The sequence below is a fragment of the Suricata suricatta genome, chromosome X (genome assembly GCF_006229205.1).
Source record: "Suricata suricatta isolate VVHF042 chromosome X, meerkat_22Aug2017_6uvM2_HiC, whole genome shotgun sequence".
Taxonomy (NCBI): domain Eukaryota; kingdom Metazoa; phylum Chordata; class Mammalia; order Carnivora; family Herpestidae; genus Suricata; species Suricata suricatta.
Genome location: NC_043717.1, coordinates 19,925,465 through 19,997,553, shown reverse-complemented (window position 1 = coordinate 19,997,553; position 72,089 = coordinate 19,925,465).

The following is a 72,089-nucleotide window of genomic DNA, read 5'->3' as shown; positions in this document are numbered from 1 at the left end:
CTTCTGTTACAGCTTCTGTAGTGGCAGCTCTTTCATTCCAGAATTCTGGCTGAACATTTTATTGCAGTAATAAACTAATAAGAACCTAATCTCTTTTGAAAGGGTTTACAGAAAGGATGAGTACAAAATTGGCACAGGATAGAGTTTTTGACCTTTCTCCAGTGAAGTAGAGACAAAGTAGGTCACAATCTGCTTTCTTCCCTAATTTGTCTTTATTCCAACATGTCCTGCATTTCATGCAGAGATTTACAATACTCATGACTATTTCAGCGTAAGACTAGTTCATACAATGTCTGAGTCAATTCCTCAAGGTTGCTACATAAATACTGCATTTTTGGGGGCGCCTGGGTGGCTCAGTCGGTTAAGCATCCGACTTCGGCTCAGGTCATGATCTCATGGTTAGTGGGTTCGAGCCCCGCCTCAGGCTCTGTGCTGACAGCTAGCTCAGAGCCTGGAGCCTGTTTCAGAGTCTGTATCTCCCACTCTCTCTGACCCTCCCCTGCTTACACTCTCAAGCTCTCAAAAATAAATAAAAAATATTTTTAAAAAATATATAAATACTGCATTTTTCAGAATGAACTTCCTGCCTTTCCAGGATTCCTCAGCTGGATCCTCACAAGCCTGGAGCTTCAGGTACTGAATAGCTCGTGCAAATTCTTTTTGATCAAAGGTAACACAGTAAATGTATAAAGAGAGATATTTAGAGATCCCCAGAGATCAGAGCCTTTGAATGAAGGACAGGAAACAGATATGAGAAGTCAAATCCAGTGGTCCTCCTGGCTCCTCAACATCCCATGCGGATCAGGTGTCCACCAACCACTTGGCCAAATACCTAACCTCCAGCTTACATGAGTGTAGAGCCCTCATCTCCATTCTTCTCTATTTTAACCAACTGAATGCTACAACAGTGATGATTTTGAAATCTAAGATATTTTCCTCTTTAGTAGAAGCCATGATCAGAATTGGAGGTTGAGTGTTATAGCAGTTACGAGCTAATGCCAGAACCAGATTCCAATCCTGTGTCTGTGTCATTGAGTGGCTGTATCCTCTTAGAAAAGGTCACCGTAACTCTCCCAGCTGTTTCCTTACCTATATATTGACAAGCATCTTAAATAGGGTGGTTTTGAATAAACCCACACAACATGCTTCATTTAGGGATTGTCATCTGGTAAATGCTCAAAAAATATTTGATGGTGATGACTAACAACAATTCAAGATAGTAATAAAGGTACTTCAAAATAAAAACAATGAGAAGTAAAATCCATTCTAATGAGAGTAAGTCAACAATGTGGAAAAGAGACCTAAGGAAGTAACAAAAAGTCTCAGAGATAAAGGCAGAAGAGCTGAAGGAAGAGAGGCAAGGGAAATCCAATGATCATGATCATCATCATCATAATGATGGCAATGATAAAAGTACCAGAAAGAGCACCAAATAAACAAATAGAAAAACATTCTCAAATAAAGTTTCAATTCTACAAATCAGTATAACACAAGGTATTCTAGAAAAAGATTATAAAGTAATCAACATGAAGACACAGCTTTGTCAATTTCTTGAACTTCAAGGGTAAGGACAGAACCCTAGAGGCATTCAGGAGTGAGAGCAAATCAGCTACAAATGGGAGAAATAAGAGTTCCATGAGACAGTAGAATAGCGTTTCCAGAGTTTTGAGGTGAGGGGAAATGCAATCCACTAATATTATACCACTTAAAAATTAACAGAAAATTATTCAACGAATTTGGATTCTGGAAATATTAGCTTCAAAGCTTCAATTCCAGTCATCAAGAAAGCAATGAAACAAGCCATGGCACTGAGCACTGAATTCACTTAACTACACATCATTAAACTGATTCCTCATCTATAAAATAATGATCACAGAAACAATCTTTAATGTTTCTTCTGGTTCTAAATCTTGGTAATTTCATTAATTAGAGGCTTACAATTCTTGTATTCCAGCTTTTAAAACACAGTGTCATTATTCATTTATTCTTTTAGTGCTGAATCACATTTTAACAAATGTATTTTCAACATTACGCACTGTGCTTGCCATTCAGGATGAAAGAAAACAAAATGGTGATTAAGAAACTCATCAGGCTTCCAATATTCACACTAATTTTGGAGACAGACATAATCCTTTGTATTTATACAAATGCAATAAAAATCACTTCTCGACCCTTTGGCTAAAATCAAGTGTATACAATTATAATAAACACCACAAATACCGGGAGCAATTACTATAGGCCAGCTTTTCCGGGTATAGTGGGAGAGAACTTTTAAGTTGGACTTTGAAACAGAAATAGGTGTTTTCCAAATAAATGAAATAGTATATAAATGAGCATAAAGGTTTTAAAAAATAATAAAAAGCACTGTATAGTTATAAACTTTTTATGAAAGTATGGCTAGAATGTAACATGTACAATTAGTTATGACATCAAATTGGCAAAATAGGATGGGGTCACCTTGCAAAGGTTAAATGGAGGATCCACTGGAAATCATTTCTAGAGAAATGCCTACACCATCAATGGGCTGAACACCAAGTAATAGATAAAAGTTGAGAAGCATCCCTGCTAACTGTAGCACTACTCACATGGGGAAATACAATCTTTTTTTCTCAAAATTTATTACATAAATTTATTTCCTGGAAAGTACTATGGGAAAAAGAAAATAAAAAGGGCTGCCAAGGAAGAAATGTAAACAGATGTAATGAACAGATGTAGAGACTTGAAAGGGCAGTGCACATGTGTCTTTCTCCTTCAATTTTTAGATCCTATCTCCACCATGAGAATGTGCCTATACTAGATTGCTAGAGGAATTCAAGAAAAGCATGGAAGATAGCCTAATTTATCTTAGCCCAGGCCATCATAACTAGCCATCCCCAAAACCACGCCCAGAGTCTAGAAGGGTAGACATTCAACCAGAGGGTATGGATACAGCAAAGTGTGGAATGTTAGGGCCCATTATCAATCTACCCAAGTCTTCAAATTTAAAAAAACTGAATTTTAATATTTTACAGTAGGACTCATGGATTTAACATAAATACGTAACCACATCACTTTAACGAATGAACCATTCAATCCCAACTCCAACTTTTAGAAGGGGAACATAACCAACGTGCACCTCTCTATTTGGCTAGGATGATACTGTTTTTTTCTAGTGCCCTATCATTCATATGTCCAAGGGTTTGTTTTTAAGATTCTTAGCTTCTCTCTTACCCCCAGCTCTAGATCATCTTTTCTATCAGCACAGTTATGTCTATACATCTGTCACCTACTACCAAATTCATTACATGCCAACTCGATGTAATATGTACAACCACTCATTTTATGCTTACAACAGCCTCAGGATGTGGGTTCCATTTTGTAGATGAAAAATATGCATCTCAGCAAGACCAAATAACCTGCCCAAATAGTTGACACAACCCCCAACAAACCGGCAGAGCTCAACCACGAAATTAGGTCTAAGCCCTAAACTAAACCGTGTCCATGTGACAGATGCTAATGGTCTGTTTCCACACCCACTCCACAAAATGGCATATCCGGCATATCCAGTGCTCTACAAACCTGTCAGGCATTTCTTCTTTCTCAAATGCTTCCCAAGCTTTGGAAGTCCAACCCTTCTGATTCTTACTGAGTAACACACCAGCATGTTTATAATCAAGAACATTTAAGAACAAGGATGAATGCAAACAAACTTGCTATCTGCAAATATCCTAAGTTAAAAATATTTCTGAAATACAACTGCCTATAAAAAATCACAACATGATAAATACTCAAGAAGACTTGCCCAATTGGCTCTACAGAAAAACAGAAGTTCCATAACTGAGAATTAGACAAATGAGTCAAGTCACAATCTTCACAATTTTATAGAGACAATATGTAATCCCATCAAAATACAAAACTCCACGTGTGTATTTTCCTTTACAGCAAATATGTGAATTAGAGATTTTTTTAATGCTGCTTGTAAATAAGTAAATTTGACTGTGTTAGTGGTTTGCCACATTTGACATGGCTTGGTCATGTACCCTTCATGTCCAAAGAGAACCCTGAACTGCTCTACTATCTTTGCCCACTTTCAGAATAGAGAGATGCCCTTATTTTTGTGAGTCGGCAGCAACCTTAACCTGAAGGTCTCAGTGTCCTTCAATCAAAACATCATATGAACTATTTTTCTGAGTCATCTTTGATTAGGAATTGATTTGAATTTTCTGTGACCTCTATCAAAAGGATGGTCCTCTCTTTCAACAACATTATTGTTCTCAAAATGCTCTAGAATTAAAGATACAGTAGTTTAGTTTATGATCCTAGACCTTGGGACTGAAATATGCAAAACTTATTCTTAGGAACTGTGTGAGACCTGCATCAAGGCAAATGCCAACAGCGGGCGAACTCAGAAAAAGTGGCATAAAGAGTTAATAATAAAAGAAAAATACTGAGCTTCATCTTCCCTTCTCCTGCTCATCATTAATTTAGCATTGTGGTGGTCTCCCAGGTCCTACAATGGTTGGGTGTTTGTGGCAAGGTTTCTGTCAGACTCTGCAGTTTCATTTAGATGGATTAGGTATTAAGCAACATAAAGTTCTTTGAAAAACAGGCCATGATCTTTGTACTCTTTGGAGAACATAGGCAAAACCTTATAATCGCTTGCTAATTACTGCGAATAAAGTGATTTGTTTTATCTGTCTGCCATTTGGTTTCCTGCAAAGTGCAGGGAAAAAAAACTATTATGGGATTTTGTTCAAACTAATTACTACTATTTTATCATGAAGACTGTTCAAGCGTAATCCTCTTTCCTTGGCTTACTTTCTCCTTGAATTTAAAGTCTTACGGTAAGCCAAGAAGTAGTTTAAACATCCCAGACTGTAATAGATACTCCTGATTTTTAGCCTCCCACTATAATAACGTGCAATGATACTTCAGTACTCTACGTCAACAGCTGCTAACAAGTGTAGTATATGGCCTCTCTTGGTACAAAGTTATGAAAGGAGTAGTTCACTATCAAAAAGAATCATGCTAGAATCTATGATGACAGAATTTAGAAATATCACAGCTACACAGTACCTTACAATTAACAATAAGCCCCCATAAGCACAATTTCATAGAGTCTTCCCAATCATCATGTGAGGTAGTTTGGTAGATTATTGTTCGGAAAATATTTACATCCTGTCCCATCTCACATCCCAGAAAGAACACTTCCACACACTGATAATGAGCCTGTGACTAGCTTTAGTCAATGGGGTATTAGCAGACATGAGAAAACCCAAGACTTGAACCATGCTCCAAAAGTAAGCTTTTGCCATTGCTAAGAGAAGAACCTATCCCAGAAAGCTCATCTTCAAAGAATGACAAATAAGTTGGGCAGACCTGGACCCAACATGGAGCTGGAGCCAAGCCTGACTGAGCCTAGCCTAGATCAGCTTCATAGCACCTGACCTGCAGACACCCAATCCAAAATAAATGTGTTTTATTGTAAGCCTCAGCGAGACTGTGGTTTAACACAACAAAAGCTGACAGGTACACCTGATGTCATTACTCCCCCTTTCCCCAACCCCTGCTTTACAAAGGAGGAGAAACCAAGACTCAGAAGTCAAGTTACATGCTCAGAGTTTCCCACAAATTACCTAACAGAGCTGTAATCGCCCATCTGGAAAGAACAACAGAAGATCAGCAACATTTATAAGGCTGTATTTGCTATGTGTTTGATGCCAATAAAAGGGAAATCTCTATCTTGCTAGATGAAAAGCAACATATATAAAGCCTATTTTCCATTTGGCTTTATCTATTCAGAATCGGTTGTAAACACTGAGGGCTAGGAGAATGGATACTGACAGTCTCAGTCACAATATTAATGAGATATATTGGCTAATAGAAACCCTCAAGTTTTATTTTCTTTACCGAGTCCATTAAGATGAAATCCAGCTCTGGCAGTACTCTCCCGTTTGAATGGCTGGTGTGGTTTTCTTGATTGAAATGACTGCTCTGTTGAGTTGGATGAATGGCACTGCTAAAAAGTACACTGTCAAATATTGATAGCTAATTAGATGAATTTTATCATAATAGTCAACTGCATTCACACAAAAAAGGAAGAGCTATTAAAGATCTTGACAAGAAAATAAACTCAGCCTTAGAACCTCAGTGTTTATTCAAAGCTCATTTCTAAGTTTAGCACTCCAAGTAGGAAGATTTGTTTTTACAAAACCAGTGAATGATAAACCCAAGGGATTATGTACGTATTTCAAGAAAAATCAGTACTAGGGTTAAGTCTACTATAGAATCGCTATGACTCTTGACCAGCCAGCTTTCTAGAAGCTCTGGATTCCCCTAATTGGTCAGACTGTTAAGATTTAAAGGCAAGGGAAATGAAAGCAAAAATGAACTACTGGGACCTCATCAAGATAAAAAGCTTCTGCACTGCAAAGGAAACAATCAAGAAAACAGACAACCGACAGAATGGGAGAAGATAGTTGCAAATGACATATCAGTAAAGGGCTAGTACCCAAAATCTACAAGGAACTCACCAAACTCCACACCCGAAAAACAAATAACCCAGTGAAGAAATGGGCAGAAGACATGAACAGACACTTCTCCAAAGAGGACATCCAGATGGCCTACAGGCACATGAAACAATGCTCAACATCATTCAACATCAGGGAAACACAAATCAAAACCACACTGAGATACCACCTCACGCCAGTCAGAGTGGCTAAAATGAACAAAGCAAGAAACTATAGATGCTGGCGAGGGTGTGGAGAGACGGGCACCCTCCTGCACTGTTGGTGGGCATGTAAACTGGAGCAGGTGCTCTGGAAAACAGTGTGGAGGCTCCTCAAAAAACTATCCATAGAACTCCCCTATGACCCAACAATAGCACTGCTAGGGATTTACCCAAGGGAGACAGAAGTGCTGATGCACAGGGGCACATGTACCCCAATGTTCATAGCAACACTGTCAACAATAGCCAAATCATGTAAAGAGCCTAAATGTCCATCACCTGATGAATGGATCAAGAAGATGTGGTTTATGAATACAATGGAGTATTACATGGCAATGAGAAAGAACGAAATCTGGTCATTTGTAGGAACGTGGATGGACCTCGAGGGTGTCATGCTAAGTGAAATAAGTCAGGAAGAGAAGGACAGATACCATATGTTTGCAGAACATGAGAAACCTAATGGAGGACCGGGGAAGGGGAAGAGGGAAAGAGTTGGGAAGTGAGAGGGACGCAAAACCTGAGAGACTATTGAATACTGAAAACGAACTGAGGGTTGAAGGGTGAGGGGGGAAAAGAGGTGGTGGTGATGGAGGAGGGCACTTGTGGGGAAGAGCACTGGGTGTTGTATGGAAACCAATTTGACAATAAACTATTAAAAAAAAAAGATTTACAGGAACAACCTAAGTACTTTTTTCTAATAAAAAAGTCCAAGGACAAATAAAAAATATTGCTGACATTTAAGACTAAATAGAAAGTTGTGGATCATCTTTAAACTTTGGTGAACAAAGATGTCCATGCTGGGTCAAGATTGAGGAACCAATGCAAAGTTCAAGAGCAAAACTGAGCACAAATTGGGAAGAAAGTGAATTTGAGCAGGAAACGGAGAAAAAGAACAACTGAAGAACTTCACTGACTTCAACTAAAAATTACCATGATGCATCAAGTGGAAGACCAGCCCAGAACTAAAGTTTACAAGTACCAAGGATAGTCATGAGGTTGGGCCACGAGCAGGGATACCAGCATTATGGGGTGGGAAAAGGGAGTTAGTCAATATTGGGACCCATTAAGAATGTCTGTTCCTGTAAGCTTTGATTCAAGTTGGCATCAATACCAGCAGAGCAGCTATTACACACCCACTACACTAGACAGAGAGAAATTCAATGCAGCAATGCCAAAAAATAATACATTCATACTCCATATGAAGATACGGAGATGGCTCCGGTTGACACTACAGAAATTTACTTATTCACCTTGTTTCTCTTTACCCTGTAGACATTACTGCACACCTAACACCTTCTCCACAGGATAAAAAGCAGTGATTCATTTTAACAAAAAGTTGACTGCTTAGACCCTTTCATGGTAACAACAGTAATAACATTAACGATCCTTTGTTGACTATTAGCATGTTCCATGAAAACGGCTTGACAAGCAAAAAGAGCATCATCTAGTCCCTGCCTTTAAAAAGCTTACAGAGTAACTTTAAATGTTCACTTATCAAGCAGTTACTGTATGTCCACTCTAAGTGCTTTACGTCTGTTTATTAACTCATGGCAACCTCATAAAAGCCCCACAAGATGGGGCTGTTATTATCTCCATTTGATAGCTGAGGAAAGGGAAAACCAAAGGGGCTTAAGTAACCTGCACAAGTTCAGAGACCCAGTAAGTCATACACTCTGGCTTCACAAACCATGCTCTCAATCTCTATGCTGCAGTGCTCCCCATAATGGTTTAAATAACTAAATATAATTGAACAAAATAGAATGCCAAGAATGGAGACGTCCTTTCTGAGAAATTGCAGAAGACAGCACAGAGTCACTAGTATGTGAGATGAAGAAAGAAATTTATTTCCATCCAGTCAGTCATTATTGACTAATGTCAAAAAGACAAGTGACTAAAATGGTAATTGGACATTTTTAAAAAGTCAACAATCATTCCAATCTGTACCAACACTCAATAATGTATCAGAAGAAAGTTCTTTGATTACTAAAGACTACAGTGGCTAAGCTTTCTCAGGCCTTTTAATCAAATATTAAGACTTTTATAACACCCAGTGCTCTTCCCCATAAACTATTTAAAAAAAAAATGAAAACAACCAAATAAAACATTTTAAAAATTTTTTTAAATTAAATAAAATAAAAAAAGATTTTTTCTTTCAGAGCACATTAACCATGTTATTCGTCTGCCTCTAACATATTGATCCCACTAATGATTAAATTTATAAAGTACTCTGCCTAACTTATTGGACCAGAAGTCAGCAATTACAGCTCCTATGTCGCACCCATGACCTATTTTTATAAATAAAGCTTTATTGTAATACAGCCATCCTCATTCATTTATGTATCATCTATGGCTATTTTTGTACAACAAAGATGGAGTAGTTGCTGGTAGAAACTCTATGGCATGCAAAGCTAAAATATTTACTGTGTTTCCATTTTCAGAAAAAAACTTTTCTGATTGCTAGATTTTAAGAGTTTAGAATGTTCTCCCAATTACATGAAAATTTTGTCCTACCCGTCTCAAAAACTTTCCCCTTGACTCTATTCAAAGGCTTCTATAACATTCAAAACCACACCTAGAACATTATCTTTTCCCAAATCAAGTAAAATCCAACCAAGATTCAAGTCCTCTTGTTCTTTCTTAAATTTCCTCTGCCTTTTCAAAAGTGTTCTAAGTTACTAATGCCAAAGAGGTTATTCATCATCTTCAAGTACTAAGTACACACTAGGAGAAAGTACTCTCCCAGGAGCAGTAAAGTTCACTTTAAACAAGCCATATTGGACTATTCTTCGAATCTTTCCACTCTGGCAGGGACAATACAGGTCCCAAAAGGTGGCATGATAGGATGAACACTAAGTATTCACAAAAGGCAGAACCTAAGTTTATCATTGGGTTATTTTCCCCCTACAATGGTATCTTCATAGTCCCTTCCACAGACATGTGTTCCAGATGAGATGGTGTTGTATGCATATTCACAGTAATGTACATAAAGCTTAAAAATCAGGCTCCTTCTTTTACCTTTCCAAAGTAAGAATTCAACAGTTACCTTCGATTTTCATTTTTTCCCATAATCTCCTTCAAATTTTCTCTTACAGCCCCATGTCCTCATTCTTGCCAATCTCACCAGTCTTCTTCCAGGCTTTCTCCTCTGCATACCAACTGCTTTGAAATGAATGACTGCACCCCCATGAAATTCATGTATTAGAGCTCTCCCCACCAAAAGGACCCTATTTGGAGAAAGGGCCTATAAGGAAGTAATTAGAGTTAAATGAGGTCCTACGGGTGGGGCCCTCATCAGGTAAGACCAGGGTCCCTTGTAAGAAGGGGAAGACAGAGCAGCATATCCTCCACTACACATGTGCACACAAAACTGTCAAAAGAAAACACAATACCAAGGCCACCTGCAGGCCAGGAAAATCACTTTCACCATGAATCACAGCAGCCAACACCTTGATCGTGGCCTTCCAGGATCCTGAATAGTGAGAGAAACAAATTTCTGTTGTGTAACCCACTTGGTATGTGATATTTTATTATGGTAGCCTAAACAGACTAATACAGCAAACCTAAACATTACCTAGGGATTACCTCTCAAAAGTAACTCTTGAGACATGGCTCAGTAACATACACTTGGCTGATAGGCTTAGCCTTTCTTATGTCAATACAAGGCTGAGTGAATTAGAGCCCTTGGCTGGTGTCCAAGGTCTTCCACAATCTTAGCATTCAGAAAGAAAGTTAGAAGACTAACAAGAGTTAGGTGGTTTGTTCATGATGCCTGAATATACGTTGCTCATCTTCACAATTATTGTCCAGCAATGTCTTCATCTGTTTGGGCTGTCTTAAAAATCCTTCTCCTTCCTTCAGTCTATACCAACTTCTTCATATGAATCCAACCTACTGCTTATTGCACCAATTTTCAGTCATCATATACATATTGAAATAAACCAAGTAGGTCTTGAAATTTTTTTTCAATCCATCAATAATTAAAATCCAAAATTAAAAAAAAAATAAAGTTGACTTCTGCTATAGTAACAAAAAAAAAAACCCCTAATTTAACTAGCAGTATCCTCAGCCAAAATATATACGATCTACTGAATGGTAAAAGAAAAATTGAGAGACTATTTTTACAGAAAAAAGATGAATATATTTCCTATTCATGCCAGAGGTTTCTACATTAACTTATAGTATCAAAATATCAGAATCCCAGCATAATCGCTTCAATCTTGACAAAAAGTAGCCCAAAATTTAGCAAACAGAGAAAAAGGTTAAAATAGCCGACAAAACTTAAAAGAAAAAGGTTATATAAGAGAAATACCTATATTAAATATTATTGTACAAAACTAGAATAGAGTATGTATTGGCACAAGAACAATCATGTAAGCACAGAATAAAGAAACACAGGTCAACGGAAAAGATGGACCAAACTGAATTTAAAAAACAAAGACTACTGGGAAATAACCAATATACTCATAAAATTATATTACATACAAATGATACCATTAACTCTAAAAATGGAAACCTTAAAAAGCAGATGCAGGTATATAAACACATGCACTCTATGTGAACATTTATCAGCCTGAAAACAGTCTAATGGATTTCACTACACAAAACAGCAAAGCCTCTATATTTAAAATATTAGAACTAAAATTTAAAGGCAAAAAGATGAAAAGCAAATCAGTGAAAAGTATTGGAAGCAACCCTGGCAAAGGGCTACCATTCTTAGTCCCTAAGCAGCTCTAACACTGGGCAGAATGGTGGCAGGAAAACAAACCCCAAGGTAACAGGGCTTCACCCCTGCATGCGCTTCTTTAGCTCCCCTAACTTAAGGCATATTTCAAATTTTCAGCAGTAAACAAAATGACTTATGTCATTATAAAGAAATGTTATTTGGAGAAAGGAGAAGCAAAGGATAAATGACAGCAATGAATTGCCAAGAAGAATCTGATGAGCAGAGAAACATGGTTTTTGGTTAAAGAATTTTAAAAAATACTTAAAAAAACAGAAGGCAACTGATATAAGAATTAGCCTTAAAATAAGGCAAAGGGCTCTCTCCTGGAAGGTGGGTTATTCAGTGTCTCATTCCAGAGGGGCTATGGTCAAAAGGACAAAGCCAAAGGAAAAGAACTTTGGAATATACTAAAAGCAAAAGCAATTTTGCAACGTGTAATATACGCTCAATACACACTTAGTCCAAATAAAATGCTATAATCCAATTGAAAGCTCTCTACTTCCATTTTATGTTTTATGAATACTCACAAAAGTTATAGGTGAATTACTATATCGATATTCACTTTTGGAGAATAGATTAATACTGTTAATATACATAAAGTTAGAAGAAATGAAGAGGGAGAAAGATCAGATATGTAATAGAGAACATATACCACGGGGCAATCCCAAATTGAAATCAAGAACTAATTATTTGTCTCCTGCTTAAAGTCATCTGTGTTAAAATGTAGAGGGCTATTTGAGGTTTCGAATAGCATTTATTTTAATCACTAACAATTATTTCTAGAGCATCATGTGCCTTGGTCCTATGGAGGAGTCCATACTGAGGAGCTCTCTACCTAAGGAGAGTCACAGGGAATAAAGAGGCAGTGATGATGCGTCGTGCCAAGTATTGGAATGGAGACAGGCAGAGAGCTCTGACAGGATGAAAGGAGCATTTATTTCCAAAGTGAGGTGTCAGAACCAACTTTCTGGGGAAAAAAAAAATGTCTTTTAAAGCAGACACGTAAGAGTGAAAGTAAGCCACATTAATACAGAGAAGAGTTCAAGGCCAAGAAGAAAGGCACGTGGCCCCAGAGGCTCAGGAGAAAAGTGCATCTTGTTGCTGGAGCATACAATGTTAAGGGAGAAGGAAGGGGTGGGGAGCTGAAAAGAGTTTGATCAGATTAAGGATTCTGACTTCTGAGGGCAATGGAAAACCATTTAAACAGGAACAGGAGGTATGATATAATCAGGTCTCCATATTTTAAACATCATCTTGGCTGTTATACAGAGAAAAAGAGGGAGAGTGCAGGCATAGTCAGGGAGCTATAAGTTTCATACAATGAGATAAGACAGTGGCCTAAGCCAGAAAAGAAAGAGGGAAGATGCAAAGATATTAAGTTTTAGAAATACTTATAGGTCAGAATCTTTGAGATTTAATGATTGCATTTGGGTACAATAAAGCCTTTGAATATCTGTAAAATGTAAGTCATCACATAAATGAAGTTTTTCATAAAATTCCCTTATTGTATTGTTGTCTATAGAATCTGTAGTGGTGTGTGTCACCTATTAATGACACGGACAGTGACTATTTTCTCTTTACCTGATGAGTCTAACTAGAGGTTTTTCAAGTTTATTGACCTTCTCCAAAAAAATTACCTTCTGGCTTCATTAATTTTGTTTTTACCTTTTGTTTTCTGTTGAAAACATTGATGTCCACTCTGATCCTTGTTTCTTCTACTTATTTTGTTTCATTTGCTCTTCTTTTTCAAGTTTTTTTTTGAAAGAGTAAAAGAGCTCACACATGCAAGTGGGTAAGGGCCAGAGAGAGAGCGAGACAGAGTGCTAAAGCAAGCTTGGCCCTGCCAATGCAGAGCCTGACATGGGCTCCAACTCAGGAACCATCAGGTCATGACCTGAGTTCAAGTCAAGACTCAGACCCTCAAATGACTGAGCCACCCACCCAGGTGCCCCAGCTCCTCCTTTTTCTATTGCTTTGTTTTCTATATCAGACTTGCTATTAAGCTTTATTTTCTGAGATCAGACCATCACTTAATGTAGAGCTAGTTTTACTCCACTTTTGAGTACTCTACCCAGTGGCCTGTGAAAGAGGACTTTTTCACTAGGGGTGGTGGGAAGAGCAGTTATTGTTGGCGCTGTATGAGCCCTGAGAATTGCTCCCTCAAATGTTGTCAAGGGACTCTTGCCACAGCTTCTGGTAGTTCCATCCCAAGTAGGCAGTGGTCAGTGGTGAACTAAGGACTCAAAGGACACTCTGCAGAGTCTCTGGGGTCCCCCACCTGTGCAGCTCTGCCCTCTCCCTACCTCTATTCTGCATTCTCTGGCCTCCTGGAAGTGGCAATGGGAACAGATCGTTTTAAGACCGGAGTGACCAACTCAGTAAGCTCCCCTCTCTTTAGAGGATGTGGGTATGCATCACTCCATGGCTCTGAATTCTCACCCAAATTCCCCCAGAAAAAAATTTCCATTTCTTCCTGAGTCAACTGCCTCCTGGGGACAGCAGGGTCGATCACTGGTATGGTAGTATGAGAGGAAGAAAACTAAGCACCTGGCTCTTAGCACCACTACTTACGAAGCTTGAATATATTTAGGGACTTAAAAGACATAGGATCCCAAGTTCCTTCCAATTTACGATTTCATACACTAACCTAAAGGAGTCCTTTTAACACAGTAGGAGGAAAAAAGCCTGTGTAACATGCCAAAAAAAATGTTATTTCATCAGGTTAAAATGAACAGCTAAATGACAGAAATGAGTGAAGGAGGATGGCTATTGCTTCACTGCCAGTGTAAGGCGAGTAAAAGGCATTGTATCACTGATGTACTGGAATGTTTTCACATTTAATGAGCTTCTCAAAGCCAGCAACCCAGGCTCAGGGTCATTCTCCGTATCCCTAGTGGGCCATAGCACATGCAACATTAATTATAGTCATTAAGGGAAAAGTCTCTAAAATGCCTTCAAATTTGGGTCTCTCCCAGCGAAGCTAAAGAAAAAGATCTTCTGACAGACATTTACATTCCTCTGCTCTTGATTCAGCTTTTATCTTAATAAGAGGGAAAAAATTTCAGGGCTGCAACATGTCACCTTTTGAAGAATGAGGGGACAGTATCAATACCTACTCCTACCTACCTAAGCCTACCTTTCTTCTAGGTGATTGATTCATAATTCCCATGTATGAAACATGGTAAAGGCTATTAATCTGGAGTTTCTCCAAATGTCAGAAAATACAGGCCCATCTTTGCAGTTTCAAGTTTCCGAATATCAGCTAGTTTCATTACTGGGAAGGAATGAAGTGGTCCACTTAGGTAGGCAATTTCCATGTTATCTTTGGAATATATTTCATATATAATCAAGAAAAACAAGTTCATTTTCCCCACAGCCTTTGTGTTTTCCTAGATTGATTAATCCCAGCTGAGGTGCTTCCAAGCATAACACGGCCATCAGTACTGCCCTTAGATGAATCAACCCCAACCCCCGCTCTGGATCCTCACTTCGGAGGGACCAGCTCTGTGGCCTTCCTCTAGGCACCACCCTCTGGGTAGCAAGAGAAAGATGAAGGTCCAAGGGTACCTCTCTACTTGGCAACCATCCCCTCCTCTGACATGGGTTACCAAAGACCTGGAATTCCCCAAGTCTGTAGTAATAGATCACTTCCCTGAATCTGGCCTCCCAAGGCTGCCAGCAAAGGTACAACCCCCCTCTCCGCAAACCTAGGGCAGCTGTTTCATAGGTCATCCAGAGACGCTGGGTGGGATGTTCCCATGCCTGTGTGTGTGGCCCTTCTTCCGAATAGACACAACAAGGAATAAGAAGTAAAGGCAAGCTCTCGTGGCCAAAGACCTTGAGGTTTACTCTCTCCTTGTGTGAGGCGTGCCCACACAGAAACACTGCATGAGAAGCACACCAACCACCTTAAGAAATGATTCATACTGGTTAAGTCCACAAGTTAAATCACATCTACATAGAATCAAGGGACAACTGGGAAGACCATCAGATTTCACCCTTTCGTGCTACCCTCCTCTTTCCTCTCCCAGATAGAAGGCTGCTAAATCTTGTGCCTTGAACCTCCTGAGACTATAAAGAGGAACAGAAACACCAGGGGATCCAAGTCTCAAACGTGAAAAGAAAATACAATGAATTACAAAATCTAAATTCATCATGTTCTTTTCTATCACTTGCTTCTATCTCCGCTTTTGAGGCTAAAACACAATCACGCTCATCGAACACTTTTGTGCTTAAACATAATGGCTGCAGACTGAGGATACAGGAGGCTGCTGGGTTCCAATTAACTTTGCCACTTAACTTTGATTGCTGTGTTACTCTGGATGAACTTGCTGTTTATTAGTAAACAGGGGTGAGGATCTCAGAGATTAATGATGGCACTGACTGTAGCTACACAATAGGACCCAGATGTTCCCATACTTAGTGCTTCCTTTCCTTGACCCTCTTTCCTGCACTTCCTATCAAGAAAACACAAATATGGCACTTAGGAAACCTGACACAGTCCCAAACTACTAAAATGGTTAGGGCCTAAACTTTGAACACAACTTCATCTCCTACTCAGATAAGTTATAGAATACTGATACTAAAAAGGGGGGCGGGAATCATACTGCATACTCAAAAGTGGGGATAGAGAAAAAGCTGAAGATATATCAAACATGTATAACTGTTTCATACAGTAGCCAAATCTTGATAAAAAAGGCATACTCTATATCAAGTTCATATATTTGCAAAATCAATCATAGAAAATATTCCATACTGAGGGCTCTGCAAAGAAATTACATATGCTTATCAGTCGGTTTTAGGCTGATCTTACCAGTCAGTCACCTCAAGTTCAAAAATGTCTTATCAGTACCAGTGCTCTTAATTGTCTACCTACCACAGAATTTGGAACAGTAAATCTTAGAAGTAATCCAGTCTATCTAAAATTGCAACCAGATTTTATTGCATCTGATCAAATTTCTTCCAAAACTAACAGATCAAAGATCAATTACAAAGTAAACCTCCCAGTAAGCTGCAGGCATAAAGACCAGAGACTACGAGGATTCACCAAATCTAGGTCCTTTCTTCTTCCTGTGTACCAGGACCATTCACAATTAGGCAGCACTATGTGATTAATTCTGGCAAATGGAGGGGCAGGGAGTGGAAATGATGTGTTTCACTTTCACACCAAGACAGTGGCAGTTACATCACCCTCTTCTCTAGTGCTGTCCCCAACAAATACAAAACCACGTGTCATGAAGGTAGGATCACAAGATGGTACCTGCTCAGATTCCCCAGTCACTCACTGCCTAGAAGGAAGGTTCGCTGGAGAAGCTCTAGAACTGCAACAGACTTCATTAAAAAATAAAAACTATGCCAGTGACGGGCACCTTGGTGGCTCAGTCGAGCATTGGACTCATGATTTCGGCTGACAGTTAGGAGATAGATCACTACATTGGGCTCTGCACTGATAGAGTGGAGCCTACTTGGGATTCTCCCTCTCACTCTATCTCCAAATAAACAAACAAACTTAAAAAAAAAAAAGAAGCCTCTGAGATGAAGAGGGGTTTTGGGGTTTTTTGTTTTAAGTGTAGAATTACCTACCCTATCAGAATAGGGATACATATGTTCTCAATGTAAAGATGTTTAATAGACCAGAGTTCAACTGATAGCACATCTCAAGTATATGTATCATTGAATTTTGATAGTCATAATCCAAAAGGCTTTTTAAATTTATGAACAAATCTTGTCTGCAATTTAATTTGAGGACCTATGGGTTAGAATTACCCTGAGGAATTTCTGGCATCAGACATGAAATCATTGCATCTTATTTTAGCTAAGAAGGAAAAAAGGAAAAACACAAGACAACCTATTATTATCTTCCTGCCCTCAGCCCATAAATATACCTTATCCCCTCACATGCGCACGTGCACACACACACACACACACACAGACACACAGTCACATAAACAGATGCACAGTCCACTCCATGCCAGGCCTCTGCTAAGAACCAGCAATAGAAAATTAAGTAACACATGATCACTACCCTCCAGGAGGTCATACAATTATGACCAACTGTAAGAAGATCTGTGATCCAGACAAGAGTGGGAGCTCAGTGGAAGGAGAAACCTCATCTATTCAGAGGTAGATGATGATGTCCTAACAGAAGAGGTGACACAAACTCAGTCATGAAAGAATAATGGTTTTGTACATAGATAAGGGGAACACTATTCCAGGCAAGGCATAGTATGTGCAACCTGCTGAGTCACACACAAAAAAGTGCCAAGTATTTAAAGACTGTGCTTATAGGATAACTATGGAATATGAGTCTAGAAGAGCAAGACAAAACAGGATCACAAAGCACATTTCAAGCCAAGGTCTTCCACTTACATACTGCTTAATAAGTCACTTCAAAACTCAGTGGTTTAAAATAACAGTTCACCTGATGAGTGGATCAAGAAGATGTGGTATATATACACGATGGAGTACTACATGGCAATGAGAAAGAATGACATATGGCTATTTGTAGGAAAGTGGATGGACCTTGAGTGCGTCATGCTAAGCGAAGTAAGCCAGGCAGAGAAGGACAGAAACCATATGTTTGCACTCATAGGTCTAGCAGGAAAACAGGAGAGACCTAATGGAGAGCCAGGGGGAGCGGAGGAGGGAGAGAGAGGGATGCAAAACTTGAGAGTCTATTGAATGCTGAAAATGAACTGAGAGTTGAAGGGGAAGGGGGAGGGGGGAAGAGAGGTGGTGGTGATGGTGGAGGGCACTTATGGGGAAGAGCACTGGGTGTTGTATGGAAAACAATGTCAATAAAATATTATGGAAAAAAATAAAATAAAATAACAGTTCATTAACATCTCGTGTTTCCTTTGATTGGGTTTACAAGGTGATTTGGGGAGATCTATGCTTTAGTAGTCAAAAGTTGGCTCTGGCTTTGGTCTATGTCCAAGCTTAATCCACTGGGCTCAAGGGTCAAGATGGCCCCCTCTCATGGTTAATAACTGGTGCTAAGAGCAGAGCACAGCTGGAATTGTCAACTGGAGTGCCAACACTTGGCCTCACCACATGGCTTACACTTCTCAGGTGTTGGTGGCTGGGTTACAACATAGAGTACCCCAAGAGTGAGTGGTCCAAGAAACATGAAGTACTCACACAGCTAGTCTCCTAACTCCTGAGCCCAGAAATTGCAATAGCATTTTATTTATATTACAGTCCAAAGAGTCAGAGAGTCCATCCATATTCAATGGGAGTAACATGGACCCCCCCCCTCTCAGCAGAACGAGTATTCAAGAATATATAACCATCTTTAACTGGCCACACAAGACAATGGCTTGTACTGAAGGCACTCAAAGGAAAGCAAACAGACCCATTTCAAGAGAAGATGAATAGGAGAGGGTTATATTTGAGAATGACAATGATGGCAGAGTAAAGATGGATTGCATGTGGAGGTAATGAGAGCAGAAAACTAAAGCTCAGTCATGAAATGAGTTCACATGAGAAACAATGAGGGTCTGAAAACCTGATAGCTTCCAGAAGGCTACACAGAAAGAAAACACAATCAAGAAAATTTTAATAGACATTAGGAACAGGGCTTGGTGACTAATTTGGCACACAGACAATGGAGAGGAAGACAGAAAACAAAAATCAGTCCCAGGCACCTACATTAAGATCTAAGTGAATGGTAATATCATAATAAGAAAAAGGAAAGATCAATAAAGGCCATATATGAAAGACGCACAGATATTGTCATCCTTAATGAGGAAAAATGGAGAACTTTCCCCCTAAGGTCAGGAACAGGACAAGGATGCCCACCCTCACCACTGGTGTTCAACATACTGTTAGAAGTCCTAGCGTCAGCAGTCAGACCACACAAAGAAATAAAAGGCATCCAAATTGGCAAGGAAGAAGTCAACTTTTCACTCTTTGAAAACTACATGATACTCTATGTGGAAAACCCAAAAGACTCCACCAAAAAACTGCTAGAACTGATCCGTGAATTCAACAAAGTCACAGAATATAAAATAAATGTACAGAAATTGGTTGCATTTCTATACACCAATAATGAAGCAGCCAAAAGAGAAATCAAGGAATTGACCCCATTTACAATTGCACCAAAACCCATAAAATACATAGGAATAAACCTAACCAAAGAGGTGAATATATATACAAAAGCTTATGAAAGAAACTAAAGACACACACACACAAAAAAAAGAAAAATATTCAATGCTAATGGATTGGAAAAACAAGTGTTGTTAAAATGTTGATACTGGGGCACCTGGGTGGCTCAGTCAGTTGAGCACCTGACTTAGGCTCAGGTCATGATCTCATAGTTCGTGGGTTCAAGTCCCACATTGGGCTCTGTGCTGACCACTAGCTCAGAGCCTAGGGCCTGCTTCAGATTCTGCATCTCTTTCTCTGTCTGCCTCTCCCCTGTTCATGCTCTCTCTCAAAAATAAATAAATGTAAAAAAAAAATTTTTTAATTAAAATGTTGATACTACCCAAAGCAACCTACACATTCAATGCAATCCCTATCAAAATAACCCCAGCATTCTTCACAGAGCTACAACAAGCAATCCTAAAATATGTGTGGAACCAGAGAAGACCCCAAATAACCAAAACAATCCTGATAAAGAACATGAAAGCTGGAGGAATCACAATTATGGACTTCAAACTCTATTACAAAGCTGTATTCATCAAGACAGTATGGTACTGACACAAAAACAGACACACAGATCAACTGGACAGAATCGAGAACTCAGAAATGGACCCACAAATGTATGGCCAACTAATCTTTGACAAAGCAGGAAAGAATATCCAATGGGAAAAAAGACAGTATTTTCAGCAAATCGTGTTGGGAAAACAGGATGGCAACATGAAGAATGAACCTGGACCACTTTCTTATACAAAATAAACTCCAAATGGATGAAAGGCCTAAATGTAAGATAGGAAGCCATCAAAATCTAGAGGAGGAAATACGCAACAAACTCTCTGACCTTGGCCGCACAAACTTCTTATTAGAGATGTCTCTAGAGGCAAGGGAAACAAAAGCAAATGAACTATTGGGACCTCATCAAGATAATAATCTTCTGCACAGCAAAGGAAGCAATCAGCAAAACCAAAAGGCAACTAACAGGATGGGAGAAGATATCTGCAAATGGTGTATCAGATAAAGGGTTAGTACCCAAAATCTATGAAAAACTTAAACTCAACACCCAAAAAACATATATATATAGTTATACATATATAGTTATATATATAGTTATTATTTCATCAATAGGCAAAAGACATGAACAAACACTTTTCCAAAGAAGACATCCAGATGGCTAGCAGACACATGACAAGATGCTCAACATCATTCATCATCAGGGAAATACAAATCACAATCAAAATCACAATGAGATACCACCTCACACCCGTCATAAAATTAATAACTCAGGCAACAACAGAAGTTGGCAAGGATGCAGACAAAGAGGAGCTCTTTTGCACCGCTGGTGAGAATGCACACTGGTGCAGCCACTCTGGAAAAAGAGCGTGGAGGTTCCTCAAAAAATTAAAAATAGAACTACTCCCTATGATCTAGCAACTGCACTACTAGATATTTATCCAAAGGGTGCAGGAGTGCTGATTTCAAAGGGGTACATGCACCCCATTGTTACAGCAGTACTAACGACAATAACCAAAGTGTGCAAAGAGCCCAAATGTTCATCGAGAGATGAATGGGTAAAGAACACACACACACACACACACACACACACACACTCTTACACAATTGAGTATTAGCCATCAAAAGGAATGAAATCTTGCTATTTGCAACAACATAGATGGAACTGGAGAGTATTATGCTAAGTGAAATTAGTCAGAGACAGACAACTGTCATATGATTTCATTCATCTGTAGAATCTAAGATACAAAACAGATGAACACAAGGGAAGCAAATATAATATAAAAACACATGGGAAGACAAACCCTAAGAGACTCTTAAATACAAAAAAAAAAAAAAACTGGCACGGTATTAGGTGGGGGGACAGGCTAAATGGGTGATGGGCATTAAGGAGGACACATGTTGGGATGAGCACTTGGTGTTATACGTGATGAATATAAGTGATGAATCATTCAATTCTATTCCTGAAGTTATTATTCCACTACATGTCAACTTAGATTTAAATATAAAAAAAAATAAAAATTTAAGAATAAATAAAATAAAAGATCAGAAAAAGAATGATGAAGGGTGCTAAGAGCGTGAGTTATGAATATAATTTTTAAGGTTGTGAATAAATTTTTTCAACCAACAACAGTTTATTTTTAAGGGAACAGATAGCATTTTCTGCATTGTCAAGTTCATCTTCCTGATCTCTTCTGTATTCAAAAAAGTGTATTGTGAAAGGAAGAAATCTTTTCCTTTCCTCTTTATAATTTGATCTATAGACTATTTCTTGGCAAATATATCAAGATCCTACCACCTGTAAAAAATATATGTAACTGAATTAAATCTATCTGCCTATATTAGAAAAAGTGGGAGATTTTTACCAACTATATTTGTCAAATTTAAAACATTCTTTTTTTTTTTTTTACAAAGCATTTTTCCATCTTACATTATTTCAGAGCCATCTTTCAGGATATAAATAACATACATTTTGATGTAGTGATGTTTGACACGTGATAGGCTTTAACCAGTTCAAGTGAGTCCTCACTTGAATTTCCTGGCAAAAAAAAGGAAGCCAGATCAATAAACTCCATAGACATCTAATCAGAGTTCCCAGTAATCTCCACTCTGCAAATTAAATGGAATGCCAACAACACATGCATTGTCACCAAGCATTAAGACAGCATTGGTGCTCTTATTGTTAAGCATTCCTACTGGCCAAGGATGGCTAACGACAAAGTGGAACAAAGCACAGACCTCACACTAAGTCCATGCAATTGAGGAACTCTACATGAGGCCATGTGTCACAGACTATGTATATTGACTCTAGGATACACCAGGCAATTAAAAATGGTCTGGAAATCACATTTTCATAGGATCTCTATTTCAGATTTTAATTTATTTATTACACAGAATCCTCAGACCTCATTAGTCTAGAGAATTGAATTTTTCTGTACCTCACCATCCCACATTTCTGGTCCCATATAAGTATCCCAACACACATCACTCAGCCGTTTATTTCTACGGGTTGCCAAGGAATGTATCATGTATACTCATGAACAAGGTCTATTAGTTCATACTTGACACTATTCCTTTAACCTCTTCAACTTGTGTCATTTGGCAATGACTACTGAGGTCCCCACATATGACAAAGCTAAGTGAAGATACCTGGCCTCCTCCTCCTCCATGACCAAGGTCACACCACTTACCATTAGACACATAGAACTTCTAAATACCTTATGGCTTGTATCACCTGGAGTCCTCAATCCATGATCTCTGAAAAATCATCTTGTTCCCCCTTGCAAATGGTCTCCTTCAGACCCACTCCACCTAGCTGTCAGATGTACTCTAATGGGACTCTGGGCCTAGCTTCTATTCAAGGCAAAAATGTCCAAAACGTTTACTAGTACATGTCACAAAACAAGCTCATGGCGACCTAATTGGGCCTAATTGTAACCTTTCCCAATCAAACTCTGTTTTTCTATTCATATTTGTTTCTCCCTGCTTCAAAACTTACATTCTAAGGGTGCCTGGGCAGCTCAGTCAAAGGTCCAACTCTTGGTTTCAGCTCAGGTCATGATCTTGCAATTCATGAACTCAAGTCCCACACAGAACCTGTTTCAGATCCCTGTGTCTCCCTCTCTCTGTCCCTTCCCAAATTGTGCTTTCTTTCTCTTGCTCTCAAAAATAAATACGTGTTTAAAAAAAAAAAGTATACTCTAAGACTGTCATCAGTGAGATGGCAGATTAGGAAGCTCCAGGCCCTCATTCTACCATGGAAACATTTTTAAAAATAACTAAAGATTGACTAAAATGACTTTTTATGAGTCAAAAATCTGTAACAACCAACCAAACACCTCATCAAGGAAAAGGTATAGTCTAAGTGGCTGAAATTTTACCCTTTACTTGACTTTGCCAACACCTCCCTGCCCAGAGCAGTATAGTCAGGAGCAAATGACCCAATCCCTAGCTCCCTCCCTCAGGCCACAAGGAGGAGTAAAGCTCCTCTCCAACATTGTCATCTGTGGGCTACGTGGCCTTGTGCAGAAAAGGTATGTCAACCCGTTATCTAGAGAAGAAAGTGAACAGAGTCAAAAAGGCTAATTAGGAGGCCACAAAGTAAGCAAGGCTTGAGGTCATGTCTGGACAGAGTGGCTGACAACAAGAGGAGGAAAGAGATGAACCCAAGAGATAACAAATACACCAAAGAGAAGGAATTGAAGTCAGAGGGCACAGTAATAAGGAACAAAACCAAAGCATTTCCAAAATGATAAACAGGTAAATCACTGGCCAATATGTAATTCAAAAGGAGAAAGCTCATTCTGGTGAGTGCTCTAAACAGGATGGAGTTCGAGGTGGTACCAAGAAATCCAAGTAGAAACTAGACCAAAGGACAATTTTTCACCTCCAGGTTACAGAGTCATTGATCAGAAATGACTCATCAAAGTTACAGGAGAGATGGAATCTTAAGTAGAGAAAACAGGAAGAGCAAAAAGCCAGGACTCTGCAGACGACAAAGATCTGCATTTAAGCCTGACAACTCATTCACCAAATGGAGGTATTACTAAATCTAAGACTTTATTCTCTGTATCACTTCCTAACATTGTAAATGTATCCTTACTCTATATGCTCTTTTACAAATCTGTAACTACCTAACAGGTGCAAAGCATTGCATCGAGTGGTAGAGAGGAACAGGAAAGACACGGGCTCCTGTGCTCAAGGGAATCTCTAACTTATTGGCAAAGGACATGAAAGTCAAGAGAATTACGAAGTTGAACAACATTCGTTGGAAACAATGAGGATGGAGTAGGTCTATGGTGTAAGCAACCTGAAGGTTACACATTAAAATACAGAAGTCACATACATAATGCATGTGGAATATTTTAAAGCCTCATTTTATGGTTCTCTTCTACCTGTAGAGAACGCTCCCAAGTCCAGAGAGATGGAAATGATAGCTCTTGAATCTTACTCATCTATTGTCCACTATGGAACACTGCAGGCATTAAGTATTTCCAAAGGGGTACCATGGTAACATCAATATACTTGCCTTGACTTATGATTACCCCACTCGTTCTATAACATGCCCTTTGAGACCTTTTTTTCTGTGCTGCTCTCCTTGACAAAACCAGCCGTCCATTGTGCTACTTAGACTTGGAGAAAAATAAACATCAATAAAACCTGCTGGATGGAATCTTTCTAATCTATCAAAAAATCAGGGCCTTGAGGCATCAAAGCTCATTCCAGCTGGGCTCTTTTGCTGCAAGGTAATGGCAGAAGTGCAACACAATCATGCAAGCATTTTCTCTACAACTGGCTTTTAATCACATCATTTTATAATGTAAATAGCCAAGTGGATTACAGTGGACCCCGAGGCCATCACGTCCTCCTGGGGCCTCTTTACTCTCACTGGCTGACCTCTAAGAATAGCCAAGGGTAAGGAATAAAGGTGAAGCAAAATCGACACTGATTAGCAAGTGTTTAAAGGGTGGGGAGAGGAAAACCCTCTGTTTTTAGACAAATCCCCTGATCAAAAAAATCTTGGTAGACCAGTTAAGAAAAATCTCTGCTTCTGAAGAGACCAACCTCTGGGGAAGCTTTCACAGATGATAAAGTTGGCAGTCACAGTGATTGAAAGGGGATATTATACTTTAAAATGTAATGCCGTTAGGACAGATGTGGTTAGGAAAGAGGAAAAAAAGACTATACCGTATATATCTAGAAAACGAAAATAGAAATAAAAATGCCTACTTTGCCATAGTTTCCTAGGAGTTAGGTTATTTATCTCTTCAGTTAGGGAGGAAAAGGTTTGAGCTGAAGATATCCTCCCTGTCAACAAGTTAAAAAGTCATCAGCAGTCAGATTAACTATCATAAACTGACAGGTTTTTATTCTGCTCAATTATTTACTGCTCACTGCAGGACCCTCTTCCCCATCCAAAAGGAAATCACCTTTCTTAGAAATGAAAAACATTCATCAACCTACACAATACAGCTTTTGTTATACGCATAAAAATCCTTATTTTATCCGCAGCCAATGTTTCATGGGGTCGTATCACCCAATCTAAATTAATAGTGGAATCCTAGAATTAAGAAGGTCTAAGAACAATCTTTGTATTGTATTAAGTTTCTTGAATGTGTGTGTGTGTGTGTGTGTGTGTGTGTGTGTGTGTGTCTGTTTAATTCACAAGCAATGGTAATCAACTAGAGTGACTTACGGAATCTAGGTTAAGCATGGGCTGGTTTTCCAATTCCTTTGACAAAGACTAAATAATGGTTTTCCTCAGAACTTAGAGTTGACCAAGTTTTTGCTAGGATGGGGAATGGGTTGGGGGGGCACATGAAGGAAGGTGTCTCCCCTGAGTTTAGACTGTGTTTCATCAACAAGACTAGAGTCCTCAAGTAAGAAACACACAAAAAGACGGTCATCAGAAAAATCAGACTTAAAAAAAAAAATAGAGGATGTATTCTATTTGAAATTCTGCAAAGAGAAAGGAGCAGTTGAGGAGAGCACAAAAGTATCTGAACAAGTCTCACTTATACGTGAAGCATTTATAGCACAAAAATCCTACAGATGCCAGTCCTTACTACCAACAAGACTTGGTCCCTCAAGCAGTCTGCTGGACTTAGAGTATTATGGCTACCAATGAGGCCACGCCAGTGATCTTGAGAGTTGATCCAGTAAATCTGCTGCTTGGCAGGCTTTTCCTTGCTCCTCCATCTGTACTTTCCTGAAAGCTCTAGAAATGATCAAAAAGTTTAACTATCCTTGATACGAGAGACTCATTCTTCAGCCAAAGAGACACAAGTAACCAAGCTTCGGGGCCACATATTTTCATTGTGCCTGCCAACCCCCCTTGTAATCCACCAAATACAGAATTTGAAACTGTATTTCAAACAATGTTAAAGATAAATCCCACCAAGTTCACTTTGAAGCCTTTATGTGACACTGGCACTCTTGCCTAATGTCCACTGCTAGATAGTATTTAAAACTAAAATTTCTTCTATTTGCATGAGCAGTAAATGTTTTTCCCGGTTCTTAAAGACCAAGCTGTTGACCTTATTAGATTAGTAGGTAATCTGGTGTCTTCCAATACCAACATAAAGTCAAGAGACAGCTTAACTATTCTACCTTAAAGACCGTCTTTCTCTTTTAATTTGTCTGACCACACACACTGCAGTGTTTCCTCACTGAGCACATCACTGGTCAACAACTGTTTGGGATAACCAAGCCCCTCTCTTTATTTGGTGTGGAGACAGAGGGCTTACTTGGAACTTAACCTTAAACTGTATTTAGTCAATTATACAAATCTTTTATTCAGGACTAAACTACACTTTCAAAGTCCGTAATTATCACCACACAATTTTAAAGCCGCAGAGCACAGAGGCCACAAGGCTGATCACAGAGTCCCACTTTACTCCTACAGAAACAAAACATCTCAAAGCAAATAGGAAAGCAACATTCAGTTATAAAGCCAAGACAACATCAAATTTAATTTGGCACAATGTAAGGGTCAAGCATACTGCAAGGCAACAGTGATTAAACTCTCTCAGCAAGGATCAATCAAAGAGATGTCAGCAGAGTCACCACAAGAGAGAACCATCCAATTCGAAAATGTCAACAAAAAAATTCTGAGATCTCTGGGTTTCTATAGTCCAATGCACAGATCTTGACTATACCAACTGCCCCACGCAGATTGTTAGATTTCTACCTTACAAGAACTGAAAGAACAAGTTTGTGAGTTTATGTGGCCTTTTATTTAGAAAAATTAGTAATTACTCACTTTTGTGAGTAAATAAAATAGATGACTCAGTTGGAGCTTGTAATTGGTTAGCTTCACCAGGTCCAAGGAAAACATTCTTCAGAGCCAACCATCAGAATCAATATTATCATTTAAAAAGCTATGATAAGACACCCCGATTAAAAACCTCTTAGTCACTAAGCTGCCTCAGTGTCTGAATTTCCATCATATTAAACCACGTCTTCTCATCACTGCCTCCAGCTGTCTCCTTCAAAAGGCAAATATTCCTTAGGTACCTGGGTGGCTCAGTTAAAATCCAACTCCAGCTTTGGTGATCTCATGGGTCGCAAGTTTGAGCCCCACATCAGGCTGTCTGCTGTCAACATGGACCCCGCTTCGGATCCTCTGTCCACTCCTCTCTCTCCCCCCTCCGCTGCTTGTGCACACTCTCTCATAAAAAAAATTTTTTTAAAGGCAACTATTCCTGAGGAACAGAGTGTACTTAGGGTCATAGCTTCCAAAAGTGTTGTCTTTTGGTAAATTAGAAAACTCAAGTGCTCCAGTGGCAGACGCTGCTCCACCAAAGCGAGGCTGTGCCCTGGGTTCAATTCCAGCCCTGACCAGCCTCCATGACCTGTAGTGTTTATTTATAATACTAGGCTGCCTGCTGACAGTCAATAGGCTCAGTTCTCATTTCCTTGGGAGCTTCCACATTTCTGTTTGATGCTCTAGAAAAGTAATTAGCCATAGGCAAAACGTTCTTAAGAGATCTCAAAGTGAGATTTCACCAGTACTGTGTTAACCATCCTGTGAAAAAGAGTGGACTTCTAGGCTACATCTGTCTGATACTTCAAGGACAGCTGATCCAACCAAGCCTGTTATCGCTGACACGCATGATGACAGCCCCAAAAGGAGATGCTCTCAATCACTTAAAGCTCTTTAGTTTTACCCTCACCATCTCGCTACTTGTAACCAACTCCTCCTCCAACTGAAAATCTTCTTCTAATGCTTTTATTTCTGAAACTTTGATTCCGTGGTATGCTCAAGCTGGTTCATACAACTCAAGCCAGTATATACAGCCAGGTGTGCAGAGCTCCCCATTCTCTGCTCAGCAATGCTATGTTGTAGCCTGAAATCAGCCATAATGGGAGTATTTATACTATGGAAATCAGCAAACACTATCAATCAGGGCTTCTTGTAAATGAAGAGCCATTTTTTAGACATTTACCAGACATTAGGTTTTAAAAAATGACAAAGTTCTCCTATTCCCACAGAATTCATTTCCTCTTTTTGTTACCTTTTTCTAATTAGTCCTGTAAAAAATGGTTCCAATACATCACCATATATTGTGAAGCCCTCTCAAGTGACCATTAGACCTTATCCCTAGAGCAGATTTCTTTCAGGTAGTTCTTTAAAGCATAATATTGAAGACATACTTTTCCTTTATGCCACTATAACAACTGATTTTACATATGTATTATACAATATATAATATATATATAAATTCTATAATCCTTTATCTCACTAAATGTTGTTATACATCTGCCTCCTCACTTTCCTGAAAGCTTCTTGAGGATGGACGCCATGTTATGGCTACCATTGCACATCTGGTTGATTCCTCAGGTTTCTTATTGCTGTTAAACATGGCTCTTCTCATCCTCCTGTACCAATATTTCAATTTCAACACAGTACCACCTGGCTCTATTTCCCTCTGCAGCCCTTCCCTGAAGTCACATTTGCATCTGGAGCAGCTCCCTCACAGTCCATGAGAATTTATAGTCCTCCCTTCAAACCTAAGACCCATTCTCCAGCTAGGCAACATCAACATCCTTAAGAATGTGTCACACAATGTATAATAAAGGGGCCAATGGCAGACTGCCCTAAGGCGAGCCACTTTGACATTCAAGTTATTATTTTAAGTTTATTTATTTTGAGAGAGGGCCAGTGCAAGTGGGTGAGGGGCGGGGAAGAGAGGAGAATGCGGGAGCTGGAGAGAGGGAAACCCAGGCAGGTTCCATGCTGTCAGTACAATGCCTGATGTGGGACTCAAACTCGCAAATCTTAAGATCATGACCCATGCTGAAATTAAGAGTCTGCTGCTCAACACTCTTGGCCTGTGAATCATTTTAAGCTGAAGGCAGTATGGACCCTTTGGCTTTAAGAGAAAGGTCTGCCCTGTCCTTAACTACATAGAAGAAACTAAATTGGAAGCTCTTTCTAAAATAAGGATTATGAGCAAAGTTCAATTTTATCTGAGTGACCCAACTATATGGCAGGATAAACATTTGTTTACCAAACACTTGCCTGTATATCTTCCATTGAATTGTATTCCTTCCCTTTGAAGCCTTAGGCCCTTATTCCCCTCTCCTCAGTTCAGGATGACACATATACCTCATCTTCCCCATCTCTGCAATTTCTATGTCTATGTGAATTCCCAGTACCCACACTCCTAAAGTTGATCTTCACCTGCTCATCTCTCTCATGTCAATCTGATTCTTAGTTTAGCTAGAAGGATGCTTGAAGGGTACAGGAATTCTTGCTCCCTGACAATAGGCTCTAAGGTCAGATATTTTTCCACCATAGTCTACTTCAGCTACCGTCTCCTACAGACCGTATCCTGGACCAAATTTCCCACTTGGAATATACTGGGTGGGGTGGTATTTTCCCCTCTACCCTTCATAGTTCTTTGCCAAGATCCCCCTGCAATAAGACGAATTAGCAGGAGAAAAACAAATACAAGTTTAATAGCATGTATACCTCTTATGTACATGAGAGACACCCAGGGAATGTGACTAACCCCCAGAAGGGCCAACGCCAAGACCTTAAATACCATCTCCAGCTTAAGACAAAAGATGATGGGGTGAGGAAAGCAGTTAGAGGAGGGCACCAGGGAAAACACAGGAAACAAGAGTATAGTTGATATGCTGATTCAAGTCCTCGCCTTCTCCAATGGTAAAGGCCTCAGAAATCCAGAGTCATCCTCTTCCTGGTCCAGGGAGGGAGACATCCTTACAAAATCACGATTTCCCTTATACATGTAAATGTCGCTTACAAAATAATTCTTAGTTTGCAGAGCTTATCCCATGTCTGCAGTTTCTTAAAAAGAATCAGCTCAAAATAATACGTATGCCAAAGAGCCGTATTTTTGGATGGCAAATTCCACTCCCATTCAATACCCAACTCCCAAGTTCCCACTGACTGAAACAACACCTCTTCTTCCATTACACTTGCTGCTGCTTTTAGCCAGACTGTCCACAGTGCTTCCTGCAGTGTTCCTCTCAGGTTATACCCACCCCTTCCAGTTCCATCTACTTCCCTGTAAAACTTCAATCCCTTCAAGAATCATTTCAATCACTTTGACAGCTCTTCTAACTAATTAAATTTGTTCTCTCATTACTGTTAAATCTGACATCAGTCACCCTCTCATGAGTACTAGCAGCCATCTTCTCCCCTCCTACAGCCAGCCTGACATGCCAGAGAAAAAAAAAATGACAGTGGCACAGATAGATTCCCTGATGGAGTCATGGTCTCCAACTACAGGTGGCCTCCAAGTGGCACTCAGCAATCCTGCTAGAAATCCCTAAGGTGCTCATGCTTTCACTAAAGATTTTTTCTTACATCTTGGTAAAATATACATAATACTTATTATTTCAACCATTTCTGTCTTACTTTCATTTTTTCAGTAGCTTTTCTGAACATTGATCACCCTCTAAAAAAACCCAGCTATACTCTGAACTCCCTTCAGGAGGCCAGCTTTTCACCTGAATCACAGCTACAAGTTCATACTGTCCTGTAAGCCCACTGCTAACAGTTTCAAACACCAGGACAGAAATACAGATGGAGGCTTTTCATTGTAGCCTTTGCTTCCCCCTTTCCCCTACCCTGCCTTTCCCCATACCATGAGAAGCTTCTCAAATAAACCTAAGGTCACCACAACTCACATGGCTATACTCCATCCATGTTCCCAAACACATGCCTCTTGGCCACCCCTAAGACCCAAGGGTCCTAACACCTAATGTCATACTCCTCTATCAGGAAGACAAACGTTGTAAGAAAATTGTGTGGGCCCTCAAAGTGAGCAGAGGTATATGGGAAGAAAATTCCAGGGTCTTGGGTACCTAAAGCATGGTTTAGAAGGGCAATCTCAAACTCTGAGTAGGCATATCCACTAGCTCCATGGACTTCTCACCCTTTAAAGTGAGTACAGCTGGGGCACCTCGGTAGCTCAGTCAGTTAAGAGGCTGCCACTTGATTTTGGCCGAGGTCATGATCGCACTGTTTGTGGGATCTGCTCAGGATTCTCTCCTCTCTCTCTGCCCATCCCCTTCACACTGCATGCTCACTCTCGCTCAAAGCAAACAAACATTTAATAAATAAATAAACTAAACAGAGTATAGCCATCAGAGGATCACAACAGTGCACACTAAGCAGAGGACCCAAAGCAAGGGTTCAGGGTGCCTGGGTTCTCTTCTCCGTACTACACCATCAACACCTACACTGCAGCCATACCAAAAACTTTGCTATTTTTATAATATATGAGGAAAAACAGGTGCAACCCCGAAATATATCACTTTGGCATTTGCTTATTTTGAATTCAATATTTAAGAAATAGCCAATACAAAGGGTGCCTTGGTGGCTCAGTCACTTCAGCATCAGGCTTCAACTCAGGTCATGATCTCATGGTTCGTGGCTTCAAGCCCCACATCAGCCTCTGTGCTGACAGCTCTGAGCCAGGAGCCTGCTTTGGATTCTATGTCTGTGTCTGTGTCTGTCTGTCTCTCTCTCTCTGCCCCTGCCCCACTCACTCTCTCTCTCAAAAACGAACATTAAAATAATAGCCCATACAAGAAGGCCCGTCTAACTCTTTGTCCCCCTGAAAATAAGAAATCTCCCATATGAGAGGTACCCTCCCAGTACAGGAATTGGACAGGGAGCTAAGAAGGCATCCCTATCACCAGACATGTGGAATTTAGGACCAAAAAAGGCATATGAACAAATTTGCTTATTTAACTTATTTGCTATCCCAAATCCAAATTTGTGTCTTGTCAATTATTGATGAGTTGTTTGTCTCCAAGGTATAAAAGCCACCCACTTTAGTCACTCACTCTGAGTCTCATTTCTATGTGGTCCTTTAAGTATGAAATTCAATTTTTCTCCTCTTAATCTGTCTTGTATCAATTTTATCAGTTTTATTAGAGCCAAGAACTTACACCTTTGATCACTCTTTCTTCCTACTTGAAACGTCATTTCCCATCCACTAGTCTGTCAACCTAACTCCTCTCAATCTCAGTTTACCCATCATCTCCATTGGGAAGACTAAGCCACATGTCTCTCTCACACTGCTGTGGCACGCTCACGTGTCTGTCTCAATCACTACACCAAGAGTTCCCGAAGGGCACAGACCATGTTCTATCCAGTCTTTCATGGATTCTTTAACCATTTCCTTATTATTTAACAGATACTGAGAATCTAACTCAAAAAATAGTAGACAATCAACATTTAATGATGCAGGATTGCTTTTTTCTAGTATTTCTGTCGTATTTTTATATTGAAATGTGACCATTCTCTTTTAAAATTCACCAAGAGATTTTTTGTTTTTAATTTTTTTAATATAACTTATTGTCAAATTGGATCACATACAGCGTGTGAAGTGTGTTCTAGGTTTTAGAATGGTTCATTGCTTACATACAACACCCACTGCTCATCCCAACAAGTGCCCTCCTCAATGCCCATCAGACTATCTTTGTTTCAAACAACATATCCCAAACACAAAACAATCACTACTTTCTTCTCTAACAGGATTCCTCTATCAGTCAGGAAAAAAAATCCACATTAAGGTACAATCCAGAATTTGAGATTCACCTCCCCCCACCCTAAAAGCATATGGATTTGGGTTTGGGCATTTTGTTTCAGAAGTGATCCCAGAAATCAGTATGAGGGAGTAGGAAAGACACAGCAAAAGGAGCAAAGCTAATATAAGGGGTGTTAATAAGTAGTCTCTGCTATGGGCATCTGTACCCACAGTGTCTGTTTTATCACCTCCCCATGCTTTCCTAAAGGAAAAAAATCTGTTTGGCCTTTTAAGAGAAATTTTAACAATCTCAAAAATGTCTGGTCTCATTTTTGTAGACTTCAGATCCCTCTACTTCAGGAACTTCTGGTTGTTCTATTCCATCACCCAGTTTGGGAAGCTCTCCGCATTCTCCCTCTGTTTTACACATGCACACTTCATCTTTTCCATTAATGAAGAAAAACAGCAATAAGCCCTTCTAATATGCTATGCCTGCTAGAGTGTGTACAGCTAAGCAATGTACATTGCAGCTTATCTATAGTAAACTTCAATGTTTAGTAAACCTTAGACATTCACAAAAATCAGCTCCCAAACTCATTCTCAAATGCCACCTTAGAACACCATTTCCCACCCCCTAAAATAAGCGTACTGAGAATAGCAAACACAGTTACTATGGAAAGGAAGTTCAGGCTCCACTTGCTAGATGAATGCTCAAAATTCAATTTCATGCTGCAGCAAAATTCAAGTTTCTCAATTTCACAGACATATGTGAAGAGAGCTGAAATTGTCAATGTTCCAAGAGCTAATGCCAAGTTCCTCAGTTAGCTTTTCTTGTACAACAAATCATTCCCAACTCACAAAATTTAACAATAGGCACTTATTTCTTGCTCATACATCTGTGTGATCAGTAAGGAGTTCAGATGATCTAGATTGGGCTCCGGCTTAATTCTAAACTTTGGGTTAGGTTCAAGTTTGTTTCCCAGGAGTATCCTCCCCCTTTCACTGGAGCATTAGCTGGACCACGTCTATATGATGGCAGAGGAACAGACACAATGGGGTAAGCCCAACAGCACTGGTATGTTTTAAACCTCGACACACATCATTCACCAGCATCCGATTGGTCAAATTAAGACCCATTGCCAGGGCCATTAATAGCGGAACAGGGTGACATGCTACCTTCTCATGGAGATCAAGACAGGATCGTTATTTGCCACATAATAATCTAGAATATCACCCAAAGTAAAGAGTCCTCTCCCATTCAATTCTTCCTAGAAATAGAAACATCAAAGCAACCCCCTCCAATGATGTACCAAAATTAGACTATATTAAACAGTTAGGAGTTCATTCAAAATGGAGTTTTTTCTAGCTTGCTCCAGGAGTATTTTGTAAACAACATCTAATACATCTTCACATTTCTATGTTTTATAAACAGTTCAATAAATTAGATGTCAAAGAATCCTAAGGGCGGAAGTTTCCTGATAAGAGGAATCTCATAAAGAAATTATGGTATATTTAGAAACCAGAATGACATTTCCATCCTTTATTTGTTTACCACTTGAACTTTAGCAACTATATGGCAATGTATTAAAAGTCTTATTAGTCATTTTCTTGGTGATTTTCCAGCCTCCTGAAAAATTATAGACCCAACAATAGTTCAAGGGCTTCATAATTCACCCCCATTGTCTAAACTTCTAGAAAACTTTTTTTTTTTTTAAGAAATGCTCAGGACTTATAGCCTATGGAGCTAAAACTGACCTACTTTCAGCCTGAGGTCTTTCTCAATCTATGCAATTTATGATTAAATCCATTTTTGCTAGCTGATCTGTTTATGGTAAAGCAATAAAAAAAAAAGCCCTCATTTTTGAGATGCCAGCAGTTCCAACAGTACTAGCAGCAACACTGTCCCAATTACAGTTCCAGCCAGTGGCTATCAAAGTGCCACTTTATACCTGAGCCTCCTGAAAGTGCCCCAGCATGGCAGCAGGACTCAAGGAGTTGTTTCCCTCTGTACTAATGTGTATCCTTACATTTGGGGGGAGTTATTTATGTTGCACTTCCCCTGATGCTCTTTAGATTTCTGGTCAGTGATAATTTATCATAGATAGAAGAGAAAAAACAATACTTAATTAGGTTTTTAAAAGGTTTGACTTTAGCGTTAACCATGGTGATTTTTATCACAGCATGGGAAGAGAGGAGACAAGCCAACAGAAAGTAGCGAAAAGCAAGTCTCAGCAGGCAAAATGGCAAAGTTTTTCAATGAGAAAATGAGGTTGGACAGGATACACAAAAAGCGCCCTCCAGCAAGCACTCGATCATGTAAAACTTGGTATTTAGAGGGCATCTTTTATTCTAAAAATTCAAGCCATTTTCCAGGCACGAAGCACCCACTTAGAACAACATTCATGTTGGTCAAGAACCAAGTCTTGCTGGGGTGGACTTGCAAATGAGGAAACAAGAAAGCTGCGTGATGTTGTCAAATAAAAATGTTGTCAACCAGAGTGTGTACACCTACACCTAGCCATCTATACCATGAGCTATAGGATGGCCAACTGATAAAATCAGGTGGTCCTAGAAGGTTCGAGCATGGCAAACCAAGAGGGCTGAGAGCACATCAATTGACAAGGAGCTTCTACCTTGGCAGCTATGGTTTCGACTCAGGTAGAAATAACTGATAACATAGTGTTCCCCAGAGCTGCAGGTTTGAAAATTTGTGAATTTGGAAAGCCAAGGTAAAAGAGGACTCCATTTCTGGTACTATTTTTGATAGAAACCACACATCCACACACAGGTCCCCTTTAAAATGAAATAAACATTCAAAATTATAGCATCTACAAAGGAATTAAACATCAACACAAACTCACAGAAATAAAACACACAAGAGTCCAAGTAAAAGTAATGAACTTTCCTGCTCACAATAAAAGATTAATTTTGGGTACTGTGGTATTTAGAGCCCCCTTGATAAGCACTCAGAGAAATGTTAATAAACACATGTATTTCATACAATGGACTCATTCTTTAAAATGCTATTCCCTTGGGGCACCTGGGTGGCTCAGTCGGTTAAGCATCCCGCTTTGGCTCAGGTCAGATCTCATGTTTGTGGGTTCGAGCCCCGCATCAGGCTTTGTGCTGACGGCTAGCTCAGAGCCTGGGGCCTGTTTCAGGTTCTGTGTCTCCCTCTCTCTCTGACCCTCCCCTGCTCGTGATGTCTCTGTCTCTCAAAAATAAATAGAAAAAAAATTTTAAATGCCATTCCCATTCTAGTCTTATTATTATAACTTTAAGATCTATTTTAATGACTGTGAAGGAGGAAAAATAACTTTCTGTCTACCCTTTAGGTTCTTGGCCAAAACCTCCCTGGAATAAAAAGAGTTACAGGAAGAAAATCAAGTTAAGTCACAGATATACCTCCTGTGTACATGGGAGAGACCTAGGCAAACTATATAACCTCTGAAATGGCCTATGGCAGCACCTTGACCACCACCTCCAGCTTAAGACAAAAGAAAAAAAAAAGATGTTGGGGGTGGAGAATCAGCTAGGGGGGCTATCAGAAAAAGTACAGTAATCAAGGGTAAAGGTGTTACATTGAAACTGTCGCCTTCTCCACTGATCAGAGTTTCCAGAGATTTAGGGTCATCTTCTCCCTGGTGCAACATGGGAGATGCTCTTAACAGGGCCAGTTCCCCTTATACATGGAACTGTCTCTTACAAAAGCCCAAGTTCTACTTCATTTTCAGAGCTTCTCCTTTGTCTGCAACTTCTTAAATCATCAGCCTAAAAAAATCTTTATATCAAAGAGACACCTGTAAGGGTGCCATATTCTGCTCCCATTTACATCTAAATGAGTAAAATGCCCACTCATCACTTCCCTTTTCAAAAAATCAATGAAGCCTCCCTTCATAATGAATTATAACAAATGTATAAAATCTCTAAGAAATAATTCCCTTGTGTCATTTACAAATAAATGGCTCCTTACCTTTAGAAAATAATGTGCATACCACACCCACCCTTGCTAATGATACGTATTTAATCAGTGAATTCCACTGAAGAATAGGTTCTGAGGACCAGTGGTTCATATGTATTCCTTTCTCGAAAAGAGGTACTATTTACAAAAACCTCCCACTTACATTAGCATTTTATGGTTCAAGAGAGTTCCAGTGACAAAATACAGCAACACAAAAATGACCAATACATTTGGTTGTTAGAGTTCTGGAGTAAAATCCCCATAACCTTTCCAAAACAATGACCTGCCCTCTCACTACAGCTAACTGGATTTAAAAAAAAAAAAAATCAAACCTAGAAAAATATTAGAAATGCCAATAGAGGGGCACCTGGGTGGTTCAGTCAGTTAAGAGTCTGACTTTGGCTCGGGTCATGAGCACATGGCTCATGGGTTCAAGCCCTCCATTGGGCTCTGTGCTGAATGTTTGCTCAGAGCCTAGAGCCTGCCTCAGGTTCTGGGTCTCCTTCTCTCTCTGCCCCTCGCCTGCTCATGCTCTGGGTCACTCTGTCTCTCAAAAATAAAGAATAAATGTAAAAAAAAATTTAGAAATGCCCCTGCTCATGCTCTGGGTCACTCTGTCTCTCAAAAATAAAGAATAAATGTAAAAAAAAATTTAGAAATGCCAATAGAAATCTTCAAAGAAAAGGTTTTTCTGGTTTTTCTTTGTTTTGTTTTTCTTCTACCCTGGGTATGGGAAAGAGTGTTTTGTATCTTGTTCAAATTTTGCATGCTAGCACATGCGCATACACACACACACACACACACACCACAGTTTTGAGAATGCACTGAGAATGCTCATGTGGTGTCCGCGGAAGAAGATGAGCAAAATAAAGACAGATGGCAACGAATTAATCTAACACCCAACTCTAACACTTTACAGCTATGTTGCCATTACACACTTCGCTACTGTACTAATTCAGACTTCAACTTGACATTGATCATGAAAATATATGCATACATTCAACACCATCTGCTGTGGAAGTACAATTCAAGGAAAAAGAGTTAGCCACCATGGGATGCCCTTAGTCAAAGCGGATTCAAGGGCAATACTCCTTTAATGGGAAGAGGTCAGGAGCTTGGGCGGTCCAGTAGCTGACCCAGTTGTATTTGCCAAAATCCAACTGGCACTTCTTCCATTCAAAGCATTTTCTCAAAAACAAAGTGGTACAATACACAGACCTTCATGCAAAGTAACCCTATTATGATTTTTTAGATCTTTAAAATATCTTTCCAACTAGAAAACCAATCCAAGTTGTATAAATAGACTTTTCATTTGCTCTTTTTCTGTCAGTAACATTGTAAACTAAGAGAGAAAAAGAGATTTTTCAATGTACCCAGTGTGCAAAGATTTTAATGTTCTATATATATATATAAATACCTACAAACAAGAGGAAAATCCAATGCCCTGCTTCCAAACAAAAAAGTACCAAGTGTTCCAGAAAGCTCTTACCCATCCTTGTTAACCAACCAATTTCTTTACATCCTAATCCTAGATAGGAGTCTAGAGGCTTGAAAGCTCTCTTGGTCAGGATGTACAGACAAGGTTATAGACATGTCACAATTGCATTTCAGGCTGCCCATCACCAGGAGAGAAAAATGAAATACTGTATCATGAGGATTCAGAATCATTTAATGCACTGTTTTGACAGATTTCAAATTCCCAAAGTAAAAGAAAACCTCTTAATAAAACAGAAATGAAGATGAAAATACAACTATGCCACAAAGAATATAATGGAAGGTATCTGAAGATATTTTGACATTTCCCCCCCCAAACAATACTCTTTTTATAAATTTGTAAACTAGAGCAAAATATGTTTACAGCATGAAGAGGAAAGAAAAAAAAGAACACTTACAAGAATAGTTTTAAAATCCTAACAAGCAGCCTATTTCCAATACTAGCCCAGAGACCTAACTGAAAACAACACAAAACTAAATGAAACAAAAAAATTAACATTAAAGGGTTGGCCCTTATTGTATTATCTATCAATGTTCAATAAACACCAAAAGGCTCTTACAAGAAACAAACATGACCATAAATGACACTTCACACCTTGAATTTACTGCTAAAATAATGGGTGTTGAAGGTAATACCATTATCACCAACTCAGGAAAAGATCCCTCAAGAATAGCCATACCTACCATTAAGGAACCTCGCCCACTTCCCAAAGGCTCAAAGACATCACAAAATTCCAATTCCCCATCCACACATGAGGAACAGATAATGGGCCACAATTTTTACTTGGAATATATGACATACTCCAAGATTTTTTTAATAGAGAAAAGCAATTTTATTTTATCTTATTTTTAAAGTGCATTTATTTTGCGAGAGAGCAAGAGAGACAGAGAGCACAGACATGGGGTGAGGGACACAGCAGGGGAGGTGGGGAGAGAAACCCAAGTACGCTCCATGTTATCAGCGTGGAGCCGGACTTGAGGCTCCAGCTCATGAACTGTGAGATCATGAGCTGAGCAGAATCAAGAGTCAGGTGTGTAATCTACTGAGTGACCCAGGTGCTCTGGCATACTCTAAGATTTAGAGAGAGTTTGGTAGTGTTCTAACTACAGGAGGTACTATACTAATGAAAACAAGTAAAAAATACAATACACAAAACCTGTAATTCCTGCCCTTATAGTTCTTTACTCTGAAATCAATTAAACATGTTTTTGCTGTGGTAGATAGTAGTTAAAGCTGTTTAACAGCTTTATAAAAATGTTTGGAGGGTACCTGGGTGACTCAGTCAGTTAAGCATCCAAGTCTTGATTTAGGTTCATGTCATGATCCTAGGGTCATGAGATTGAGTCCCAGATCAGGCTCTGTGTTGGGCATGAAGCCTACTTAAGATTCTCTCACTCTCTCACTCAGACCCTCTTCTCAGCTCAAGTAAAAAAAAAAAAAAAAAAGATGCTTGCCCAAGGAAATGCATTCATGTTAATAAAATTCCACTTCCACTTCAGATATTTCCTTTTTATCATCTTAACCCAGGTTGAAAAGCTAAGAGAAAGGTCTCATTTCTATTTAATTGCTATTAATAAAGTTTGCAAACTTCTGGGAAAATTTTGCTAAAACCATAGCTTGATTTAAAGCAAAGTTTAGATCCCTCATATACATGCATATTTCACAAAGCTTATGCCAAAGACTAAAAATTTCCAGTAGTTTTGTGTGAAAACCTGGACACAGAATTAACTAAACCACAACCCATCATTCCATTTATAAAGAATTTTCCTAACCTGTAAAGTGGGTTTACTTATAAAAATGTGTCCATACATGAAAACTCAAGTAAAATAGGTCTCAGAGACAGATGAGAACAGAGGGAGAGCAAAGAGTTTGCAAAGAATTCAGTAAAGCAAGAAAGAATCTAGAAGTATCTGCGTACCTCATGAAGCATTGCACAAAGTGGATATTTTGATGGGCTTTTCCTTCTTGACAAGCCCAACTGTAAATGGTGCTCAAAGGTAAAAACAACAAAGCAAGGTGATGACATACTTGTGTTTGATTGGTTTAGGTGTTTGGGCAGTGTCACATGTGGTGTGGTAGACTTTAAAGTCAAATACAAGTTTATGCTAAACACAAATAAATGGCTTTAATTACATGTATCCATGCACACACACACACATACATATGTATGGAAAAAACAGAACATAGTGAAGGCGGGGAGAATTTGGCACTTCAAAATAGTCCTCTTTGGCATCATAATAATCAGCTCAAGATCATCCTTAAACACCAGACCTAAAATGGTGGAATTAAAAAATATTTTAAAATTTTAAAAAAGTAACAGCAGACATAGGCAAAACTCTGAGAACCTAGAAATCATCTGTTAGAAGAGAAAAGTTTACTTTGATAAGGAAAATCTCCACTTCTAAGGGTGCCTCCCTCTCTGTACCAGGGGGAAAAAATGGTCAATCTCTAGAAACCCACACCCCTGGATAAAGCAGAGACTTAAATTTGCCTAAGAACCTTTCCCTTATCTACTGTGCTTTGCCTGAAAACCGCCCCCAAGTGGCTCCACCCTCCCACCCCAACATCTTATCTTTAGCCTGAGGTGATTTTTAAGGCAACGGCTTGGGCAGTTGTGGGGAGTTAGTTAATATTCCTGGGGTTTCCCCCTGTGTACAGGAGGTATGCACGTTTTTAAACTTCTGTTTTTCTCCTGTTAATCTTTTATTCCAGAGGGTCCTCAGACACGAATCTTGAAGAGTAGAGGGAAAATGATTTTTTCTCCCCTACAAGACAAACAAGTGGAGAAGAAAATGCACAGAGCTCTTCACGTGCAAAACCCTTGGTAAGGCTCCCTGCTTCTTCAGCAGAGGGCGCTCTGCAATGAAAAGTGGATGGAAGCCGAGGAAACGCTGTCTTTCCACTGTAGTATTCAAGATTACAGTTACCACATCAGAGGCTAAAGAACTACCTTCCCCCCAGTAACTGATCTTATCTGGGTGAAAGTCCAACGGTCAGGCTGCACTGGTCAGAGGGGGTGAATACACATCTATTCCTGCTGAGTCTGCAGCTCACCCTCTGTCCCATTGTCACCGGAACTATGTAAGCTGTCTTCTTCTCTTAAGAACATGTGTGTTCCACAAAGCCATCAATCCTAGGAAAACTGAACTATTACTCCAAATTGCTAAATATATCAATGGTCTGACATGCAAACCCCATATTAAAAAAATTGATGTTTTCAAAGGGCAAACACCACAGAAATGAAACCTTCCCTTTTGCTCCAAAACAATGCTTCAAGTCAGGTAAGTTCCTCCTTCTCATTTCCCAGCCCCATAACAGTTATGGTTAGGACACTCCAAAATCCTCATGTGCCTCAACATGCTTCACAGGTCTAGAGAATGCTGCAGAGGACAGAAAAGGAGCATCGCTTAGCAGTTACCAGAAAGGCTTTGTAGATCAGCCATGGCTCTGCCATTTATGTAGTTAACTGTGTGATCTTGGGCTAGGTGCTTAACCTGGCAATGCCCTGGTTCCCCGGTTTTAAATCAGTACTTGCCGGCATGAAAAATTAAAGGAAATAATTTATGTCTGGTGTCTGGCTTTTGGCATAGTGAGCAGTCTGGGTATTTCAGTTATTATCCTCATTAGTAATATTTCTTTGTCAATGCCAATTGCTTATTATCTCATCACTTTCTACTCTTAGAGCCTCCACGTGGGGTAAGATTTCTACAATTACCAAAGTATACGATTAGGTAAACAACAGTCAAAGGTTTATAAGAAAAGGTCCCACTCTCTGTATATATTCTTACTTTATTGAAATATTGCTAAAATTTACCATTAGAGTTTTATAGCTTATCCTTCCATAAATTCTGTGTACTAGTCTATAGCATGTGTGTGCATGTGTGTTTACTTATATATATAAAAGTATTATTAACACCGGGATTGAGGCCCTCCTCCAGTCAAAATATCCCCATCTAACTTTTTGATCCCCCAAAACTCAACTAGTAATAGCCTACAGTTGACTGGAAGCCTTATTGAGAACAGTCAATTAATACATATTTTGTATTATAGACATTATATACCATATTCTTACAATAAAGCTAGAGGAAAAAAATTAAGAAATCATAAAGGAAAATACATTTACAGTACATCTGGATAAGTGGATCCGCACAACTCAAACTCTGCACATACACACACGGACTCTCTATGTAAACAAATATGGCATTGTATACACTGTATACATCTTTTCTTCAACTAGTTCTTTTAACTTAAACACTTTGGTCAGACATCTCTCACGTCAGCAACTCTAGTCCTATCTTGTCTTTCTTAATACCGTATTTCCTCCCCAAGCTGGATCACAATTTAACCAGACCCCCACCGATCAATATTCAGGTGGTAGAAACAGAAATGCTTGTAGTACAAATGCCACTGCCAAGAATATTCTTTCATAGGAATCTTTGCATCATGTGAGCAAATATATCCACAGAAGAAACTCCTAGCAATGGCAAAGCTAGGTTAAAAGTGATGTTTTAAGTGTTTTATATATACTGCCAAATGGGTCACCAAACAGGTCATATCACCTTACATATTGTCCAACCACTATGAGAATAACTATGTATTCACTTTGCTACTAGTCTTTGTTATTACACACTTAGCCTAGGGGTGGGGGTACTAGAAGCTAGGTCTCAAATTCAAATGCAACATCATACAAGATCAAAAACACGATCCTTCCTATCTTATCTGTCCTTTTCCCATAGACACATGCAATGCCTGGCAGCCTGGTTGCACCCACGGGCGCCCTCCATCATGCTCCCATTTAGTGACAGTGCTGAACTGGAAGCCTGGCGAAATCAGAGAAACTGGGTTCTATAGGAGCAGAGCTAGGAAAATTCGATCGTCAAAACAAGTTTTCACTGTTTTCTCACATCGTCTATCTAGCCATGAGTATTATTTGCCAACTGTTTGAGAATTGTTGTCACAGAAGATACAGTTTAGAAATAAGACATTTTTTGACAACTCAGAGCTCTGGCATGCATTTTTTGTGTATAGTGCACTAAGCGTTCAGGTGGTGGCACCTCAGTGGCTTTAGCAGTCTTACCAAGACTAAATTACTCCCCAAAAGTTTTGGATGGGGAAATTACTATCAATTAATGCAATTAGGATCAATCTGAAAGCTAGCATGAGGTACCATTTGAATAGCTCCAGCCCCAGTAATTCAGATTTGGCAAAAAGTTAATTGGAGCACCAAAAATAGGCCAGAGAATTGTCTGCGGGTATTAGAGCACATCTCAGCAATAGTGGGCATAGTACAGTACTGTTCTGCCAATTATATGAGGTGGCAGCTAATGGTTTAGGGCGCTACAGTATTTGGTGACAAGTTGCAGCACTTAAAATGCCAGCTATTAATTTTGTTGTCTATTATTTATTTTAAATATTAGCCACTGAGTGTCAGCTGGACTTCAGGCTATTAGAAATCCTCCAGATAGTGTAATTTCTGTGAAGGGAAATGTACCTATCAGTTTATCATTTAACGACATTTGTCATTGCTAAATGATGGTGAGGACAAAGATGTGCTGACTCTTCTACAGACACTTAGTTCTCTCAGTTCCTTCAGGTTTGAAAAATCTGCAAAACATTCTTTTTGGAGGCATTTTCATATACAGCCAATGGCATTTAAGACTTCTTACAACCAAGGAGTGAAAGGGGACATGTTAAGCATCTCATAGGTCCCTCACATCATCAAGGCTCAGTGGGTCATTTCGTTTAACCCTTACCACAGTCTTGCCAAACATGGACTACCACGTAGATATTTTTATGGATTTGGAAGTGGACATGGAATTTGAGTCACTCACTCAGGGATTCTAAGCTTTTTATCTGCCTCTAAAGCCTTATGCTCCTCCTACTGTACAGCTACTTTTTTCTGCAGCTGTCAAAACTTTAAGAAAATGTTTTCAGAGAAGAGCCTAAGCAAAAAAAAAGAGACAGCATTTTAATCTCTAGGAATTTTTAGCATTGAAATGAGCCAGCTCTCCCAATCAAGAATGATGAATGCAAATGTCCGATTTACAAACAGGCAGAGGAACACTGAACATCTTCACTCACTTCTGGATTGCTGATACAGAAGAAAGCGGATGTGTAGACAATCTGGAAATATAGACCTTCTAAATTAGTGATCATGGACTGCATTTTTTTCTCTCCTTTGAGTTTTAATAGTAAGTTATCACTATCCTATTACAAGATCTTATTTTTTGGACATTAGCCTCACAAACATTTTTTTCCAAGGCGAATTTACCCTTGCTGAAGAGACTGATTCAGAGGCGCTGGATGTCCTCATCTGCGCTTCCCATTCCGGCCTCTGTTTCATTTCTCCTCTAAGCAGTTCATATGTTTAGACTGATGTCAAGGATCAGTGAAACCAAAATCCTCACATCTCCAGACTAATCTGATTTCAGACACAGCACCGCTTCAAAGGAAAACAACAACAACAATCAAAAAAAGCTAGAACATAAGCAAACTAATAACTAGAAAGAAAAGGGGCAGAATGCTCATCAGTAGAAAGAAACAGAGGGGCTGACTGGCTCTGAACAAGAACGTATTAGGTAATGAAATGTAATGTATTTGCTGTTCACTTTGTTTAAAAGCAGCCCAAACATTAAAGGTGAAGACAAAGAGTTCCACAGGCAGAATTTTACACAAAACCACAAGGCAGATAATTGAGGGTTTGACTACCCAACTTCAAAAACTCGTAGCTCATCAAAGGTTTCTCATTTCTGGTGCACCAGACAGAGTTCTCTGACCCATACTTAAGAACACAAACTCAATTTATTTTCCCCAGGCAGTGGGATTTTTTTTTATCCAAAGATAAAATACCGATCCTGTATAAGCTGCATAGTTTTTCTAACTTTTTTAATCAGCCTCTGAAACTTTGTTTCTTAAAATATATGTGTAACAGCAATCTCAAAATTAAAGAACTATAATTATATATACAAACTTCAGTGCCCATATGTATAAAGCTAGAAATATTTTCTTTATCGAGTCCTTATTTATTCCTTTACAAATAAAATATTACTTAGATGCTGTGAGTTACACAATTAAAGCAAATTATCTCAAGCGGGCAGTGGCTTTGAAAGAAAATCAAGTACTTACCATGAACGTGGCATTCTTCTAAGTACTTTAGAATTTTCTTCACCACTTGAGACAACTCCGAGGAAAGTAATAGTATCCCCCAATGTAGGAATAAAGAAGGGCAGTCCGGAAGAAATATCACACTGCTGGGATCCAGCGAGCAACTGGCCACCTGGGTTCTTCCCCCCATACCTCGTGGCCCTTCTTAAATTCAGGAAAAATGAGAAGCACCAGCTGGGAGTGAGACAGATGGACTGAAGCCCCCAGTCCACCATTTGGTAGTTGGTTGGCCTTTAAAAAGGTGATTAACCGGATTCATTTTCTTATCTGTAAAATGGGGAAATAGGTCTGAATGTCAGAGTGGATACAGACATTCAATGCTTAGTATAGGCCAATTATAATTATTCATCTCCAAAAAGGTTATGCTTATATACTGCTTACAATATACATACAAAAATACATAGGATAAAACAGACCAAGGGCCAAAGAATGAAGGAGTAAAGGAACATAGAAACAAATGAAGGCAATACACCTGGGTTAACTGAAACTCGAAGCCTTCCTGAGGCCAAAGCAAGCTATCCTATCACTTTTTTCCTCCAAGAGCAGATTCTACATGAGTTTCTGAGGTTAGATGAATTCAAACAAGGGACCCTATGGAGGAAATTCTCACAGCAGCATCCATAGAATTAGCTTCGCAGAAAAGACTGAAGTAAACAAACATTAACTAGTTGTTTCTTGTAGCAGCAGCCTTAAGTGAAAGACAAAGGCCTTATCAATATACTGCGATGCCGTGGCAACAGCTCAGCAAGAGATTAAAATAACATGGCTCAATTGTTTTAACTCCACAGGTGACCCCAGTGGTTCTACAGAGTCAGACAAGTTAGGGGTGGAGACCTGGAATGGGTGTTTTAACAAGCCCCCCAAGTGATTTGAAAGTTTGCTCCAAGGTGAGCATCAATCTTCCAACCTGACTCAAGTCCAGGCAGGACCTGAGGGACGCCATACAAGGGGTCTCAGTGGTAGACTGAATTTTCATACCCTGTAATTTGGCCCATGCCCTCAAGGTGAGCCCTGCTCTAAGAATTAGGTCCACTCCATTTGCCTCCCAAGACGTTAGGTGCCCAACACCTATCTGTAAGTTTACTGGTCAAGTGGGCCTGCTGAATGAAGAAATGGAAATGGCACTTTACCCCTGTATCCATCTTCCCAAGAACCCATAACCCTGGTCTATCCAGGAGGAAACCACAGACAAATCCCAGCTGAGGGACATTCTACACAATACCCGAGCAGAACACCTCCCAACTGGCAAGGTTGTCAAAAACAAGGCAACTCTGAAAAACTATCACCGTCTCAAGAAGCCTGACGAGACACGAAAACTAAAATTAATGTGGGGTCCTGGATGCGGTTTTCAAACAGAAAAAGGTGTTAGATCAAACAAAAAATGCTAAGGAAATAGGAATCAAGTATGGATTGTACCTAATATTCCCATTAATACTGGTTCATCGCTTTTGAAAAACGTACCACATCAACTTCAAGATGTTCCAATAGGGGGAAAGGAGTATAGGAGAGGTCCCTGCACTATCATTTCAACTTTTCTAGAAGTCTAAAACTATGCCAAAATTAAGTTTTAGAAATTCAGTCTAACTGATAAGCACATAGAAAACCAGTTGCATGCCAAGTCTTCTCCTTAATAGGAAAATACATGTTTCTGCAAAAAAAAAAAAAAAGTTTTTCTATAAGTCCTGAAGCATTCTTAATGTTTTAACATCTTCCCTAGTTTCTAGCTTGTCCCCAAAAGTATTCTATGAATGGACTGTAAAGTTTTCATATACTTTTCTCTCTTCTCTCTAGCTGGACATGAATCTTCCCTTTTCCCTATTTGAATGACCTCATGCCTGTCTCCCCACATCTGTTTAAGTGAGCACTATTGTAAGCTTGAACTAATTGTATCTTAAATCTGAATATTCCATTTCCTTATCCGGGACACTTTTACTTAATGAATCTAAATGATTCTATTAAACAGGAGGCACTCAGCTTCCTTCTAATTATCTTGAGAACACTGGAAGAATCGGGACCTCTTTGTTCCAGCTGACCTTAGACTGAAGCGAAAAGTCATCCTTCACATGTTTTAGATACTTGGGAAAAGCAGCTATAAAAGGCAACATAGCAATCAAAATTTTCAGTCATTGGGCAAAGGAAATTGTGAGTGGGGAATTCTATCTAGTTTATTAAACAAGAAGCAAAAATAAAAACCGTTTCGGCAGTGCTCGGCTCCAGATTAATACAAACAGGTCCAGAGAAGCATGTTCTAAAAGTGATGATAGGAGGAAGATTTAAGGCAGGGCAACAACCCTCTAAGTATAAGCCTGTGGGTTTATCAAAGCTTAACCGGTTAAAAAAAAAAAAAAAAAAGGAACCGGCTTCAGGTGCTGACCCCACAACACAACACACAGAACAAGTGAAAATAAACCCGCTGCCTCCCCTCATGCAGGAGAGACCAACAGGTGTTTGTTTTCTCCGTCACAAAAAGAAAATAATCCCCGTACGTTTGACAGCAGCTCACAGTTCTCAGCCTTTTTTGTATACTGTGTCATTTGATCCTTATGATAAAGCAGTCAAACTAACGGGCCAGGGATTACCTTCCGTTCACAGATGAGCAAAGTTGAGTTTAAAGAATTTACCTAACTCGACTTGGGTCACACAGCCAGAAGTGCGAGGCACGAACTTGACCTCTGGTTTTCTGACTTCGGTCCTCTGCTCTTTACACATCACCACAAAGCTATCTGGAGATGCCTTTCGGCTCTAAAATTCCATTACCCTTTGACTAAGAAATGGCTTTGAAATTTCAAATTCATAATCTTCCCTCTCCAGCTAAATAAATATGAATGTTCCTACATCTCTACCAAAAAAGTCAATATGTTTTCCCAGTTCAAAATGAGAAAGAAGATTGGAAATTTTAAAAGCAAAAGAATCAATCATAATTCAGCATCGTTCATAGATTTTAAAGGCCTTGCCTGCTTTTTAAAAAAGGGACAATTCTTCAAAAAAGCACAAAGATTCTTAAGAAAGCTGCAATCTAATCTGAAACCAATAAATTATCATGAAACAATGCAAGTCAGAGGGTCTAGGATTTTGTTGTCTTCTTCAGTCTAAACGATGGTAAGTGATAGCAAGTTCTTACAGAAAGAGTAAGGCAAGGCAAATAAATAGGTATTTTTCCCATAAATCATGGTGCAAAACTAGAAGAGACAATATTCTTCAATTCTGCCATTTCAACTGTGAAAGGAGAACCTAAGCCATGATAATTCAATTATGAACAGTGAGAATAAAATCTTTGTGAAATTGATGACACCGGAGGCAGGTCACGCCGTTGAGGAGCTCAGTGGAATTGGCAGACATACCCCCTCCTTGACGGCTCCACTGAATGTGGTGTTTTGTTCCCAAGTTAAGTGATCCCTCCCCTTTTTTTGTTGTTGTTGTTAAATGCTAAACAAAAAATAACAAGGTGTTGTGGTTCTCTCCCAAGTGTGATATGGTAACATCTAACTCAGCAGGCTTGGTGACAAGGTCATACCCACAGCGGTGAGCGGGACTCAAATGCTGTGCTTCCTCTCGACAGCACAGCTCTTTCAGGGACAAGAATGACCAAATAAAAGGACAAATATTTAAGAAGTATTTATAACACATTAAAACTCTTTCAAGTAACTTAAGGTATTAGGTTGTGGCCTAGCAGAAGTGGGAAAGGCATTCATTGTTGGGGTCCACTGCTAAGGTGACAGAGTTGTAGGGTTACATTTTGGGCAAACTACCATAGTTCAAACACGCATATGATGGCATCCTAACATTCCCATTCACTTGAACTTTGTCAAACTGTGTATGCAGCTATAATGAACTTTTGGTATTTCTTAATAAAGGTATTGAAAATCATAAAAATATTTTTCCAGGAGAAACTGACATTTGGTTTTCTTGTGTCAAGGACATTACAGATGGTGGACCTGGTCAACACCTGCAGGGCACGGGTGCCTCATCTGCTGAGGCTGCTCCCACTTCTGGGCAGGTGGTGCCATGATCCTCAAAGGTGCCTCCCACCCCACGATTCCAGCTGGTGCTGGTGGTGTGGAAGCAAAATGAATGCAGTGAGGCCAGAGTCTCAGTGTCCAAAGCGCATATGACACCTGCCCCACTTACCCTCTGACGGTGCCCACCTCCACAGAGCTGGAGGCCAGAGACAGCAACCACATCTTTGTGCCCCCTCTGTGGCCCACGGCCCACCCATTCCCAAACCAGAGATGCCACCCTCACAGAGCCAATGGTGATAGCCACAGCATTTTTGATTAATTTTATAAGATAAAGGAACATTTTAATCAAGAAAATTTCAACATGGAAGGCTGAGACATTCTTGGGGTACTGGGAGGGGAATTCCCACTTCTTCCTCGCACCTATCCAGCATCATTGTGGGGGTGGGGCTAACAAGTTTTTCTGAACTTGGCAAAAAGGGAGGTTGCGGGGGGGGGGGGGGGGGGGGGGGGGGGGCAGGGAGACTTTGCTCCATCTGAATAGTTCTCCGCGGGGACTGCATGGCTGCCAGGTGGCTTGTCTCTGTGTGCCTCTCGCCTACGTTCTATGGCCTCCCTGTATAATCAATTTCACAATCAGGGATTTCAATTTTTGGCTAAATAGTTATTAAAAAAAACAAAAATAATTTTACATATTCCCTCAGAAATACAGAGACAGAATGCCCTTTGAAATACCAGATTTCCCACATTTATCTCCATATCTTGAAGAGATTCTTGCATTCACTGCCATGTTCGCTGCATTATTCACAGCAGCTGACATACGGAAGCAGCCTCAGTGGACTTCAACAGATGAATGGATTAAAAAACGTGGTGTTCTCATGCAGTAGAATATTCTATTATTCAGCCTTTAAAAAGAAAGAAATCCTGCCCTTTGAAACAACATGGATGAACTTGGATGACACTATACTAAGTAAAATCAGCCAGACACTGACACATAGGGCATGATCGCCTATGTGCAACCTCAACAATTTCGATCTGATAAAAGCAGAGAATACAACAGTAGTGGTCAGGCGCTTGAGGGAGAGGGAAACTGGGCCATGTTGGTCCAAGGGTACCATGTTTCCGCTATGCAGTATGAATAAATTCTGAAGATTCAACGTACATAACAGTGCCTATAGGTAATCAAATAGCATCGTAGACGTTAAACTTGGTGAGAATACATCCGAACTGTTGTTCTTACCCCCCACCCATACACACACCAACCACACACATATTAACTTCAGGAGTTGATTAATATGTTAATTAGCTTACTGTGGGAAGCAGTTCCCAAGGTACCCATACATCAAAATATCACAGTCTTGTTGAGATGAGCACTGGGTGATATATGTAAGTGATTGATCACAGGAGTCTACTCCCAAAACCAAGAGCATACTGTATGTAATGTACACTAGCTGACAACAATAAATTATATTTTTTAAAAAAAAAAATCACACTGTCTACCTGAAATAGGTCATTTTTGTCAATTTTATCTCATTGAAGAAAAAAATACTAAATTTCTCTGACAACAGCTACAAACTCAGAAAAGCAAAATTAGTTCACCAGCAATTGAGAACATATTCACCTCTCCGGTTTTATAGACGGGAGTACTCCAACAAATATTTTCTGAGTGCTACAAAGCTGAGAAGGGTAACTAACATCCAAAGACCAGAGCAGAGAGGAAATTCTCAGAGGCATAAAGCGACTCCAATGGACAACAAATTTCAACACTGTTGAATTTGTCAGTGTCAAGACCGAAGGGGGGGCAAAGGCAGGAAAACAGGACTTGTGCCCCGAAGGGGCCTGCAATCTCCAAACCAGAAGGCAAGGAGGCTGAGATTGGAACAGGCTGCGGCAAGCACACGGGGCGGGGGAATTACCCAAAGGAATGGGGCACGGCTGTCCCTGTCCAAGCCCGCAGCCACCCAACCAGGTTAGAGCGTGCCCCGCAACTACATGGAACACTGGAGTGGGAGACACGGACCCTCAGCGCAGTCCTCCGGTCAGCCAAGGCCACGGTGAGGCCGGGGCGCCCCCCACCCCCAGGAAACACGCCATCCCACACCCCAAAGGGCGCACAGCCGGCTAGGCTCCGCAGCCCCTGGTCCCAACACTGCTCAGCGCCGAGGGCCCCCCCACAAGCACTCCCGGCACGGAGGAACCGCACTTCACCCGGCCGGTGCAAATGCACCGAGGAGGGCGTCTACACTGTGCACAGAACTGCAGGACCCCTCACAGGAGCCAGGAAAAACCACGAAACGAAAGCAAAGCACTCAGCTCAACAACCAGGAAAAACCGCCCAGAGCCGCTGCCGGTCCAGAAAATACGAAAAGTTAGGACGTTGTCCAGCGAGCTTCGGATCTCTTTAGAAAGAAGTGGCTTCTGTCCACCAGCGTGGGTTGGGAACCTGGGCAGCTTCGCCGGCGACATCTGAAAGCGGGCAGCGCGGGGAGAGGGCCCGGACGGCCGCGGCGCGGGTGGGGCGCAGGTGCAAAAAGCTAAGGACCTTACCCTGGACGCCTGTCTCCTGCGACGCGAGATCTCTGCACCCGGCCGCCGCCATCTACACGGTTTAAACCGCAGGCAGGCGTTCGCAAGGCCTACTCACCACGCCGTGCAGGTGGGCTCGATAATACAGTGCTCGCTCAAGGCTGCGTCCCGCCAAATGGGTCCAGCTGTGGGAGCACGTGGGGCCCGGGGAGCGCACCCTGCGAGAACCGAGAAGGGCAAGCAGCCTCTGCCTCCCGGGTCAGCCAGCGGTCATGTCCTCTCTTTGACCTCCAGCAAGAACCAATGCAGTAGTTGAAAATTTAAAATAGCATGGCCACTTTTCTTCCGCAAAGGGGCCCAGGGCATAATTTGAAGCAGGTAAATCAAGTCAGGGGATTCTCCGGGAGTACAATACCTTAATAAGAAGAATGAAGTGTGGTAGGGGCGCCATTGAGACCAAAAACTCAAAGGCCTGGAGGGTTAAAGTCAGTGATTCCAACATCCTATTAACAGGGGTTTCAGAGCGAGAAAAGACAACAGGAAGAATGGAATTGAGAAGTGAAATAAAAGAGGAAACGTTCACTGAGCTAAGGTAACTTAGGGTTGTAAAGTTCACCAGGTGTCCTGCCACTGTAATTCAAGGACATCAATGTACACAAGTACTGGTAACATTTCAGAACAAGGACAAAAGCTTCCTAGAGGTAAACCAAGTTCGTTACCAAGAAATGAGAACTTGACTGACACCACAGTTCCTATCCATAACATGGGATAACAGTGGGGGGATCAAGGGCTCTGAATTCTATGAATACATCACTAGTCAAAATGTAAACGGATACAATCTTTGTAGTGAGCAACTTGGCATTAAATAGCAAAACTATGGACACGCATACCCTTTGAGGCACCTGGGTGGCTCAGTCCGTTAGGCATCTGGCTCTTGACTTCAGCTCGCTCTCTCTCTCTCTCTCTCTCTCTCTCTCTCTCAATGGATGAATAAACGTTTTTCCAGAAAGGGTTTAAGAAGCAAGAATGCACATACCCTTTGGCTGTGCCGCTGTGCTCCTAGGAATCGGCGCTACAGGGTACATGCACACATGTACAAAATGATGTAAAGAGAAGCATACTGAGGGGCTAAGGAGAGACGCCCCACCAAAAGTCAGCAGGCTGGCTCTACCAAATAACTAGTCGTCTTCTTCCTTTGGGACTTCTTTCATTTCCTCAGAGGTCCAACAGGCTGCCTGTAACACTGTTCCTTCCCCCTCCTACACATCTAAAGGTCCCAGACCCTTCTTTCTCAAACAATCTTCTGTTGATGTACATCCACAAGTAAGGCAGTGATATATTTTGGTACTTCTGGAGTATTTTTATGTATGCTCAAACATTCCTCATTCAGACGTCGCAGGCACTGCTGGAGAAGGCCAAACTGAAAGATTCCGTAAGCCACATTTCCCTCCCTTTGAAGGAATGTGTCTTTCTTTTTCTCTCTAAATTTATGATTTTCTGAAAGAAGCTTGCAAATAAGATCTGTTACAGTCTGCCCAAGATGTGTAAGATATACCCAGAAGCAGCCAATTCGTAAGGAGAAAAGAACACAAGCAGAAGATGAGAGGAGAGACAAAGAAGAGAGTTTGAAATTTCGTCTACAAACTACAGGTTGCCTGGAAAGTGTAGGAGGGTCTCCTCTATGAGCTCAGCGTGGGTCTGTTTTAAGCTAATTCAAAACCCTTCCAAATGAGCTTATTACATTCTAATTTGGTGGCTCAGAACCTAATAAGAATGCAGATCAAACTGTTCTTCTTTCTCAAAGAGACAGCATTGTCAAAGAGCCAAAATTGGAGTGGGTGTTTGGGGGATTGAGTTCCACAGCCTTCACATTATGATTCACCTCTCCACCGACGAACCCTTCCCCCCACCTCAGTAGCATCTGTCATACATTTTTATTCAAATTCCCCTCCACGAAGGGCAATCAGAAGCTGAAGAGACGCTCCTAAAGAAGTGACCTCCACAAAAATAAAAGTCAATAACGTGGCCAGCTGACGCACAGAATGTCAGGAAGTGCAGAATGATGAGGATCAAGAAAAAAGGCAAAACGGTGTAGAGCAGTAGAAAAGGAAACAATCATGGGCCAGGATGAAAAATTAGGGCAATTATCTGGATAATTCAGCTTCAGAACTCGCTTCCCGATGATTGACATAAATGTGTTTGCTTCTCTGGGCTCCATTTTCACAATAGATGGAACACTGGAGATGTAATAATGGCTTTCTATTTACAGTAAGTTTAAAGGAAATATACCTTCTTTGCTCCTGCTTTGAACTTTATATCTGGTGTGAAAGAATATCTTATAAATATGATGCTGACAGTTTGGCTTAGTAGTAAAATAAAATTTCTTCCTGCCTGGATTGTGGCTTGCCTGCATCATCCAAATATCACACATTGGTCCCGATTCTTCACCTGAGTAGACTTCTAGAATTGGGTTAACGACACTCATCGACTTATAGCCAAGTCATAGATCATAGTAACTGTGCGAAGACCTGCACCTACTAACTGTTTCATCCCTACTTTCACTTCATATACATACACACACGTTCACAAGCATACACACTCATGCTCTCACTGTGGACACACAAACACACAGTTCCCTGCTTAGATGAGAGGAATGCTAGAACTTTGGAAAAGAGTATTCATATTTAGTAATGTTTACAATTCTCTACAAGACCTTTAGGATACTGGTGAGATATAACTTAACAAGGAACTGGTATTGGTTGAGCAGCTGATTTGTACCATGCTCTATAGAGAATGTTTTTTTTCTTTACTTCATTAAATCTTTATATAATCCTTGTAACAAGGGCATTTTTAATGAGAAAATATCAGAGCCTTAGAAAACTCTAGAACCTTGCCCAACATCAAACAGTTAGTAAGTGGCAGGGCCGAGAGAGCATACTAAGATTCATCTGGGTCTAAAATCAGACCCCACTGACACTCCTGAAGATTAAAGGACACAAACATACACAGGTCCGAATGGCATCAACAATGAACTAGAAAAAAAAATAAAGCCTGCCCAAACAGAAGATGAGAAATCTTTGGTTTTCTCTTTGAGCTAAATGACACCCTGGCATCAGGAGTGATGATACAAGTATGAAAAGAAATGGCCTTTCTTCTCTTTGGGGCACTCTCAGATGTATAAACTACTTTAAGCCACTGGCAGTCTCATAATTGAAATGAACAGCTTCAACTCTTCCTAAGAGACACCAAATACCTATGACATGTAATAACTCCTAAGTGCTGCAAAGCACAACTCTGAAGTTCATGTATCAGGAGGCTGGTATGCACAACTGAGTCACTTAGCGAGTGAACCTAGTCTATTGTCCTGTATTCCCTCCCAACTTTACTTATTATGATGTTCATTGTCTACTAAAGAGAATCAGGTGACATGATAGTTATTCATGAATGTCAAGGGATTATAGGGGAGAGAACGGAGGAGCCCACCAAAATGGAGGCCTCGCCACCTATATTAAGCCTATAAAGGGAAACTTGGTAAGCTACCATTAGAGAGGAGCCTGAGCATTTTCTAGATCTTAACACTTTCAGGACACTGCCACAAAAATGGATGGCTCCCCCAAACACATCACACCTATCAAGTTCTGTAGTTCTAGTCCAGGCCCATGGTGATGACATTACAGTTCCTAGAGTTATGTGTTGCAATGAATTAAAGTGGAATAGACCCGTGGTGTTGTGCTCCACTAGTTGGCCTCTGCTCGTGTCATGTTTACCACAACGCAAGGGTCACACCATCACCCACAGGCTGCGGGTCTCCACCACGACTACTGTGTCAGGAAACCTTACAGTTTCTGCGACTGCCCAAGGAATGACTTCTCACTTAGCTGCCACAATTCAGAAGCACTTGGGGATCCATGCTGATGAAGTAAAAACTATTAACCAGCACTCCTTCCATATCTGCTGTGGACTTGGCACCCCAGGAGAACATACGTAAAGTACAACTTCAATGAAATACTGCCTCAGACTGGTCAGGGTGGCTAAAGTGAACAACTCAAGAAACAAGAGGCAAAGATGTAGGAAAAGGAGAACCCTCTTGCTCTGCTGCTGGGAATGCAAACTGGTGCAGCTACTCTGGAAAACAGTATGGAGCTTCCTCAAAATGTTGAAAATAGAACTGCCCAGCAATTGCTCGACTAGGTATTTATCCAAAGATTAAAAAACTGCTGACTCGAAAGGGCACAGGCACCCCAATGTTTATAGCAGCACTATCAACAATAGCCAAATTATGGGAAAGTTCAAATGTCCATCAAGTGATGAAGAGATAAAGAAGATGTGGTGCATTTATACAATGAAATACTACTCAGCAACGGAAAAGAATGCAATCTTGCCATTTGCAACAACGTGAATGGAACTGGAGGGCATTATGCTTAGTGAAATAAGTCAGTGAGAGAAAGACAGATACCATATGATTTCACTCACATGTGGAATTTGAGAAACTCAACAGATGAACACAGGAGAAAGGAAAGAAAAACAAGATAAATACAGAGGAAGGCAAACCATAAGAGTCTTTTAAATACAGAGAACAAACTGAGGGTTGCTGGAGGAAGGGGGTGGTGGTGGTTTAACTGGATGATGAGCATTAAGGAAGGCACTTTTCGGGATGAGCACAGGGTGTCATATGTAAGAGATGAATCACTGGGTTCTACTCCTGAAGCCAAGACTTCACTGTATGTTAACTAACTTGAATATAAATTTAAAAATGAATAAATAAAGTAAAATATATTTTCAATTGAAAAAAGGGAGAGAGAAGGAACATTCTTCCTTGTTGATCCTAACATCAACTATTTTACTCTGGAATGAATAGCAAATGGAAGTTCAAATGTGGAAACTCAACTTCAACAGACAGAGACTATCAAGATCAACTCCTGAATGACTGTTCCTGCCAATCTTCAAGGGCTGCCCACACATATATGGATCCAATTGCCTTCTTGAACTGACAGAAGTCAACACTTTAGAAATATAAAAACCGGGTCTGTTTGGAAGTCTTTGGAACGCACCCAACATTAATTCATCAGAACCTGAATAAAACTGGGTGGGATGACAAGACCATGCCATGAAAGGGAGATCTGCTGCTCCCTCTTTGTCCTTTTGTTTCACTAGATTTTTATTCTTTTCTGTCTTTATGCCCCGTAAGGGGCCCATATAGATGCTTCCAGCACAGGGCACAAGACTGCAGTGCAGAAAGAGACATTAGAAATCAACTCAAAGCCCTCCCTACTGGTTGTCCAACTTCAGTTAATGCTAATCTCTTCATTCCTGGCTAAGGGTTATCAACTTGCAGAAATAGGGAAAATGGCAAACAACATCAAATCAAAATGAGACATAATTAAGATAATCCACCGAAATAGTTCAGATCCGCTGGCCATGATTTGTTTTTTTTTAATAGTATAAAGTTGCTTCACAGAAGAAACACTGATAGGGCTATAATTATCACCACAAATTTAATTATAAACACCAAAAAAATAAATTTAAATCTAAAATATGAATTTACAATAAAGAAAATACTCAAACCGAGCTTATTAAATAGTGTCATTTTACTACTACTTCTTGCACACGAAAATTTTAAAACAGGCAAATAAGGGCATCTGGGTGGCTTGGTCATCTGATTTCCGCTCAGGTCATGATCTCACAGTCGTGAGATCGAGCCCATCCCAGGGACAGATCCCTGCTTGGGATCTGTCTCTGACCTTTCCCTTCTCTCTCTCTCTCTCTCTCTCTCTCTCTCTCTCTCTCTCTCTCTCTCTCTCTCTCCCTCACTCAAAAATAAAATAAAATAGGCAAATAAATTTCACTGTCTTCCACTGATTTTTAATAAACAGCTAATAGCTCTGTCCTGAGTTGTGATTCCAATTCTAATTAAATTGATCATAAAATCACATTTAAATTAGAAAAGGAAATACCATCGCTCTAGTGCTAACTCTTGTGGTTAACTAGCTTCACACACAAGTGGGGAATTATCTTCTTGTCAAATAGCTCTTTTAGCTATAATTCATAAAACAATGCATCAAGATTGGCATTAACGTACATTAAATGCACAATCAGCTTGGAAGTCCGCTTTTCATTGTCAAGTAAGAAATTGTGAAGATAAATGAACCCTGGGAATTTCCAGATCTGGAATGCGATGCCAGCCGGTGCGTGGAAGAAATGAATTCGATCAGGTTACCTGGTGCTCCCCGCTGCTGCCTGGGGCAGAGCCGTCCTCAAGGCTGCAAGAGGACCCAACTTGTCCTTGTCTCTCACGGCCTATGTGCCAGGGAAAAAAATAATCTCTTTAACTCCGTTTAAAGAAAAAATACATATAAACTGAAGGAAACTTTACAGCAGGCCTAATATACTGGATTTGGGAGATCGAGGTGGAATGGTGACAGCTGATTTTAATGACTAGGGTTCATTAGATAGGAAGATTGCTACAGTACAATAGCGAGTTTCTAAAAATAGAGATAAATTTTTTTAAACCAGCCTTGTGCTTTTTAACCCTGTGGTTTTCACTTGATAAAAGCCGTGGTTCAAAAAAGTGAAAAACCAAAATTTCAGAAGTTTGAATGAACTACTGTGCTCTTCTATTACACATTTTAATTTATTTTATACCTCTTCTTACAGTGTCTCCAAAATTCACCTTTTGAGAAATATGTGTGAACTACCTATTCCATGGTGAATTCTGTGCTAAATGTTGGAGACACAAAGTAAGAGAAACTCCCTTTTCCAGGGGCCTTATGTTTCCAAAACATAATAGTGCTGAAAACCAAACCACAAATACCAGTATGTCCTTATATAAAATCATCTGGTGATAAGAGAAAATCTGAGATGATCACACATTAGTCTCTGAATTTCAAGAATAGTATGAGGTAGAGATACTACTTGATGGAGAATGGAAACTAGTAGGATCTTTCTATCTGGAAGGACAATGTCAGAGGGATTGGGATTAAAAGCTAATACAGTTGGGAATAATATGCCTAATTTAAATTTAATTGTGGCCATCCTGCAAGACCCAACCTTCTGCTTCTCTCTAATATTATTTCTCCCTCAGAGATCTGGTCCACTTTCATGACCAACCGTCACCTTCCTCTTGGGGACTGAGTTAACTTCACTTTGTGCTCTATGCTTTTAAGCTCTACTAAGGTGTCTTACTTTCATTTAAAATTTAGGACATTTGGGGCACCTGGGTGGCTCAGTTAGTTGATCATACAACTCTTGATTTTGGCTCAGGTCGTGATCCTAGGGTCATGGTATCCAGCCCTGCATCCGGCTCCACCCTGAGCATGGAGACTGCTTAAAATTCTCTCTCTCTCTCCCTTGGCCCCTCTCCACTGTTAGCATTCTCTCTCCCTCCCTCTCTTTCTCTCTCTCATAAAAAAATTAACACAAAATAATAAAATAAAATTTAGGAGATTAAAAAAAAATCACCTCAGTCCCTAAACTAGCTTCCTCTCTTGCCTTCTCCATTTTTGTTATTAATGCCATTCTCAAATTCACTCAAATGCAAAACTCTAGAGTCAGCTTTGTGCAATTAAATGTACCACCAAATTGTCTTAGGTATTCTCTGTACAACCTTAATTTTTCCTACTACTCCAGTATAAAAAGTACATCATAGTCACACTCTGGGAACAACAGAGTTGTTCAATAGTAGAGTTTAAAAGCATTAAGCATAAAGTGAACAACAGAGGTTACCAATTAGTAATCTCTTAATTAGTTTCCAGGCCTCAGTCCTATAATTCACCAATCTAGCTCCATACAAAATTGACTACAAATATTTAGGGAATAAATACATGCCAGATTAATTTTCGTAAACCATTCTTTCACATCCTCCCCTCCCCAGAAAATCTTTGACAATTCACTCCCTGATTTCATAAGAATATATTAGAGCTTTTTTACTCTAGCATTGATGATCTGTCTTTTTTTTATGTATTTATTTTGAGAGAGACAGAGAGATCAGTGAAGGGACACAGAGAGAGGGAGAGAGAATCCCACTATCAGTGCAGAGTCCAACATGGGGCTCAGGGCAGGGTTCCAATTCACAAACCATGAGATTATGACCTGAGAGTTGAACACTTAACCAACTAACACACCCATGCACATCGAAGATCTTTTTTTTAATATAGCCTCATTCTTTTCTAGACTTTTCCCTTCTAATTCCTGCATATGAACTTGCATCTCCAGTTAAAATGATCCTTTTAGGATACCTGGGTGGCTAAGTTAGTTGAGCATCCAACTTCAGCTCAGGTCATGATCTTGTGGTTTGTGAGTTCCAGCCCCACATCAGGATCACTGCTGTCAGCCTGTCAGTGCAGAGCCTGCTTTGGATCCTCTGTCCCCTTCTCTCTCCCCCTCACTTGCTTATGCTCTCCCCAAAATAAGTAAATTTTTAAAAAGTTATCCTTTCACTACCCACCCCCAAATCTCATCAGTTTCTAGTATCTTCTTGAATCTTTCCAATCCTTCAAGATGCAGTCATTTGATGTTTATTATATGCTCCCTTTTGTTGTTTGAAATCTCTGTGATATCACCTTCTAAATTCCAGTGTAACCTATTCTATTGAACAATATGAAGGTGTCACTATTTAACCAATATTTAACCAAACAAATAGCAACTTCATATGGTTCAATATAGTAAGTGTTGTATCTTTATGCTCCAGAGTTCCTCGAACAAGCCTCACATAATGGATATTCAATTCTATTTCATCTGATTTTCTGACCCCTATTTGTAAGCTGGGCAAAGAAGTGAGAAGACTCTATTTACTAAAATACAGACAGTAGTTTTTCTCCAAATTTGCTATTCCTTCAGGGTCTATCATAATTTTGACTCTGTAATCACATTAGGACTTTCACACAGAAAATATTATTTCCTGCTTCTCTTAGGACACAAGCTGGCTCGTTTTCCTGTGATGCTTCAGTCGTAGACCTCTGGTAAAATTAATACATTCTATATCAGTTTCCTAGGGTTTACTACAAACTGAAGGTCCTCAAAACAACAGAAATTTATTCTCCCACAGTTCTAGAAGCTAGAAGCCCAAAATCAAGGGGTCACCAAAGCCATGCTTCCTCCAAGACTTTAGATGGAAACCTTTCTTGCCTCTTGCTAGCTTCTGGTAGTGTCTGTCAGTCGTTGGTGATTGGTGATATCCAGCTGCGGCATTTCAATCCCTGCCCTCACTGTGGCATAGCAGGCTCCACTCAGGCCTTGGAGTCAGGTCTCTTCTCTTCTTATAAAGACATCAGTCATATTGGATTAAGAGCCCAACAGGGTCTAGAATGACTTCATCTTAACTAATTACATCTGTAATGACCCTATTTCCAAACAAGATCACAGTCTATAGTAATGGGAGTTAGAGATTCAGCATATCTTTTTGTCGGGGGATACAATGCAACCCATAACACGTTCATTCTTGAAAATTATAGTATATGTGAACTGAAGAAAAGCATATTTTTACACAACTTATCCTTAAATACCTGAACATTTAAAAAGTCTACAATTTGAATTAAGTATTTAAAGTATACAAGCATGCCGACATTACTTAGTAGCCTTCTGAACTATTACTAACTTATTCCAGGCCATAGTCTCATGGATAGAGTCAGTTAAAATGTTCTCTTATAACTTACAGAGTAAGGAATTCAACCTGATCTCTGACCTTATACGAACTCCAGACACTCAGTTATCACCTGGGATGATCAGTGCTGCAACACCTTTTCTGAATTCATTAGTTTTTCCTCCCCTGTAACTGTTATTACCTGTCCTCTGCACATAAATTGAGAAAAGAGATCGTTTTACCTTTTAACCTTTCCTATTCACTTCTGTTTCTACTTAATTCTCCTCAGTGTTTCCAAACATATTCTAACTGAACTTTCCACTCTTTATCTGCCCAGATCTCACTCTAAGGCCTTCTTCTCTGCTCTATACCTGTCATTCATCTATCCTACCCTCCTATATCACCTTACCCAACTCACTACATTGTCGCTACCATCCTATTCTACTATGTACTGAAAGGAATGTGATCCGTTGGAGATAAATTTGATACTCTTAAAAAGAGGAGTGTGCTGTCCCATAAACTCAATTCAGAAAATGAGTCCTAAAATTATGTACTGAAATAGAAACACTATAGTCATCAAAATATCAACTACACCACTAGACATAATAATCAATCATTTAATTAACCAAAATTACTCACAAAAGCAGAATATACATATATACATACATAATATTACATGATAAAAATATATGAACATCTATTAAAATAATAATTATTAAGACTATTTAACAATGAATATTCATATGTAATATTAATAAATATCAATAAAAATCTACCATGAAAATGTTTCTCTGTATTTTTTATAGCTATGGAAATACTGTAAGAAAATAGTGTACTAATGGATTCTAGAAGTGGTAGGAAAATATGCTTAAATGTGTGGTACGTTTTAAAAGTAGCTAACAAAATAGCACAAATAGCATGTGCATTTATCAAACTACTGGAGATAAAAGTTGAAACAAATAAAATTCATTAAGTAAAACAAAAGGCTAGGAAAGAAAAGAAAAATCATGGTTAAGAGAAAATATAAAATCAGATGGCAAGAATGTATCCAAAAGTTCAGAAATAACATAAATGTGAAAGTTGTTAAATAATCAGGCTGCAAGACAGAAACTTTCACATAGGGCAAAAACAAAAGTAAAATAAATTCCAGACATGTATTGCTTATAAACAATACTCTTCAAATAAAAAGTAATGCTCTAAGGGACGCCTGAGTTGTTCAGCTGGTTAAGGATCCAACTCTCGATTTCAGCTCAGGTCTTGATATCACAGTCATGAGATTGAGCCCCACCTAAGGGTCTGCACTGAGTGTGGAACCTGCTTGGGATTCTCTCTCTCTCCCTGCTTCTGCCCCTCTCCCCACCCGCAGTCTCTCTCTAAAATAAAAAATAAATAAAAACAAAAATAATATGAATTTTTCTAAAAATAATGCTTTAAAATAAAGGGATGGAAGATGACTCCCCAGCCAATCTTAGCTAAATGAAAACGGAGTAGGATCCAGGACAAAAGATTAAAATGGACAAAAATATTTTATATCTTTTTAAATTGATGAATGTACAATCCAACAAGAAGATATAATAATCACAAACTTTTATGCATATAACAACATAGCTTAAAATGTTTAAATGAAAGCTGCCTATAAAGCAAACAAAAGAAGATAAATTATAATCCATGAATTCCAGGGGAAACACTAACCACTTTTCTCAGAAATTCAGTTTACAAACTAAGTTAAAAGACTGAGAAGATGAGTAACAATGGAACTGCATATACTAGATAGATATCTTGGAATATTGTTGATACCCAATAAGCAGAAAATATACCATGTTTTTAAATATTCATAAAAATTTTTTACAAATGACTGTGCTAAGCTGTATGGAAATTTTCAAAAAGTTTTAAGAAGAACATTTGGGCCACAACAGTGGAAAAAATACAAATTTAAAATTTTTTTAAATTTGGGGAACCTGGGTGGCTCAGTCAGTTAAGCATCTACTCTTGATATCCGCTTAGGTCATGGTCTCATAGTCTTGAGATGGAGACCCACCTTGATTTATTCTGAGAGAGAGGGAGAGAGAGAAAAAGAGAGAGAGAGGATGCTTTCTCTGTGTCTCAAAATAAACAAAAAAATACTTTAAAAATTTTAAATATCCTATGAATTCCAGCACAAATATAGGTTCTTTAAAGCAAAAAACTCAAAGTTACTGTATACAGTACATTAACTCTTAAAGGTTAAATTTTAAAACTACTCTTCTTGCATGAAGGTGCATTTGAAAACTATATTTAAAAATCCACTAGAGGTGACTGATAATCAGAGTACTAGATATCAAAACATAATACTGCAGGCCAGGTGATACCCAGAGGTAAACTCATTGTCTTAAAAGCATTTATTAGAAAACCAAAAAGTGAAAATAGCATCACTCTAAGATGAAAAAAAAATCCAAAAAAGTAGTTGAGATAATTATAAGAATAAAAGTTAAACTTCCATTTATAGAAAATCATAAGGACTTGGATAACCTAAACAATACTGTCAACCAACTTGAACTGACAGACATTTACGGAACACTTCACCCAATAATAGCAGAGTACACATGCATTTCAAGACATTCACCAAGACCCATTCACCAAGACAGACAATCTTCTGGGCATAAAACAAATCTGAACAAATTTAAAGGGACTGAAATCATACAAACTATGTTCTCTGAAAATAACAGATTTAAGCCATGTATATGAGATAAATGGAGCACATATATTTCCTATTGATATCTTCAAAAACACATTTAAGTGACAGTAAAGAAATTAGTTATTTAAAACTAGTTATAGAAGGGTGCCTGGGTGGCTCAGTCGGTTAAGCATCCAACTTGGGCTCAGATCATGATCTCATAGCTTCCGAGTTCAAGCCCCGTGTTGGGGTCTGTGCTGACAGCTCAGGGCCTGGAGCCTGCTTCAGATTCTATATCTCCCTCTCTCTGCCCCTCCCCCAGTTGTACTATGTCTCTCTCCCTCTATCTTTCTCAAAAATAAATAAATATTAAAATAAATAAAAGAATAAAAATAGCCACAGATACCCGAAGACACAGAGCAAAGAAGAGCCAACAAAAACACAATTTTGGAAGCTGAAAAGCAAATGAACAAATGGTGGCCTGTGTACGAGAATGGAGAAAGCTGAATCCTATCCCAGAAAAAGACAAAGCCAAGGAGAAGCATGACTATACTACATATAGTAGTAAGAGTACTTTTCTAGGAACTCTAACCAGCCAGCAGAAATAGAGATAGAGATAGACATAGAGACATTGTCAGAGACAGAGACATAGATATAAAGTACTAGCACTGTGGAGTTTCTCTCCAAAATGTATCTCCAGAAGCTATAGTCAACAAGTCTCACTCAGCTATGTACAAAGAAGTCCCAGATGCCCATTTTTGTGCTTAAGTTGCACACAACTGAACGGTCAAAAATCCTCAGACATTAGAAATCGTCCTCTCTCTCTCTCTCTCTCTCTCTCTCTCTCTCTCTCTCTCTCTGTCACACACACACACACACACACACACACACACACACACACAAATAGATAGACAAAAAAAATCAAAAGCAACTTGAAAGAATTAGATTATACAAAGGAAAAAAACTTTAAGAAAAGCTATTGTTATTTTCCTCATACATAAATGAGAAGATAAAGCTTCTCTGAAAGAAGGATGCTGTAAAACAAAAGAATATTCAGAGAATTAAAAAGAGTCCTTGGAAATAAAAAATAAATGGTGCTGGTTTTAAAATCTCAATAGGAAGGGAAATACTATTGAGGAAATCTCCCAGGAATCACAGCAAAAGGCAAATAGATGGAAAAAGGGAAAGAAATTAAAATATAGGACTGTTCCAGGAAGCCTAAAATCCAGTAAAAGGAGTTCCAGGAAGATAGAAGAGGGAATGGAAAGGAAGAAATCATCAAAAACATTATTCAAAAACCTTTCCCACAACTGAAAGACACACATTTCCTGACTGAAAGGTCACATGATCAGGAAATCTCAGAACGTTGAATAAGGAGAAGATCCTCAGTTTTCAGGGAGAGAAAAAATAAGAACTCTCAAAAAATCAGAATGACATCAGACTTCTCAGTGGCATCTGTGGAAATTAGAGGATAATGAGGTATTTTATTACAAATCCTGAAGAAAAATGATCTCCAACCAACATTTCTATAGCCACCTGAACTGTTACTATCATTTCTAAAAATTCACCTTCTATGATTTTGTCTATGTACAGAACTTATTGACTGAGGTGGTATACCATAATCAGGTAGAAAACCAATAGAAAGGAAAATACAGATTCCAGGAAACCAGGCATGAACACAAGAGAAGAGACAGGAAGACTCAGGAGGATGGTGGAATGAGGTACAGAGAGGACTACTTGGCACAGCCTAAAGAAAACAACGAGGCAAGCCAAATACTATTCTGAAGGTGTCATGAGTGAGATCTTCAAGAAGATGAAACTGGGTGAGTACATGACAGACATGAATATACTGAGAGGAGTTTGGAGTTGAATTAGGAATAAGAACATAGAAAATTAAGCAAATATAAAAACAAGATAATTACTAGCTCCAAGGAAAATTAGAGTAATCAGCTGTGAATAACATTTTCTTGGTTCTAAACTTTGCCTGAACATGAGAATCATCTAAGGGGCTTTTAAACTTCCAGAAGCCCCAACTACAATGGCATCAATTAAATCAGAAACAGGAAGCAATATTTTTAAGCTCCCCAAGAGAGTCACATGGTCAGCCACTATGAAAACCACTGAATTGTTCACAATAATGTAAATCCTGACTATCAGTGTAAAAGACTACCACAAACTGGGAGCTTGGGAAACATGGTCAGAAAGTGGGGGGATGGTAGAGATGGGGAGTTATTAAACAGAGAGTTAATTCTCCATCTTATGTGATGGTAAGTCAGTTGATATTCCTTGAAACTGACCCATCAAGAAGTAGCCATATAAGCATGCTATATAGATATACAGAGATAAATACCAAATGAATCATCTCAAACACTTGAGAGAGAGAAATATAAGTGGGGGGGGGGCTTCATGTTTCTTTTGTCTTGTAGAACTGCTTGACTCTTTAAACCATGTGCATGTGTGACTCTGACAAAAATGAAAACAAATTTTAAAATATTAATAAAAAGCCAAAATAATGAAGAAAATAACCACAGAAAAACTAGAATTGGTTTTCTGAAAAAGCTAATTAAGTAACAAAAAATTTTAGCCAGGAAAAAGAGAACAAAAACATACATATGGACTGTGAAATTAGACATAACTGGAAACAGATATCATACTGAATAAAACTGTAAGAAAACAAAATGTATCACTTCATATCTAATAAATTTGAAAGCTAGATGACCTGAATGATTTTCTAAGCTATGTAATTTAGTTACCAAAATAGACTTAATAAGATGCAAAAAACATAAATTGACTGATGACCATGAAAGAAATTTCAAAACCTACCATCACAAAAGTCCCCTGGCAGAGAAAGTTTTAGAGAGAAAATATTTCTGTATTATACATAAATAGTTCCAGACCATAGGAAAATAACAAAATTATAACGTAAGCTTGGTTTAACCCCATCACCAAAGCAATTCTCAAGATTTTTAAAATAAAATGATCAGACATTGATTTATAAGGCTAGATGAAAAATTCTAATACTAGCAAATTGAGTTTGTGATTACAGTAATAATATATTATGATCAAGTAACCAAAATGGAAATATTTTTACCCTTTTTGCCCATCAAATCAGCAAAATATTAAAAGATTTATGATATTCAGTATTGGCAGTGATATGGAGAAAAATTTTGACAAATATATATGTTCAAGGGTGCTTGTTTCAACATTATTTATAATGTCTGTTTCCTTCTTCAGATTAGGGAAGGTATTATTTTTTCAAATACATTTTCTGCCCCCTTTTCTCTCTCTCTCTCTTCTTCATTGTGATTCTTATAATATTAAAGTTACTATGTTTGATGGAGTCACTAAGTTCCCTAAGTCTAACCTCCTTTTCCATAATTCTTCTTTCTCTCATTTGTCCAGCTTCCTTATTTTCCATTTATTTGTCTTCTAGGTCACTAACTCATTCATTTGATTCTTGCACCCTGCTGTTTATTTCATCCATTGTGTTTCTAATCTCGTTTACTGCACCCTTCCTCTCTGATTCTTTTTTAACTCTTTTATCTCTGTGGTAAGAGTCTCAGTGATGTCTTCTACTCTCTCAAATCCAGTGAGTATCGTTAGGATTGTTGCTTTAAATTCTCCATCAGGCATGTTACTTATATGTCTTTCACTTAGATCTCTGGCCAGAACCTTATCTTATTCTTTCATTTGGGAGAGTAGAAGATGAGAAACAATCTAAACGTCCATCAGTAGAAGAGTGGATTGGGGTGCCTGCATGGCTCAGTCAGTTAAGCACCCAACTTCAGCTCAAGCCAGGATTTCATGGTTTGTGAGTTCGAGCCCCATATCGGGCTCTGTACTGACAGCTCAGAGCCTGGAGCATGCTTTAGACTCCTCTCGTGCTCGCTCTCTCGCTCTCTCTCTCTCTCTGTCTCTCTCTCTCTCTCTCTCCCTCTCTCTCTGCCCCTCCCTCACTCACACTCTCTCTCCTTCAAAAATAAATAAACATCAAAAAAGTAGAAGAGTGACTAACTATATTATGCTCCATCTATATTTTGAAATACTGTGCAGCAGTTTTTAAAATTTAAGTGGACCTTAATGAAAAAATAGGTCAAAAATATATTAAGAAAATTTGTTGGGGCACCTGGGTGGCTCAGTTGGTTAACTATCCGACTTCGGCTCAGGTCATGATCTCATGGCTCGTGGGTTCAAGCCCCACATTGGGCTCTGTGCTGACAGCTCAGAGCCCGGAGCCTGCTTGGGATTCTATGTTTCCTTCTCTTTCTGCCCCTTACCCACTTGCACTCTGTCTTGCTCTCCTTCAAAAGTAAATAAATATTTAAAAAATTTAAAAACATCCTAGAGTTTTATATGGAACTGGATTTGTATGACTGGTCCAACCCAATGAGACACTGCAAATATTACCAAACATTACAACAATATTTTGGAAACAAAAGTTTGAAGGGGGTGACAAACAAGCAAATCTTCCACTCCAAAATGTGTCACTGTGTCACAATATAGAAATAAGATAAATATATCCTAGGACTATTTAAAATGTCAATTTAACTATAACATAACTCACAAATTTTTATAATCCAAAACACTTGCCTGATGTAAAGATATTTCTGGGTCCAACGAGGCCTTCCTAGAATATAGAAGAGGGATTTGTGTTTTAACCACATAGCCAACTTATTGCAGGATTAAAGAGAATATGCAATTGGTCCCAAACTATTTTCCATTTCCCTTGATAGTAAACAAACCCTCTTATACACATGAAAAATTCAGAAATCAAATAATTGAGTGTGATGTAAAATGCTTTGCCTTTGAGCAGCCTTAAACAGTAATCCTTTTGATGGAATCAATCCTAACTTTAGCCTCAAAATTCCAACCTTCATATAGTAATTTAAGTATCTAAGATATAGGTTCTATCCTGTAACCCTAAAAAAAATCAGTTAAGTGAAGCACTTAGAACAACTTAGTGATAGAGAAGTTTCTATTTTCACCCTGTTTCCAACTTGGAATATTATTCCTTTTCATTTTCCTAGTTCCCTTATAAGCAAGATGTTCAAGCCATGATTTACTTTAATGAAATTCAGAGCAGAATTTTCACATAAAATACTGCCAGTATACCTTTATACCCCTAATTTAAGGATCCCTGTTGCTCACCATAAATATTACTTGGTCACTCCATGATAACAAATTAGACAGCAAAAGCACTTAGAGCTGTACAGTAATACTTCGCACTTTGCAGACTCCAGGGGACCACTTAAACTACTGTAGTGAGGTACAGGGTAGGGGGGAGCGCTTGGGAATAAATTGTGAGGTTGTTTCCCTGCAGCCTTCCTCCTATCACTGAGGTCACCAACCCTCTCCTCCTGACTCATCTAGCCCCAGGCTTTGATCTATATCTTGACCTTAATCTTCAGAAATAAAAGGTACTATACAGTGTATCACCCTGACTCAGGATCCACTTACCCTATACCTGTGGCTTTCTCTAATGGCATGCCTAATTATAACCTGTGGGTTTCTTCCATCTTCATAAAATCAAGTTCCTACCAGTATCCTTCATCTAGAAGCTAGGTCCAGGCCTTGTTTTCTAGTTCCAGAATCTCTGAGAATCTAGAGGCTAAACAGGACAGACCTTGGTTTGGGTCTCAGCTCCACCACCTTGCAAGCTCTTACTTTGAGCAAGTCTAGTTTCTCCAACCCCAAATTTTATTATCTTAAAAATGCAGAATAAAAATCCCTACCATATAGAAAATGTAGCATAGTGCACAGCACATAGTAAATGCAGATAAATGTTAATCCTCACCACTTGTATCTTTTTGCTGATGTTTCCTTAATAATCTGAGCAGAATATTAGAACCTCTGAAATTGGAACTCATGTTGCTGCTCTTCCAAATCTATATGGCAGCCCTGAGCCTAAGCCTCTACTCCTACTGATGTAAGTGAGCAACATCTTCTGCCTTCTCAAATCTCCTACTTTGCCCATTACTGATCTCTGTGGGACCCATGCTCCTTGGGAGGTAAGTGACTGATATTTTCTCCTTTCCTAATGTTCTCTCAAAATGCTATGCTCCATCCTGGCTCAGTAGATCCACATCATGTGAACCTGGATTTGTACTCTAGGACCTGCCCCAATGCACTGAGTGATTCCACTAACAAAGTCTCTAAGATCCTGCTGGGATGACTCAATGGGTCTACCCACCGAATGCATTTTGACACTCATATATCACAAGTGTTTCTCAAAACAAAAAGGCGGGGGGAAGAAGGAAACAAAGAAATATCGAAAGAAAGAAAACCTAAAAACCAGTGGATTAACTTTCCCCTGGTTTCCTTCCCTCACTTTGACCCTGAGACAGATTTGGAACAGATGGGATTCTTCAAGTTGGTAGAAGAGAGCCATGAAATTACTATCTGGTTACATTTATGTACTAACATTATGCTAAGAACTCTACATTTATTGCTGCAAACCCTCACAACACTACCGGGTAGCATTCTTCGGTGAAGAAACCAAGCACAGAGAAGTTAGGTAAGTTGCCGAATATCCTGCTCACAGAGCTGCGGTCAGAACCCAGGCAGTCCAGCTGCAGGGCCAAACTCTTATCACCATGTTTTACTGCCTCTCAACAATGGAAATTACTGTTAATGCTCCACTTAACTCTGCCTAAGGATAACTTAAGGATCTAATCGATTCTTTTGGTAACTGAAGCTACCAAAAGCTATTTATTGAAAAACAACAAGTAGCATGTTGCTTATGAATCAGATTCTCTGATGGCTTGCCACATTTCAGTTTCTGGCTTTTTTTCTCCATAAAGACTGAACATATATAATTCTGCATATTAAATATAGAAGTGATACTTATATGAAAAGGGCACAATTCAGGAAAAAGTACAATCTTTTTCCAAGAAAATTTCCCCTTTTATACTTATAAATAATATAATTTAATGCATTCGGGTAGCACTCTCCAGATTCTGGCAAGAATATAGTTCACCAAAATCAAAGTTTATCATCAAAAGCTTGCAGCAAAGTCATTTTTTGAAAAAAATTTATATGCAATACACCTCACAATCCCATACATTTTAACTTTATGGTGTGAACAATAATCAATAAAGCATTTAATTTCTAAAAATCAGGCTTGTTTTGTTTTTCCATCGTATGAGTCAGTATCTGGCACATGTAAAGTAAAATGAAGAAAATTAGCTTATAAATCACAGTAATCTCCTTGATAATCACTACTCATTTAGTGTAGGGACAATGTGCTCACTACATGAGGCATTCTTATGAAAGACACCAAGCTGCAATTAACGATCTATAGATCTCATTTGCTCTGAATTAGTAAGTGCCCTGATTCTAATAAATTCTCGTTACCTAAGGACCTTATTCTGATTATTTTTATCTCATGTTCCTTGCCCACAGAGACAGGAAATGGAAAATGATTTCCTCCCCAAACGACAGCTGAGTGCATTCTCTTCTGCCTATTTCTCATACATCTACCCAGAAAGGTGTTCCATCCCAAATAATGTCAGAACACATTTCATTTTTTAAAAGATTGCAATATTCTTTCAAGCCTCTTTATCAGACATATAACTTTTGCAAGAATACTATGAAAAATAAAGTTTAAAATATCCTTAGCTACTGAAAACAAATCCTAAAGTTCCTTCTAAATTACACAGGAAAAATT